Source organism: Rhinichthys klamathensis, unplaced genomic scaffold (assembly GCF_029890125.1).
Source record: "Rhinichthys klamathensis goyatoka isolate OS25496 unplaced genomic scaffold, OSU_Roscu_1.1 h1tg000062l_1, whole genome shotgun sequence".
Lineage (NCBI taxonomy): Eukaryota > Metazoa > Chordata > Actinopteri > Cypriniformes > Leuciscidae > Rhinichthys > Rhinichthys klamathensis.
Genome location: NW_026606606.1, coordinates 449,032 through 521,120, shown reverse-complemented (window position 1 = coordinate 521,120; position 72,089 = coordinate 449,032). Strand labels below are relative to the sequence as shown.

At 39.0% G+C, this 72,089-nt stretch overlaps 3 protein-coding genes across 3 annotated transcripts; 2 read left to right on the top strand and 1 right to left on the bottom strand.

The window, feature by feature from the left end:
• The first annotated feature begins 13,447 nt into the window (after positions 1–13,447).
• LOC130084357 (thyrotropin subunit beta) lies at positions 13,448–15,196 on the top strand. Its single transcript, XM_056249746.1, has 2 exons — positions 13,448–13,858; positions 14,683–15,196. The coding sequence occupies exons 1-2, from the start codon at positions 13,694–13,696 to the stop codon at positions 14,920–14,922; spliced, it is 405 nt and encodes a 134-aa protein (XP_056105721.1). The 5' UTR covers positions 13,448–13,693; the 3' UTR covers positions 14,923–15,196.
• A 4,588-nt stretch (positions 15,197–19,784) lies between these two features.
• On the top strand, positions 19,785–25,260 carry slc25a55b (solute carrier family 25 member 55b). Its single transcript, XM_056249764.1, has 9 exons — positions 19,785–19,902; positions 20,145–20,270; positions 20,907–20,962; positions 21,462–21,552; positions 21,643–21,761; positions 21,970–22,162; positions 24,005–24,159; positions 24,247–24,322; positions 24,428–25,260. Exons 1-9 carry the CDS (start codon positions 19,883–19,885, stop codon positions 24,585–24,587), a joined length of 996 nt encoding a protein of 331 aa, XP_056105739.1. The 5' UTR covers positions 19,785–19,882; the 3' UTR covers positions 24,588–25,260.
• Positions 25,261–29,830: 4,570 nt separating this feature from the next.
• tspan2b (tetraspanin 2b) lies at positions 29,831–54,150 on the bottom strand. The gene is made up of 8 exons (XM_056249762.1): positions 53,953–54,150; positions 40,819–40,918; positions 34,213–34,310; positions 33,741–33,815; positions 33,560–33,646; positions 33,092–33,154; positions 31,972–32,055; positions 29,831–30,476 (listed from the first exon to the last, which is right to left on the bottom strand). Exons 1-8 carry the CDS (start codon positions 54,019–54,021, stop codon positions 30,411–30,413), a joined length of 642 nt encoding a protein of 213 aa, XP_056105737.1. The 5' UTR covers positions 54,022–54,150; the 3' UTR covers positions 29,831–30,410.
• Between the last annotated feature and the right edge of the window lie 17,939 nt (positions 54,151–72,089).

Below are 72,089 nucleotides of genomic sequence, written 5' to 3'. Positions count from 1 at the left end.
CGCTCAGCTCAATTGGTTTGTTTAACATCTGTCTTTGCTCCTCAGTTGATTCCTGTATATTTAAGTTTGCAAAGAATTTATTCATATTATCACCAGAAGAAAGGCTTGATTGGGCTGAATAAAGCCTCTTATAAAACGCTCTAAAGATTTTGTTGATTACTTTGTTATCATGATGACACTTGCCTTCTTTATCTTTGATACTGGATGACCTGGGCTTGGGATCGGCTCCGCAATAAATTGGCTAGATATTTGTTGGGTTTATTGGCGAATTCATACATCCGCTGTCTAGCAAGGAAAACTGACTTTTCAGCTTTATTAGTAAGTATTGCTTCAAGAGAGGTTTTGACGGTTTCTATCTCGGCAAGAAGCACATCTGAGGGGCAAGTGTTATATTTTGTTTTTAAATCATGGAGAATAATTTCTAATTTTCTCTGATCCGCCAGCTGCTTTTCTTTCTGGTTGGATACATAGGATTTAATTAATCCCCTAATATATGCTTTAGCCGTGTCCCAGAGCAAATTGGGAGACACTTCTGGGGTTCTATTGTCCATAAGAAATAGCTTAACTTGCTCTTTAAGGTAGGATTAAAAATTTGGGTCATGAACGAGCCATGGTTTGAATTTCCAGGAAGCCGGGTGGTATATTTGATTGGGTAGGCCTAACCTAAGAAAAACGGGAGCATGATCCGAAATTACAATGTTGCCAATATTACAGTCAATTACATTTTGGAGTGAAATCTTGGGAGAGAAAAAGTAGTCTATTCTGCTTGCAGTTTTATGGACTCCAGAAAAAAATGTGTATTCTATCTCTGGGATGAAGGGCTCGCCAAACATCTACCTGACCAATTTCTTCACACATCCCATTCAGAGCTTGTGCTCTGTTGGAAGGCCTATCATTAGACGGTAGCGATTTGTCAAGTTTTGGTAGCAGCGTACAGTTAAAACCACCAGCAATTACACTATGTTCACACTGCCATTCAGCAAACTTAGAAAACACCTGTGTAATTAACTCATTGGACTGAATAGGGGGTATATAGACGTTCATAAGGGTAATGGGTTGTCCAGCTAGTGTAGCTTTGAGCAGGATAAAACGTCCTGAATTATCGGAATATGTATTAATATCTGATAATGGTATACATTTATTTACAAGAAAGACAACTCCTCTACTTTTACTGGTGAATGACGAGCCATACACTTATCCCACCCAGTCTATCTTCAATTTGACGTGCTCGCTGTCTGTTAGGTGTGTCTCTTGCAGAAATGCAATGTGAATTTGTTCTTTTTTAAAATAATTTAGAATCTTTTTTCTTTTTACTGGGTTATGAACGCCCTTTACATTCTAACTACATATGTTTAATATAGATTTATTCGTTGACATAGCCAAGGGGTAGTTTAATATACCAGCAGCACCAATATATGTGAGATGCCCTGCCCTGTTTTAAAGTGCATCTAGTCTGTTCAATTCTAATACACATGAAAGGTATACTCATAAAAATTGGAGATGAGAGAGAAGAAAAAGAAAAAAAAGAGAAAAAAAGAAAAGAAAAAAAATGAATTTGTGTTGCCCTGCATGTCGAACATAAAACATAGAACTATTTACATTTAACATCTTATATACATTTTTGAGAATAGACAAGGGAAGTCTGACGCTGGCCGGTTTCACATTTTGAGAGCAGTAGTGATCGCCATTCTGTCTCCTTGGAAACATGACATGACCGAAGCTTAGACATAACAAACAAAAAATGCGCGGTATTCAAAAGAAACACAGCGAAATCAAAGAGCTTTGATATAATTCTCGGCAAACCGCTGAGGCAACACCCTTCTATATACTTATTGGTTCAGTATTTAAATCATACCATTGTTATATTCTCCTTTTATTTTCCCTTTAATCGTCTACCCCCTCAAACTCTGAACAGAAATTTTCCACACGTATTGGGGGGCGCAGAAGTGTCGTTAAGTCACAGAGAGAATGAGCAAACTGATACCGTATCATTCAGCCTCTCCGGGCGATTTGGGGCTGAGAAACTGGTTGTTGATGGTTCGGGCAGACCGTCGAAGAAAGACTCAACCTCTATCGGCTGTTTGAAGAACTTCCCGCCGCCGTTGTGCTGTACTCGAAGAGTCGCTGGATATATCATGGCGAAGCGAATTCCTCGTTCACTGAGTCGTCTTTTCACATCTCCAAAGGCTTGTCTTTTCCTCACTATGGCCACAGAAAAGTCTTCAAAGATAGAGATGTTTTGGCGTTTGTAGACCAGCTGACTCGCGGCTCTCGCTGCTTGCAGGATGCGCGCCTTGTCTTGAAAATTATGTAGTTTTACCAACATCGCTCTCGGTCTTTCTCCTGATGTGGGAAAACGTGAAGGGACACGATGCGCATGCTCTATCTTTACCTGGTGGTTCTTGAATTCGGTGTTAAGCAGATTGGGCAGCCAGGTCCCGAGGAACGAGACCGGGTTCGTCCCTTCTTCCCCTTCGGGCAGGCCAATAATTCGTAAATTGCATCGCCTACTCCTATTCTCCAGGTCATCTATCTTTTCCAGGGCCGCGCCAAGATTTTTTTTCATTTCGTTCAAGTCCGCGCTGTCTCTTGAGACCGTGTCTTTCACTGTCGATATACGCGTTTCAGCTTCGTGACTCGGTTCTCCATCTCCTCGAAATGTGTCACTACCACCGACAATTTCTCTAGCACTGGGTCAATCTTGTTATCCAAAGCCTTATCGACGCCCGCCAGGACTTCTGTTGTTATTTTCTTCACAAGTGCGTCCATGTCGCTAGGACTCATTGGAGCATCCGCCATTTTCGGAGAGGAGCGCCTGTTAAAGTTCGTTAATTTTCTGTTACGAAGTCTATGACTGGAATCAGGTTGTTTCTTTGGCATGTCTTGTCACTTCTGCATTTAATTTCCGCCCTCCCAGAGATGATATTAAGTTCAAGGAGGGAGATCTTTTAAGGCTTTGCCGGAGCTCGTCGTCAACACGGCTACTCCATTGAATGCGTCACGTGACCACTGCCTTAAATTTTTTAATACGACTAACTTGGATGTTTGAGTCATTTTCAACTTAAATTACATTAAACTGACTTAAGAAAAATAAGTTGAATCTTGAATAACATAAAATAGATGAAAATTGCTAAACTTGTTGTGATGAGATGTAAAAACACATGTTGTAAATGTAAAACCACATGTTGTCATAACTTATTGATCATATCATTTTTTACAGTGATGTCACAGTCAGTTTAATCACCTTTCTATATGTAAAGTTTGATGGAGGGGGGATTATGATGTGGGGTTGTTTTTCAGGGGTTGGGCTTGGCCCCTTAGTTCCAGTGAAAGGAACTCTTTATGCTTCAGCAATTTCATGCTCCCAACTTTTGGCGCTTTTCCACTGCATGGTACGGTACGGCACGGTTCAGTACGGCACGCTTTGGCGCTTTTCCATTGCATGGTACGGTACGGCTCGCTTCGGCTCGCTTTAAATGGTACCACCTCTGTTGAGGTTCCAAGCGTACCGTACCGATACTAAAATGTGACGTGAACACACTGCAGATCACTGATTGGTCAGACAGAATCGTCACTACTAGCGTCATTGTATTTGCGAGACATCAAACCCGATAGATTTAAATAGCCTGTCACAGCCACTGCTGTAGCACCTGTTTTAAAACTACTTGCTTGACTTGCTTGAAGAAAAAAGAAAGAAAGAAAACTTCCAAAAAAGAAATGGCTGAATCGTGGTCAGTGGCTAAGTGCAGACGTTCCTCTCGTTGGTTACCGAGGAGCGGATAAACTATAACGATCAGACTATAATCCCACCCACTTTGAAGCGGTACTAACAGCAGTGGAAAAGCAAACCGAGCTAAAGCGAACCGAGCCATGCCGTGCTGAGCCGAGTCGTACCGAGCCGAGTCGTACCACGCAGTGGAAAAGCAAAGCGAGCCAAAACGTGCCGCGCCGAACCGTACTGAGCCGTATCAGCAGTGGAAAAGCGCCATTTGTGAGAACAGTTTGGGGATGGCCCCTTCCTGTTCCAACATGACTGCTGTAGAGACTTTAGGGATTAACCAAACACAAATTAATCTTTCTAATCTCTCATGGGATTCATTCAAATGTGATTCAGCATTCCGGATCTGAACACCAAATTCCAAAGTCACAAGACTGGCTCCAAATTGTCTAGAAAACCCCCCAGAGAAGACTTTTATGGCCCCAGAGATAAGCCTAAACAGGAAGAACGTGTCACTGTTTTCATCCTTAAGCCAGACAAAGCTGCTCAAAAATGGTGAAACGAGGCCTGACCACCAAGGGGCCTGACAACCTTTGACCTCCCTCAGCATCACCACTGCTGAGCAGGACAGCGATGTAAAACAGACCACGCTTTCATGGAACGTGAGAGACTTACACAGACTTTACATATCAAACCCATTAAAACTCACGCAGAACAATGCTCAGTGGACTTATAATCAAACATCATAATTCTTGTTGTTCCTACAATTCATGTTTGTATTATGCTTAGATCACATATAAATCATGTAATTGTGATATAACTGTGTGTATGGATGAAAGAGTATCGTGCTTCCAATCAAAAGAATCGTATGCCCTTAATTCAAAAGGTGGCTTGTTTGAAATCTGTGTAAAATGTTTTGTATGATTATAATAATCTATAATGTTTAAACTGGGGTCTCTTGTTCTCTGCTAACTGCTGGAACCCAAGCAGATCCCAGATAACGATAAGTAGGAACTCGATCCACCTCCTAAAATGATGCCATTGTCTCATTGGTCAGAATTCTCCAAAAGAGGTTGGACTAACTTTTAAGTTAAAGACCCGAACAAAGGAGTTAGAGTTAAGAAAGAAGTTCGGTTCAGAGAGCAGTTCGGGGTTGCCGTTCGGTTTTGAGTTCGGTTCGGTGTTGAATTAAGTTTGCGCCTCTCTCTAGCAACAGCAAGAGAGTGTTCCTGTTCGTGCTTCTCTCTGAAAACAACAAAGAGCGTGTTCGCACGCTTCTACATCAACCAGACCAAATTAGACCAGCAGACAAATAACCCATCGAGATCGGGGTTAAAACAGCTCATTCAAGCCATCTAACTCGTCTTACTTTCATTTCTTCCTTTATTTTTCTTTTTCGTAAAAGTCTCGATTCAAAGTTAAGTTGTTGCGAAGTTCGTTTAAACGTCTCTCCTGCAACGCGCTTTGAACTGTAAAGACTCTTATTCGCCTGCCAATCACACGTGACCGGCTGTTCAGAAACTTCCATCCAGGCACTTCAAAGACAACCAGCCACATGGACCCGGCCGGGAAACCCCTTCGACGAAGCACCGCAAAAAGGGAATTCCCTAAGCAACGCAAAGACAAGCAAGTAGCTACTCCAGACTCTAACTGAACTGGTGTGTTAATGTAAATTGAATAACCTGTCTAAGAAACGAAGGTTTAAATTAATGTTTGGTGGTTCGTTCAGGTCATGTCTTACAAAGTGCATCTCACTCTGAAAACTCACTCTTTCTCTCTCTTCCTCTGCGCCTTGTATGAATGTGTGTGTGTGATTGTGTTTAGACCTTAGTTTTATGTGTTTAGAATAGTTAATAAAGTCGTCAATATATTTGAAAAGATATTTGCCTTGTGTTGTGCTTGCACATTTAATGTCTTGTACTGTCGATCTAAAGTTACCTTGCTAATACATAGTGTTTCACTATAGATTGGATATTTATATCTGTTGCCAAGGTTATAATTACGGCCCGTTCAAATGAACTCTAAACGAGTCATTTGCTCGGTTCCATAGTGTTTCGGTCAAGATTCATTGCAAATCGATGAATCATTCCTTTTGAGCTAAATTGGCCTTCCGGCCCCCTTTAAATACATTTTATGTATATTATTATTGTGTGATTCGTTACACTGCATACCAATGCACAAAGCAAGGTCAATAAAGACATGAATGAGTGAGTTTGGTGTGGAGGAACTTGACTGGCCTGCACAGAGTCCTGACCTCATCTCGTCCAACATCAGTGCCTAGAAGTTGCACAGTTCTAGAAGAATGGTAAAAAATTGGTAATAAACACACTCCTAAACCTTGTGGAAAGCCTTCCCAGAAGAGTTGAAGCTGTTATAGCTGCAAAGGGTGGGGCAACTCCATATTAAACCCTACGGATTAAAGGGACACCAGGCAGGAATCCCGTTTTTGTCAAACAGTGACCCCTAGAGTCGCTGTGGAGAACTTGTATTTAACGTTAATGTCGTAAATACCACTCACGCAGAGCGTGACGTGTTACATAGAATACAATAGTACATTGTTTAATTTGTCGTTTAATGAGATCGAATATATGCTGTTAGTGGTGTTTATGTTAATGGTCCAGTGGCAGAACTTTTGCCAAGTGTGTCAGAGGTTTTGGGTTCTAATCCGTACTAGTAGTATAGTTTATTTTCCTCATCAAAACCGATTGTTTATTAGTGATTGTATATCAAACAGGGGGGGTGGGGGGGGGGGGGGGGGGGGGGGGGGGGGCGAGAAGGCCACCATTCAACCCGAAAGTGTCACGGTTCATGAATTTACTGTCTCTCTCTCGTCTCGCGTGTTGTTGTCGTGTGTGTGTGTGTGTCTGTGGGCGTGGTCACTGATCACTGCTGATCAGCAGCGCCAGCTGGTTTCAATCCGTTTGTCTCTTTATAAGTTCAGTAACTGGTGTCTCATGTTGTCAGATCGTTGTGGTTTCCCCGGTGTGTTCCCGTGTTTCATGTTGGATCGTGTTCGTGTTGGATCGTGTTCGTGTTGGACCGTGTTCGTGTTGGATCGTGTTCGTGTTGGATCGTGGATTCCCTGTGTACTTCGTCTCACCCGGATTCTTCACCTGCACTGGAGTACCAAGCACTGCACTAGGGTCTTCACGGGATATCACCAGCACCAGTCGCTCACCGAGGTCCCTGTGTCACCTTCCATCTCGCGCTGATCGCCTGACCTGCACCTGAGGAGAGCTTTCACCTGTGCTAGTGTCTGACCTTCGTGTCTGTGTACACTTCAATAAAGAGTCTTTTGCATTTACATCCGTCTCTGTGATCCGTTACAGAAAGAAGTTATATAACCATTTCAATAACTCTGAAGCTGTTCAGTTAAGCTAAAAAAACTGCATAGAATCCCTTTAAGAATGGGATGTCAATAAAGTTAATGTGCATGTAAAGGCATATATATATATATATAGAACACTATATTGCAAAAAGTTTATATATTGTGACGGATCGTCTGCCTCTCCCTCGTAATTAGCGCCACCCTGTCCCTTAATTCACCGCCCTTCACCAGGCTCCCGACTGGAGTGGGTGCGATTGGAGAGGAGGGGCGCTGATGAGGAGAATGGGCGGCGTGTGATTAGGCACACCTGACGAGAATGTAGCCTCATCACCGCCGCCTGTTAAATGAATGAATGAATGAATGAATGAATGAATGAGGCATTTATATAGCGCTTTCATATGTACTACTGTACACCCAAAGCGCTTTACAATCATATCAGGGGTTCTCTCGGATGATGCGACGGCCAGGGCTGGACTGGCCATCGGGCATACCGGGCATTTGCCCGGTGGGCCGACGTGCTTTGTGGGCCGATACATCTCATACTTTATTTTTATTTTTATTTTTTTTTATTTTTTATTTTTTATGAACGGCCCATAAAGCTTGTACATCGGCGGCCCATTGCGTTTAGTTTTGTTTAATTGGCGGCTCTGAAATCTTTGTGCCAGTGTAATGCATTGGACAAAAAAGTCAGCGTAGGTTTTTCTTTTTCTCACAGACCGGCGCATGATGAAACGCGTAGATCAGCGGCCCATTGGTTATTTTCTTGATTGACACTGGGCTGGTCCAATCACATCTTTTAACTCCTCCCCCTTTGAGCGAGCAGTGTCAGTGTGTATCTGTCAAAATAGTCAGAGCGATGGAGAAGAAACGCAAGGAATGTGCAGAGAAATAACGTGAAAAAAGAAACTTCAAAGGCCCTTCAAGTGTCTGATGAGGATAGTGAGGAGGATAAGGAGAGAGATGAGTGAGTGCAGATAACTGTGGTAAGCAGAACTAGGCTACTTTCACAACACTTAGGCTATGTAGGAACCCACTACCCAGTTACGCATTATTTATACAGACATCTGCATATTTGACGATTACGCATTTTATTAGAATTGTAATGAGATGAGTTTGTAAACCATGTTTTTCTTCAAAATAAAAGCTCGATGCCGTTTCCGTCAAAATAAAAGATCATGTGCTTATCTCTGTATAGAAATTAGTACGAAACTAATTATGAAAGTTGCTTTTATTTTTCAGTGCATTTGTTTTACAACATATGGCTATTACTGCCATGGGATTAATATTATAACTATTATTATGTAGTAGTGTAAAAGTAAAAGAGTTTTGCGTTTTTCTTTGTTCAATTTGCACACTGAAAATGGGTTGGAGCTCTTTATTTTTAACTCTCAAAGTGCACCAGATTGATGAATTTAACATTAAAAAGCACAAAATTTTCTTACGGGGGAGCATGCCCCCGAACCCCCCTAACGGGACAGAGGTGCACTCAGCACAGATTTCACAAAATCCTGTGGGAAAAATTGTTATTGCTATTACAGCTTATAGCTTTCTGTGGAGTATAGTTCAACTTAGTACTTATTTCATCCGTTAACTCTTACTCACTCCTATTCACTTATGGCATAAGTGGTTTTAATAGGAGTTGGTATACATATTCAAGGGTGTGCAAAGTTCAGTTGTGTTATATAGTGGGCCAGTCTGGGCCAAAATGCCCGGGCAGATTTTTTGTCCCAGTCCAGCCCTGGCGACGGCAGCCACAGTACAACGGCGCCAGTGCACTCACCACACACCAGCTATAGTTGGAGAAGAGAGAGAGTGATAGAGCCAATTCAGTGGATGGGGATTATTAGGAGGCCATGATTGGCAGGGGCCAATGGGTGGAATGTGGCCAGGACACCGGGGTTACACCCCTAATCTTTACGAGAAGTGCCATGGGATTTTTAATGACCACAGAGAGAAAGGACCTCGGTTTAACGTCTCATCCGAAGGACGGTGCTCTTTGACAGTATAGTGTCCCCGTCACTATACAGGGGCGTTAGGACCCACACAGACCACAGGGTGAGCGCCCCCTGCTGGCCTCACTAACACCTCTTCCAGCAGCAACCTGGTTTTCTCAGGAGGTCTCCCATCCAGGTACTAACCAGGCTCAGCCCTGCTTAGCTTCAGTGGGCAACCAGTCTTGGGCTACAGGGTGATATGGCTGAGCGTGCCTCTCCTCAGGAGACCGGTCTCTTCCTTGTGCATACACACTGGTGTCTTCGTGGGTCCAGGAAGGGAGTGCGGAGGGATTCCCGCGCTGCCGGAGCTGCGAGTCGCCGGACCCACGGTCGCGTGACGCCGCTGACGGACCAGGATGCCGAAGCCGCCACTTCCCTCCGTTGTCGGGGCCGGGAGAGGACCGGCCGTGATGCTGAAGCCGCTGCCCCCTCGTGCTTCGACCCAAGGAGACAGGGAAGCGCGTGCGACCGCCGGACACCGCCCCCCTTACCTGGACCCATCCCATCTCTTCACTACCCTTCCTTCACGATTCCCTGAAACAACGAGGACACCAGATCCCCTTTTGTTTTAACATTTTATTTCCCCCATTTCTGGACATTTTATGTTAATTTACTTTAATAAATGCCTCTCCGAGGCCTGACACCACTCCCACTGTGTCTGCCGTTTGCTCCTCCCGCCACAATATATAAATATATATATAGGTATTAAATCTGAAATAAAACTGCACATTCACCTTTGACCTCTGACCTTGGCTGAAATAGGCTCCTATCTCAGCTGTCCCTCAGAAGATATGGCTGAGGAGACATCACAAAAAATAGGGATGGGTCATGTATCCCCGTGACCTAGTTTTTCCTGGAGCAACCAGCGTGTATCACGTTGCCCTCTAGCGTTAACTTCCATGTCCCATGTTCAACGTGACCAGGTCGACTTGCTGGCGAGTGTGAATGTAACTGATTGCACAACCATATATTGTCCTCCTGGAATCCTCTGTGCGCCCTAGAGAATCTTTAGATTATAAAGGGCTCAACTATCATCCTAATTATATAAACTCTGCTAACCCCGACAGTGTAATTATTGAGGCTGACAGTGCACTAAACATAGACTGATTCAGTTACAGTCACCTGGAGTCAATGCTGTGGTCAAACACACACATCACCCCATGCTGAGGCTTTTTTCTCCTGCGTTCTGTCATATTTCATGGCTCGGTTGACCTGAACAAGTGGATAAAGTGTCTTCCTTTTTTAATATGTATATTTGAAGGTTTCTTTGCAGGTAGGTCAACTGATTGATGGAGAGCTGTATGTATATAAGAGACTGAACTTCATTTGGGATTTGGAACTATAATTTCCAAAACCAAAAAATAAACTACTACTAGTATACGTTATTCTTATTCTGATTTTACTACCTGTTTTTTACACAATCTATTAAAAGATTTTTGAGAATTATATTGCAATGTGTATTTTATACATATTACATGTTTAAATGAGTGTAATAAAAAAAAGAACAACATGAACAAAACATTAAAAAATGCTAAATTCCTCATTATTCAGCTGTATCTGACCCATTTATATATATCACAAGTCTGATCGTTCGACCGATTGAGTTTAACATGTTTCCTTTCAAGTGTCACGATGAATTATGTAATGAAAACATGTACAGATCTAATGACAGGAGAACCAGGGTTCAATAGTTCATTTAAGTGTTAAATGGTTTGTGGGATTATTATATTTTTTTCTATATATTAAATATACATTTAACCTGACTGATTCATATATGAATCAACCTGACTGTACACTACACACAAAAATAGGGTCAAACAGGTAGAAATTGCACTTTTTAGCAATTAATAATAGCAATTTCAAAATCAACACATTATTTTACCACATGATTTTTAAAATATTTTCCTCTGACCTAATTCAAACTAAAAAGGTATTTGTGCGGTTTCAATCATCTTAAATTCACATTTAAGACTTTTAAAGACACATTTAATATAATAAAAAAATATGATAATGTCAGTTAACATGATATAATGTTTAATAGTTTTTTAATGTACATCCAGAAATCCTGTAAAAATGGATGTGTAGGACTTTTTTAGGGTAAGCTAATGTAGTTGTGAGTATCCTGTCATAAATAATTCAATGAGTAATTTTGGTTACACTTTATTTTAATGTGTCCCTATTACAGTGTAATTATACATTTAAGTACTGAGTAATATTAATAAACTACATGCACTTACTATAGAGTTACGGTTAGGGTTTGGTTGAGGGTTAGTTGCATGTGATTATGCATAATTTATAGTTATTACTACAGTAACTACATGAAAAACATATATCAATGACACTGTAAAATAAAGTGTCACCCCAATATTTTTTTGTTTTGAATAAACCCAGTATTTATTTATCTGTAAAGCATACAACATGTTTAATGAGTTAACATATTTAACATTCAGTATCTAATAATATTTTTGTGAAAATATGATGAGTGTTTTTTTTCTTCATCTTTGAGACTAATTTTTGAGATGTTGATCAGCAGTCGCTGTTGCTATAGCTGCAGTTTGGAAGCATGTTGAAGCTGGCACATGTCCGGAGCTTTAGTGAGGATTAGACATGGAAGACAGTGTCCAGGTGAACGACGCAACACGTGAAACAGCCGCTGTCTCCGTCTCTGCACAGACCCATTTACCCAGAACTGGGACATGGCAGGAAATGCAACACGAAGACAATTGATCAAAACCAGCATAAAGATGATCAGTTCGATATAGACAGAAAACTCTTCGAACGGGAAGCTCAGCAAACACACAATGTAAAAGGTGTAATTGTGCAGATTTCATCCAAAGTAGCTATTTCCACTTGATTTGACCCTTAAAAACGTTGTTTGTCAGTGTCTAATATCTAGACGATGTACAGTCGTATTAAATGATATTTTGACTTCGAATAAAATAGTCTTAAACAATAAAAGAATTGATTTATACCATGGTCTGTCTAAATACCCTGTTTGGCTGGAAGGTGTGCACTAAAACTGTTGAAAAGTTGCTGCCTTAAATTTTTAAATACGACTAACTTGGATGTTTGAGTCATTTTCAACTTAAATTACATTAAACTGACTTAAGAAGAATAAGTTGAATCTTGAATAACATAAAAAAGATGAAAATTGCTAAACTTATTGTGATGAGATGTAAAAACATGTTGTAAATGTAAAACCACATGTTGTCATAACTTATTGATCATATCATTTTTTACAGTGATGTCACAGTCAGTTTAATCACCTTTCTATATGAATGCGCTGTTTTCATTTAATCTATCCATCCATCCATACATCCATACATCTATCCATCCATCCATCCATCCATCCATCCATCCATTGATTTATCCATATCCATCTATCAACCCATCCATCCATCCATCCATCCATCCATTTATCCATCCATTTATCCATCCATCCATCCATCCATCCATCCATCCACCCATCCATCCATCCATCCATCCATCCATCCATCCATCCATCCATCCATCCATCCATCCATCCATCCATCCATCCATCCATCTAACCATCCATCCATCCATCCATCCATCTAACCATCCATCCATCCATCCATCTATCTATCCATCCAACCATCCATCCATCCATTTATCCATCTATCCATCCATCCATACATCCATCCCTCCATCAATTTATCCAGATCCATCTATCAACCCATCCATCCATCCATATATCTATCCATCTAACCATCCATCTATCCATCCATTTATCCATATCCATCTATCAACCCATCCATCCATTCATCTATCCATCTAACCATCCATCCATCCATTTATTCATATCCATCCATCCATCTATCCATCCAACCATCCATCCATCAATCCATCCATCATCCATCCATTCATTTATTAATATCCATCCATCCATCCCTTTATCCTTCCCTTTATCTATCTATCTATCTATCTATCTATCTATCTATCTATCTATCTATCTATCTATCTATCTATCTATCTATCTATCTATCTATCTATCTATCTATCTATCTATCTATCTATACTATCTATCTATGGGAACAAATGGGAATATATCAATGCTTAATGTTGATGTGTTTATATACTGTATATGTGGATATTTTCATGAATTTGTGTTTATATCAGATATTTTCTGCCATAGCTTAGAAATTGCCATCTAGTTTGATTTTAACCATACATGTAAAGGGAGATTATAAACTGGTCTTTTTTAAAAGTATTTACAGTCTCTAATCAAATTGTTTAGATACAATTATTCATAAATGCAGTAAGTCATGTTGCTACATAAATGGGGGCACCTGAAATCAAATGCAAGATGTTTTCCTTGATTGCCTGATTAGCAATTCCAGCGAACACTTGTTGTTACATCAGGAGAAGCTGGAGCGGGGCAGTGCGTGGCCGTTCACCCTGGTGTCACGTTGAGTTGTGGAGGACCCTCCCCCCCTGCAGAGCCAGATAAGAGGCACACAACAACATTTGGGATTAGTGTGAGTCTAAAAAGCAAACGAGGAACTCTGACTAAAGCAAAATTTGGGTGAAAGGAGGACTTTTTTTTTTTTCATTTCTACCCTTATTATATGAAGGATTCTCAACCGCATTGATCAAAACACTGTGAGCTGGCTTTGGATTTGGGACAGCTGCTGGATGAAGATGAGGATGTTGTTTTTCTGCAGTCTGCTTTTCCTGATGGGAGGAGATGTTCTCCTGGCCTGCTCTCTGAAGAACTACACGCTGTACGTGGAGAGACACGAGTGCGGTCACTGCATGGCCGTCAACACCACCATGTGCAGCGGAATGTGCTTCACACAGGTAACAACACACACACTCATGGACATCTCAAATGATATGAGACAGAAAAGCCACCGATTCCATCCGGTTTCATGACGATGTTTTACTATAAAGAGCTCTTAAGTGAAGCCTCAAAATATTCAGAAATCATTGTTATTTTAGAATTTAATATTGAATATATTTAAAGCATTGAATCAAACAAATTATCTTATTCATATCATTTTATATGAAAATAGTTGTTTATGCTTTTTTGTGTTTGCAGTGTGCGTGTAAAAGAGATCAAAAATAAAAACAGAGACATATGGTCAAACTTTAGATTAGATTAGGGTCCAATTCTCACTATTAACTATGATTTTTCCTCAATAAACTCCTAATTACTGCTTATTAATAGTTAGTAAGGTAGTGGTTAAGTTTAGATATTGGGTGGATTAAGGGATGTAGAATATGATCATGCAGAATAAGGCATTCATATGTGCTTTATTAGTACTGATAAACAGCCAATATCCTAGTAATATGCATGCTAATAAGGCAACAATTAATAGTGAGAATTGGACCCTAAACTAAAGTGTTACTGAGAACATTATTCATAAATGACTTGTTTTGGGGTCATAACACACACTGCATATAGCCTACATTACGTGAAATTTCATTAATAAGAGCAATTGTGTCTCATTAGCCAGTCTGATATATTTTTAAAATGTTGCTTGTGAAATAAACCATCCTGACTCAATTTGGCCCTGAGAAATTGTCATGAATCAAAATGCCAGAAAGACTACATATATCACGTGAAATGAGCTAATAATAATGTCACGTGTATTGTGTATTGTGTATTGTGTATGTGACAGGACACGAACATGAGAGGATTTGTGGGCAAGCGTTTCCTGATTCAGAGAGGATGCATGCATCGTTCTGTGGTCTATCATTCTGCCAGGATGCCCGGCTGTCCCGTCCACATCGACCCCCTCTTCTTTTACCCCGTGGCAAACCGGTGCCGCTGCACAAAATGCAACACTGCCAAGAACGAGTGTGTCTACAAGCCAAGTCACATTCCCAGCAAATGTTCCGAGCACCTGCGAGCAGTCTGAGGACGAAGAACCTGGACCTTTTCTTCGGATAACCTTTTCTGTGTTCTGTTAGAAAGTCTTTTTCAATTCAAGTATTTATATAGATTTCAGCTATGAATTTTTGATGAATGAGTGAATATTGCAGGTGACAGAAGGTCTTTGTTCTGGTTCTCCTGTCCGCATCTTTTTCACTGTCAATCTCTGCATTAAACACTCAAGTCTCATTTACTGTTACTCCTAATATCATTCACTACTTTTTTTTTTTAAACCAAAGGCTTCCTTTTTGCTAGCCATAGAAAAACACAATCAAAGCACCAGAATACATGTTTAACAAAAAAATTATTAAAAATGTCCACATTGACAATAAAACATTGATCTTTTATGTATGAGAACCTTTTAAAAATTGCTAATTACTTTTTTTTTTGGTTACATCAGAAGGGTTTGCAGAATATATTAACATGTTAATTGCACAGCTTGACAACTATGTTTGCATGTGTGTCAGGAAAAAAACACGTTTTATTATGGAATCAGTAAAGTGTATAAATAATGTTGAGGAAACTGAAAAATAAAAAGAAATGATAAAATTGTGTCTGATATTGCCATTTTATGAAAATTGCAAGCACATTTGGGATTTGTGTGATTTTTGGTTTTATTATCGATGTAACTATCCCATTAGGCTATAACTATAAAGCAGAACAGATACTAATAATTAAAAAAATTATAATTAAATGTATGGTCATAACAGTATGAAACATATCAAGTGAAGTGTTTTTTCAGTTAAGAGTTTTTTTTTTTTCAGTGAAAACAAAAAGAAAATTATAAACACATTATACTGCCCCGGTTTTTGTCATACCTTTATTTTTTTATTTACTTTTTTTATTTATTCATCTAGAGTGTTTAATGTGGCACAACTAAAGCGAAAGAGGATGTTTAAAGATTCTTTGGTAAACTCATAGAAAAATCCTCACCTGAGTGTGAAGTGAAAAGGGCTGATGATAACCAAAGAGGAGCAACACTTTCCATTGTCATTTCTTTTTAAATAGTCGTCTAACAAACAACAGCCATTTTGTGCGTAATCAGTTTTGTTTTCATGTTGCAGAAAGCCAGTCGGTGCATCGATTAATCGTTTGAGATTTAAGTCAAGAATTTGCATTCAAGGCAAATGTATTTCTGTTAAGGAGTTTTATATACAGTTTTCTATGTCAGTGATTGCACTTAATTTGTTCAACTTGCCATATTGATTTTAATCATCGTGATTTATAAATTTACTTAATCAACAAAATATATAATTAAATTAAACTAATATTATAATTTGGTTAAAGTTAAATAAATATGTTACTTCAGTCAAAGTAAAAAAAAAAAAAGTTTAAATATGCCATTATAAATTAATTCATTTATAAAGTTTCTTTAAAAGTAGTGAACTTAACTGAAACTGAAAAAAAAATGTTTCTCTTGTGAAAAATAAGTAGCCTACTTTTATAAAGTGTAGGCTACTTATTACGCAAATAATGTACTTTAACATAATACACTTGAATTGTGAATGTTTTTGAAAGCCGAAATCAAATATTAGGCCTATTTGTAATTGAATTCACATGTATTATAGTTTAAATTGATATTAAACACAATTAGTTGAACTTAAGAGTGATTTTTTTTAACCAAATCAAATGGGACTTTTATATATAATTTCAATTTTATATTACTTCCATTGTCTTTGGTTAAAGTTTGGTTAAATATGGTTAAAGTGTACTTCCGAATGTACTGACAAGCAACTAATGTGAACTAAAATATACTTTAATGTTGGTTAATTTACACTATTATTTAATTAAAGATATTTCTAATTCAATTTTCGAATAGTGAATTTGCAATTTAGTATATTTAAAATGTATTTAAAAAATCTATTCAAGGGTATTTTAATTAAACACACTATAGTGTGACATACTATTCTATTCTACTATTTACCATTCTATAGAATGTATTTTTAATACTCTTCTCAAATATATCTTAATTTGTAATTTAAAAATATAGCTTAAAATACACTTCTCGCACACTATTTGTTAACATTAGTTAATGCACTGTGAACTAACATGAACAAACAATGAACGATTGTTTTTATTAACTAAAGTTAACAAAGATTAATAAATACTGTAACATTTGTATTGCTTATTGTTATTGTTCACGTTGGTTAACACATTATCTAATGTTAACAAACGAGACCTTATTGTAAAGTGTTACTGAAATGCACGACTTCTAAGCTCTCAAGCACAAATATTAAAGGTTTCTTGGTCACAAATCTTACCCAGCATTACATTAAATGTAAGTTCGACAAACAAAACATTTGATCACAAACACTCCTGAGATAAGTGCATTTTTGCCATGTCAAGAACTCCAAAGAAACAAAAGTGCTTGTTGTTTTTATTTAGGACTACCCTGATAAAGCAGTTCTGCATGGTGTGTGTAAACTAACCTCAATCATCAGGGCAACGTCGTAGTAGAAAACTGGGAGATATTACTTCACATTTTCCACAAACACCAGGATTTACACCCTCCGTCCGTCTTCACTGACACTGGGCTTAAAAAAAAAAAAACCTTTAATAAATAAATGTAGTCCTACTTTAGAGGGAATTAAACCTAATGTTTATCAATTACACAAATATAGAGACATATCCCAAGACCCATCCAAATTGAGAAGGATTTTCCTGTATTTGTCACGACTGGCACAGCAACTGCTGCCCTCTTCCTTGGGTCTGTAGCCTATATAGGATGTTTAGAGGGAATTTATTTCTTGCAAATGGAAAAGGTCATCCAAAGCATTTAAAAAGACTTGATCGCAGTGCGTTAGCTTATAGTGTGTGATGGGTGGGCAAGGAATAATGACATAACTTGTGACATCGCTGTCACGAGCGCACCGGTCCTCCTTCACTACACTCCCTCACTCACACTCTGGACTACATTTCCCAGCATCCCCTCTGGTTCTCACCTGCACTCATTCAGCCGCACCTGCCACTAATCATCACTTCATTAACACACACACACACACACACACACACATCGGTCACCCACTTCGTCTGGTCTAATTTAAAGAAAAGACTGCTTTCGTAGCGCCAGAGTATCATCTGCGATTCTCCTGCGAGTGTTTCTACTTCCTCGCGTCTCAAGCGTCTTCAGTCGTGATTACCTGTTAACTTACCACTAAGCTTACCTGCTTTTACCATCTGCTGCAATAAAGTCTACCCTTATTTCTGCTAACCATCTGTCTGAGACTGATATTCCATAACAATCACCTCATCAATATGGGGTTGTGATTCCACACATCGTGCACCGTATCTCCCATAAGTCATCTGTACTGATCCTGCAAAATGAACAAACACAGAGTAACTGAACATCACACTCTTCAAATGCAAAAAGGGGAAAAATACTTATTATTATTATTATGAACATTATTCTTGAGGTGGGTGATATACTGATTATTACTTGTAATTGATTGTGTGGATTCTACTAATGTCAGGTTATAGGGTCTACTTTGCTAACCAGAGATCTGAAAAATGTGTTCTGGAACCTGGTGTCGATCAAATCCAATGAACGGCGTTTTTTCTTGGTGTCTCTGTTCGTATGTTTCAGTACCATTGCCATTCCTTTGTTTTACTTTAAGTAAAACTTAAAATTTTGGTAACGCTTTACAATAAGGTTCATTAGTTAACATTAGTGAGCATGAACTAATGATGAACTGCACTTATACAGGATTTATTCATCTTTGTTAATGTTCATTTCAACATTTACTAATACTTTATTAAAATATTGTTAACATTAGTTAATGCACTGTGAACTAATATGAACAAACAATGAACAGCTTTATTTTCATTAACTAACATTAACAAAGATAAACAAATAGGCCTACATAACAAATGTATTGTTCATGGTTAGTTCATGTTAGTTAACTAATGTTAACTAATTAACCTTAATGTAAAGTGTTACCGATTTTTTTTTTTAAGTTTAGTTAAGTGTGTAAAGATATAGTTATGAAAGCGTACTTTCTTTAAATGGCCTTAAAATGTAATATTATATCATCTGCAAGTACACTTTTTAAAAAGTATACTTTTAAGATGTGAAGTACACTACAAGTGCATATTCATTAAGCACACTTCGTTTGCACACTTCAGTGCTTCCAGATAAGGCAACAACACTGAAAAGAAAATTGGAACAATTTTCACTCAGAAATTGCTGGTAGTTTCACAAAAATTAAACCTGCCAAAGAAAAACTTACTCTTGTAAAATGTACTCTAATAATCTTTATTTATATTTTTTACAGTGAATAGTACAAATCCACAATCATGTGAACTATTAAAAGTGAATTTGATGTAAATCAATTTTGCATAAATTGAAGTGTAACTAAAAATAAATCCTGCTATATATGAACATTTTTAGATTTCAGCACAATACAATTTGAAGTATATGAAATACTGTATCAACACGATTGTTCTTCGTGTAACTTACACTTCTCACAAATGATTCAATAAAAGTAAAAAAAAAACAATTATTTATATATATATATATATAAATATTATGAAAGGAAATATTTAAAAAAAAATATTTTATTAGAGTCAATCAGGTAAAAAATTCTGGACAAGTATGAGCATGTTTTGGAAGAAATCCAACATTCTTATTTTTTTTATTTTTTTTTCAAAGATTTATTCTGAAACTTAAGAACGCACTCAAATGTACTCACCTAAAATCCTTAAATATGTATGCAAGTGTGTGTGCAGTAGTGTGAGTGTCTGTTTGCATGCTTCTACTGTAAGAAGATCCTGCTCCTCTGATTGGCCGTGCAGTCAGTCCAAGCAGAGACACACAGTGAGGGAGTGAACGACAGTGTTGCCTGAAGCTCCTGGGAGGGGTTTCTGTATATAACCCTTCTCTGCTGCTTTGCACACTGACTGCTCCTCTGTCTACCTCAGTCCTCAGACCAAACCACAAACCTCTCACGATGGCTCAACAACCAATCAGGTATGAAACACAACCACTGTATTCAGTAAAAACCCTTTTGGTGCTACGGTATTATTGTGAGATGCCTGTTGATTTGAACTCGTGTCAGTCTGACTTTGCCTTGCTTCTTTGTCATTTATCTTTACCTTCAAAGCAGTGCCTTGATTTTGTATAAATGTAAAATAGAAGAATAGGAATACATTGACTATGATTTCTTAGTTTTTTTTTTATTGATTTATTCACTCTCTTCTGTTGTTCGCAAGCCTCCCTGCCAAGCTCATCAATGGTGGAGTTGCTGGACTGGTGGGTGTTACCTGTGTTTTCCCCATAGATCTTGCCAAGACAAGACTCCAGAACCAAAGAGGAAGCCAACGGGTCTACAAAAACATGTATGTTTTGCACACCACATTTGGTTTATTTTAATTTAGGATTTTTTTTTTGTCTTTTCCAATCCACTTTAAACTCTACACCGAACCCTTGTTGCAAGTTTACTCAACCTTAAACAAGAAAGCATTTTCTTCGAAAGAGAGTTCCTGCGAGAAAGTAAGATAATTACCTGTTATGGAGGCCTGAAAACTCGTTTTTCTTTCTCAGAACACAATGTGAGTGTAAGGTGGGTCACCGTGATTTTGCCAAGGAAGACATGGTCCTGGATCAACATGTTTTGTTGATCCTGGATCAACATTCCTGTCCCAAAATGTAGTCCTTACCCATTCCCTACCCCTAAACCTACCCCTACCCATAACTTTTCCCTAAAATCAAAGGGTAATGATAACACTGATGTTTAAGTACTTCACCCTGGTTCTAAGCCTAAACTTGACATAAACTGTAAACTTGTCCCTCAAATCTGATTGGTTGATTGGAAAGTTGATCCAGGATCAACAAAGATGTTGATCCAGGAACATGTGGTACTTGGTGAAATCACGTTCACCGTGTAGGTCGTGGAGCTTATTCAGGCTTCACTATTGTTTCAGAATGGTGATATAACTCAGTAGACAATAACAGATCATTATTATTGTGATTAGGATGGACTGTCTGATAAAGACTGTTCGGTCTGAGGGATACTTTGGAATGTACAGAGGTAAGCAGTTTTAAGTTGATCGAATTTTTAAAAGAAAAAAAAATCTCTTGACCTTCATCTTTTCCCGAAATCTAAAGCCATTTAAGGACATCTTCATAAAGCAACATAATTTGCATGTCAGCACTTTATACCCTTTATATAAACCTGCCCGAGGCACTGACTCAAAATGATTTGACTGAAATGGGTGTTGGTCTTGGCAGCATGTGTTTAAATACATGTAACTGTGACTTACTTTTAGATGTTTGATATACCGTAGTCAACATTTGAAGTGGATCAAAACCTTTCATCAAAGTTATACATGCATTTTGAACAATGCCCATTCTTGTCTTAGGAAAACTTTATCCACTTCAAATGTTGAAAGTTTTGCATTTGCAAACAACTCTTACAATATATTTTATAAGAGGATCCGAAGCAGGAATTATATCCTTAGAAAAACGAAGTTAAAACATGTTGTGTTAAATATTTTTCATAGATCGACTCATAAGTTTTCTTCCTACAGGTGCAGCAGTCAACCTGACACTGGTGACTCCTGAAAAGGCCATTAAACTGGCCGCCAATGATTTCTTCCGCCAGCGACTCAGTAGGGGAGAGTACGTTCCCTCCGCTTCTATCAAGAGATTGCACAGTACTTAAGAATAGTTGCATGAAAAGAGGGTGAATGATACACACCTGTGTTTCAGACTCAAGCTGAGCGTGTTTCAGGAAATGCTGGCTGGCTGCGGGGCAGGGATGTGTCAGGTTATTGTAACAACCCCCATGGAAATGCTCAAGATCCAGCTTCAGGATGCAGGACGACTTGGTGAGGCATAAATACTGACCCAGGTTCACCTTCTATCATGATGAATCTACAATTTTCATTTACAGTCATCAAATCAGAGAATATTTCATCACGTAATTCATGTACCTAAACATGTTTACCCAACACACTATATGATTTAGTAGACTTGCAAGGTTTTCATTGGGAACGAAGACATCTGACCGGCTGTGACCATTTTTTCCACATTCAGTGGCTCAGCAGAGGAAGTTACCCATGCTCCACACTGTGAAACTTGGAACGGCCAGTCCAGTCCTGAATTGCTCCTACAGTGTGGGTCCTGTGGCTTCAACCAGGAGAGTGTCGGCCATTCAAATTACCCAGGAACTGCTTCGCACAAAGGGCATCCAGGGACTTTACAAAGGACTAGGTGCAACCCTCATGAGGTAAGACTCCATCCTGTAATGTAAATGGGCAATCCATTCCAGTCAAAACTGTGGTTGGGGTAAACAGAATTTTAACAAATCTAAGTACCACACACCTAAATAGGAGGTACTACAGTACCACCAGCCTAAAAACCACAATAAATATTGGTGTAACACAGGGGTATCCAATCTTGCTCCAGGAGGGACACTTTCCTACAGAGTTTAGCTCTAAAGCCCGGGACACACCAAGCTGATGGTCGTCGTTGGCCAATGTCGGGCTGTTTTTGAGTGTCGGTTGGCTTCGTTTTTTTTCACTGTTACACACCATTAGCGGTCAGGGTTTTTTCGGCCGATTCAGCATGTAGAATCGGCATCGGTCCGTCGGTGAGAGAGAGAACTCTGATTGGCTGTTCAGCTAAGCTAACGATTCAGTGCACAAGAACAAAACCAAAAGTGATGATAGGAACAAAGAAGTAAAGACAGTACATACTTAAAGGGATAGTTCACCCCAAAATGAAAATTCTGTCAGTAATTACTCACCCTCATGTTGTTCCAACCCCGTAAGACTTTCGTTCATCTTCAGAACACAAATTAAGATATTTTTTATTAAATCTGAGAGCTGGATCACTCCTCCATAGGCTTCTAAGGGATTGAAACTTGCCAGCCCAGAAAAGTTATTAAAGACACCGTTAAAATAGTCCAAGTGACTACAGTTGCTTGGATGTGACGTACAACAGAAGCGCTGTGCAGTTACACTACGTGAACTAACTCGAGGCCCACAGAGAAGGAAATGAATAGTTGAATAAAGTCGTTATTTTTGTTTGTTTTTTGCACACAAAAAGTATTCTAGTCGCTTGATAAACTTAAGATTGAGCAACTGTAGTCACTTGGACTATTTTAATGATGTCTTTAATAACTTTTCTGGGCCGGCAAGTTTCAATCCCTTAGAAGCCTATGGAGGAGTGATCCAGCTCTCAGATTTAATCAAAAATATCTTAATTTGTGTTCCGAAGATGAACGAAAGTCTTACGGGGTTGGAACAACATGAGCGTGAGTAATTACTGACAGAATTTTCATTTTGGGGTGAACTATCCCTTCAAGGCTGTTTTAATTTGACATAATCTTATCCCGAGCATTCAAATGCACAAATATTTTCATAACAACATGTGCCAAATGGAATGAACAAAGTGATTTGAGTGATTGATATTAAAAATGGTAAGCTAGGACTGCTTTGTTTAGGAGTTGTATATCTGCAGTCCTAGAGTCAGTTTCCCTTTTTGAATGACGAATATAGACTATTGATACCTGCTGATGTAGAAAGATACAGTATTTACTTACACGCAGGGGCAGAACGCACATGCTAGTTGACCGTCACCTTTAGTCCTTTCAGTGTGTTCAAGCGCAGCTTTTGGGCTGAGACGACAGCAGCCGAGAATCGACAACACACTCAGCTTCCATCGCCACTAGTTCTTTGGTGTGTCCCGGGCTTCACACATCTGCCTGGAAGTTTCTGGTGATCCTGAAGACCTTGGTTATCTGGTTCAGGTGTGTTTACTTAGGGCTGGAGCTAAACTCTGCTGAAAGGTGGCCCTCCAAAAGCAGGATTGGACATCCCTGGTCAAGTTGAACTTGTCCCTAGATCAATATACATGTTTGTCCTCGAACAACATTGCCATCAAACAATTATGGTAGAATTAGAGCCTTCAACAACTTTCTTAGTAGCCTATTATTCCTCTCAGATTTCCGGGGAAGGTTGGGGTTAAGGCTGTAATTGTTTGGTAGGAATGTTGGGCTAATTACACTGATCAAGGAACTTCCAACAAGGTATCTCTCTAAAACAGACATTGGAACTTCTTCTTGCAGGGATATCCCCTTCTCTGTGATATACTTTCCACTGTTTGCCCACATCAACCAGCTGGGCAAGACATCTGAGGGTGACGATGTGCCTTTTTACTGGTCTTTTATTTCGGGCTGTGTGGCTGGATGTACAGCGGCTGTGGCAGTCAGTCCTTGTGATGGTGAGTGTTCAAGATTGGCTGAACAACATGTGTTTGAGTAGATGTTAGTTTATGTGCAAAGACTAAGGTCGATCCATCTCTATCCAGTGGTGAAAACCCGGCTGCAGTCACTCAATAAAAGTGCCAATGAAGACACCTACAATGGCGTGTTAGACTGCATCAGGTATAGTATCCAGTAACTTGGATAACGGACATTCTGAGAAAGAGAATTAGTAACCAATTTGGTTCCGCTTCTGTTGTAGTAATGATGATTTCGCTCTTCCTACAGAAAGATAATGCGTAAAGAAGGGCCAACTGCTTTTCTGAAGGGTGCCGGCTGCAGGGCGCTAGTCATCGCTCCACTCTTCGGAATTGCTCAAGTGGTTTACTTCATCGGTGTTGGAGAGTTCCTCTTAGGACAAACCCCATTCAACCTTTACTCTGTCTAAACATCTCCACACTATGAAACCAACTGAATTAAACTTTAAAGACCAATGCTGCTATGATGCAACTAAATGCTTGAGAACAAACCAACCTGGTCACATGACAATTTGTAATATTTTATATGAGATGGTAGTATCGTTCAAATCTGGGTCATACAAAAACATAAACCTACTTTAGTAATCTGGAAGGCTACATGATCCAAGTTATAAGACATTACATGATTTCGCCATCTTGTGCAAATTATTATGTTTTGCCATGAATGTGTGTTGAAAGACATGGTTTTCGGAGAAGATTGATAATGGCTTAAATGAGTTAAATTTCATGTCTTTACATGCTACCTTTAGCATATTCAATATGCTTATTCAGGAAGCTATAGCACTGCACATGATTAGGTTTCTTTTTCTATTGGAAATGTATGGTCAGAGACAGATTTATCCTCAGTGAGGGTTGATTCGAAAGCTTACAGTCATGATTCATGCACTCAAAGAGCCAGCAAATCTTGTAATATCTTTTTTTTTCTATACACATGTCCTTCATTAACAGTTATGTCCTACCTTTCTTGTAATGTTTTGAATATGCACAATATTATGGAGGTGCTGCTGATTAATGTGGACATTAGCATGGAGACAGATCTATGAGGACATTGTTATACAATTTACATGACTCTAAAGAGACACAGAGATGGGAAGTTTGATTCCTGCCTAAGTGAGGTGAGAGTTTTACATTAACAGAATTAAAAGATTCTGTTCAACCTAAACTTGTTAAATTGTCATATTTAGATACTTTAAACAGGACTGGAGACATCTTGAACCATTACCATTGAACCAAATGGTAATGGTTTGGTTGAACCAAATGGTAATCAAGCAGCTCACATTTTCAGAAATTTGGATTTGTTTGGGCACATTGAAATAGAAGAAATATAGAACTGAATAATGGTTTGACACAAGGACCATAACAAACTAAAACCAATGTGTGTTTTATTGTTAACTCCACAATGTTCCTAATTTTGTGGTTAGTATGTGCAAATGCATTTTTTTTAAAAGTTTCTTTAACATTTTTAGCTGTTTTTAAATGTGGAATGCCACAAAATTATGAAGTTTGTTTGGCTAATCTATTTGCTACTAACACTGCTGAATCATTTGGAAACTGTGTATAACGATACATTAAGCAAAACCCCTTTTAAGATGTAGTGAAGTATGTGATTCTTTTCAATTTTAAAATAATTGTAATTTTTCTATCAATATTTTTCAAAATATTCGATCTGCTTTGTAAGTAAGATGGTATTAAGAGATGTGAAAGACACTAAAAAACTAAATCTAACAAAACTAATGATAGTTTTTATAAAAAAAAATGACATGGAATTCATTAATTAGTAGTGCAGTGGTTGTACTCAAGCCTGTAAACAAACTGTATCCTTAAGTCTTGGCAATATTGAAATATAACACTTGCATTTATTTTTAGCCCAAAAAAGAATAATACATGTTTTATACAGTATGTATAAATACTGTATGTATTATATACTATATATGTGCGTTTTATTTGCGTGTGTGTGCTTCAGTCAAAATTTCAAGTTAAAGATTTGAATAACACATGTGTTGCAGTAGTGTAAAGGAAACTAACTCACACATATACAGACATCTAAAGTGCTTGGTGAGTGTTAACCAAGAACACATCTGAGTAGGTGAAAAGTGCACAATGTGCGGTGTAGCTGAAACTTTAGCCTGTGTGATTCTGCCCAAGAGCTTCCTGCGTATAGCGTTCACTTGCAGCTGACGTGCAATTCATGTCAGAAAGACTAGACAAAGTCTTGACTAGTACATGATCAATTGTAGCTAGCAGTGTAATTTACAATATATTTTTTTCTAACTTCTGTATTTAAAGGCACATTTTTTTAATGTGAAGTAACTCTAGAAGATAATAATGAAGAACAAACATTTCTGTTTGATTCTGGTGCTCATGTGGCAAGAAATATAAATAGTGACACCAAACTGTTACATTTTCTATATACATTTCTGAGCTTTTCTAGGCATTTAGGGTAAGGCATGTTTAGGCATTTTTAAATGATTTTATATTTATATATTTCCATTTATACTTTCTACATAAACAGTTTCATATCAAAAGCATTTACATTTTTTTTAATGTCAATATTTGGTCAGAAATTAAGATTTGATGAGACATTGTAAAACTACTTGGTGGGCATAAATAATGTGGATAATTTTTTTTTTTTTGATATGTAGAATGAATGGGGTAGTAAAACCATTACTTTTCACCTTATGACTGCAAGCTGGTGCCAAATTTTTTCCCTCTCACACACACACACACACACACACACACACACACACACGCACGCACACACAAACACATGACTCAAGCCTCAAGCCTGTAATGTGATACAACATGGATTCAAGACTGTGCTACTAATATTTCACATCCAGTGCCTTCCATTGCAGTCAGTTAAAAAGACAACCAGTGATGATGTTATGTGATGAGGGGCCCCACTAAGGTCCTGTGGTACACTGTATATCCTACTCGGTTTGCTTGGGAAAGCGCACCCACCCATGCGCCCATCAAAATCTGACTTCAATGGATGGTCCTATTTAAATGGAACGTCTTATCTGCGACATGTCGCTGGTGATATGAAAATCTGAAAAAAAACACAAGACTCAGAAACTTTAAACAAGTTTATTTGTTCTCGTGCTGCAATGTTCCTGAGACACTCGAATGCTATTTTTTAACTTGTTCTCCAGAAAATAAATTAAACACACAATTATAAACACTAACATCAAAAAAACTGCAGTGTTATGTTTACAGTACAAACAATCTCTACATCGTTTACACAAATTGTAAGAATGACACACTAAAAATAGTTTACAACACAGTCTCTACTCAGAAGCTACACGCTCTATACTAGTTATTTTACAGTCTGAACAACCACAGATAGGTTGCTGTTGGGTATGAGGACAGAACTACTTCAACATTAAATGTGAACGAAACACTTGTTTCATGTGTTACTCTCTGTTAGCATCGACTATGACGTATCCCAATCGCTACTCTAATGCCACTTCAACTTGAGGAACTTCAGCAGTGATGCACCAGCAGAAATATATCTGACCAACCAATGGCTGTCCCATTATAAATAATAAAAAAAGAGAGATTTTGTCCCTTTTCCTATCCTTTCATGAAAAAAAGAATCATTCAACAAAATATTAAATGATTAGTTCACTTCAGAATTAAAATTTTCTTATAATTTACTCACCCCCACGTCATCCAAGATGTTCATGTCTTTCTTTCTTCAGTCGAAAAGAAATTAAGGTTTTTGAGGAAAACATTCCAGGATTTTTCTCCATATAATGGACTTCAATGGGGCCCAACAGTTTGAAGGTCCAAATTGCAGTTTCAATGCAGCTTCAACGGGCTCTACATGATCCCAGCCGAGGAATAAGGGTCTTATCAAGCGAAACAATCTGTCATTTTCTAAAAAAATAAACATTTATATACTTTTTAACCACAAATGCTCGTCTTGCACTAGGTGTGATGCGCCACGTATTACGTAGTCACATCGAAAGGTCAAGCGTGACGTAGGCGGAAGTACAGACCTAGTGTTTACAAAGCGAACGTGCAAAGACTAATGCTGCGTTCCAGGCAGGTTTTTGAGCACGTAAATCCCAACTTCAAACCACGACTCACGACGTGAGGGCCAGTCACGCCAAACTACCTGAGCGCAAGGAATTGTGGTAGCTAGATGTAAACAAACCATTGTTTTTTTGTATGGTTTCGCGGGCTATGTGACGTCAGAGCTGGTAACTGGGAGTACATCGATCTAGTACGAGTTCACGGGTGGGAAAACACGGGTTTGACTGCCGTTCCAGTGCACTTTCACAGGTATAAGGTTGGAAAAACACGGGTTACAGGTTGCATGGAACGCGGCATAAGTCAAGCGGCATTTACTAAAAAATCAAATAAAAGGTAAAACAACGTTGTCGGACGATTTTGAAGTTGGGGGAGAAAATGAGATGGAGTTTTTCGCCCTACCCTACATTTTTGAACCGGAACATGCGATTAAAAAAAGAAAAATTTCAGTTGACCCTTATTCCTCGGCTGGGATCGTGTAGAGCTCTTTGAAGCTGCATTGAAACTGCAAAATTTCGACTAAAGAAAGAAAGACATGAACATCTTGAATGTTCCATGTTGAATTTCCTGAAATTATCAGGAAATTTTAATTCTGAAGTGAACTAACCCTTTAAGTTGTCTATTCGGATAAATTAAAGAAGGCACCTTAATATTCAAATGCAAAAAACACTGGCCAAAGCTGCCTCTATACACATCAACCGCACAATACACATCTTCATGATCACTACATCTATAGTAAGAACGTATGAAACTCTCACACAGATATGTACACAGAAATTGTAGTAACGTAACACAGAAGTGTTTAAAAAAAAAAAGGCAGTACATCAGGACTGAGCAAAGTTCAGTTATGTGGAAAATTTGGTTCATTACATTTTGGAAATCATTTAGAATTTGATCATTTGAAGTTGAAGGGTAATTCAAGGTCCAACATCAAAATTTTAAGGTTAAAAATGTTTGGGTTCAAAAGTGTGAGACGTTGTTGAAAATCCGGAAAACAAAATCTAATTAAAACCTCCAAATACGCCATATGGTGCAGATGTACCTTGAGTGACCTGAGTTCGTGCCCTGGCTCGAGGTCCTTTCCCGATCCTATTTCCCTCTCTCATTACTTCCTGTCTTAACTCCACGGTCCTATCCAATAACTGGCAAAATCACAAAAGAATCTACATTTTTTAAAAGAATCAATCTAATATGAGGTCACCAAATGCATGTGTATTTTATTCATGCATTTCATATAAATGCATGTTTAAAATAGTTTTAGAAGTAGCATGTCAACCTTAAGGACGCTGCTTGGACTGCTATCAACTGGTGAATGAATCAAACGAATGATTCAAATGCTATTCATGTCTGATCCGTTTCGTCTTCACAGCGCAGATGGTTGGATGCAACCACAGACAGACAGTATAAGGCACCAGATAGTGTCAGCCTTGAGTCTTTACTTATAGATACATGCATAAAATAACCACACCATAATATCCACAGTGAGAATGAGTGGATTTGCCAGAACACCAGGCAGTGTTGCATAACAGAAACCTCGCCAGAGTTCAATCGCAAGAAAACGGAGCTGGAACTATGTGTTGGTGTGTTTTTCCTGACGTGGAAAGGACATGGAGAAATTTACTTACTGAACAATATGGACTTTAATGATGCAAGGATTCCTCTAAAGATCTCCAGCATGCGAGATTAGGGTTTTCTGTGCATGTGCGTGTCGTTTTGATCAATCATAAATGTTCATCAATCTCTTGGTGACAAAGAAGACTACTTTCTTTGTGTATAAACATTAAGCGAAAGGCATCTGTGGGTCTTCTTACCGTTCCCACCAGCCGTGGGTTTGCCACAGAATCCCTGGCATCACATTACACAATATTTTTATCTGACATGTGAAGCCACACAGCAACAGCCAAGAATAGCATGAAAACGCAGATCAGCGTGCACTAAAACTGAAGTCACAATCTGAATTATATTATTAACACACTTTTTTTTTTGTCGCACTTGGAAAGTCCAGCTCGGCACCTAACCAGTAGGCATTAAATAATGACAACCCAGCCATTTGAAAGGGTTAAAACAGGATTATGTGTACAGGATTATGGACATGGAGTTTGTTTTCAGCTCCTGAGTTTATAGGATGGCAGAAGAACCCCTTGAACTTGGTTGGAATGTTATTGTTGTATATGCGTGTCAGGGCGAGGAAGACTGTGCTAGATCACCTCCCTGCTGTTCCGGATTGCACAGCATAGAACCATACTGAAGATCATGCCAATAATCTGTAAAGAGAGAAGATGTTACACATACACAAAGTCGTACATGACACTGTTTGCTTCCTTAATAATTATCTCTAACCTGACTGTATACAGTAGATGCACATTATTCTAAACTGGTCGCAACACATATTTTGGCTGAGAATCTACCCTCAAAAGATAAAGTCATAATTGAGTTAAATGAGAAAAGCATAAAATAGACATTACAAAAAAATAGCTTTTGAAAGAAACATTTTATGTGATTAAACAGAGAATTTATTACACATAAACGTCGTTTAGGCTACAACGGCCATGATTTGTCTTTTTGTTCAGAAGCTGCATCTGAATTGATATTTAGATTTATTTACTAAACAAAAGAGATTGGTTACCAACATTCTTCATAATATCTTATTTTATGTTCCACAAAAGAAAGAAAGTCATACAGGTTTGAAACGACATGTGGATGAGTAAATGCAAATAAACAGATTTTTTTTTTTTGGGGGGCAAAATATGCAAAATATGAAATTATTATTATTATTATTATTTTTAAATGAAGTGATACTCAACACAAGAAAATAAAGCTGCCTGTAGATGGCAGTAAATGTCTAAATTAGTAAGTCATTGAATCATTCATTCATTCGATTCATTCAACCGGCTAATTCATTCAGTAATGTAAATGACTCTCTTTATGAATGGGCAATTGAATCATTGGTCCACCCGATTGATTCGCTCAAAAAGCAGATTTATTCTGAAACGAAACACAGCTGTGTGTTGCTCGGAGGCACACAACAGTTCAGCTGTGGCTTTTTTGTTGGCAAAATGACAAAAATAACAAAATAGACAATATTGTGTCTAAAATTTAACACAAAATTAACTTCTTATTTATTGAACCGTTGAATATCACATTTGCACCCGTGCTATTCGGGACAAAAACATCACTCGCTTGATATTGCTTAACTATGTATGATATCAATATAAAACTCATTCAGGGGCATTTTTGCCCTGATATCTTGAATTTTAAGGGCATTATAACCGCATTCAATAGGCTCCATCACACAGTGAGTTGTTTCCCTGGATCATGTTCGTCACCAATCAACTGTATGAAATGACCTTCGTAAGTCTGGGTTAAAATACTATTCCAGTCACGTTATTTAACTACATTTATTATTTTTATTCCAATCTCACTTCTGTCTATATTGCTGTCTTATGTAATGTGCAGTATGTCAATGTGCAATATCACCACTTGAACACTTTAATTATTAGTACTTAAAACAAATGCACTAAATAAGAAGTTAATGTGAATACTAAGTCTGTAACTGTACAGTCTAGAGTTTATTTCTTGTTGTGGTAATATGGCTGTCTGGTTATAAGGTTATATGCATGTCTTTCAAACATCATTCAGGAGCAGCGCTCCTAATATCGTTGTATGCAAATACAATGACAATAAATGCTTTCAATTCAATTCAATGGAGATGGAAATAAAAATGTACTAAATTGACTACATTGAAATATTGGAATTTACCATGACTCCTGCGATTCCGATTCCCACATAACCGACGATGAAGAGCTTACTGTTGAAAAACTCTTCAATGGCCACGTCACATTTCTGCAGACAGTGAGACAGACTGATAGTATGTTTCTTTTAGTATGTACCACATCCTTTTACACCAGTGGTTCCCAAACTTTTTATGCCTGGACCCCCTTTTGTAGAAAAAATATTTTCAACTGTCAGAGCTTTGGAGTACGTCAGAAATAAAACGGGGCATCAGTTTACTGTCCGGGATTTTGTCGTGACGTGCCGCATCTAGTGTAGACAGCCTCACTGATTAAAATGGTTTCTATTTGCTTTTATTGAGTTGCGCTGCTCGCGTCTGGTGTAGTTGTTTAAGTAAATTTAATGTCTGCTTTACGTTTACCTGGCTCTGGCAGTTTTTTCACAAACTTGTCCATTCTTATTGCAGAACCATGTATCATTCATTAATATTTTTACACGGCTCCCTGCAATACTCAATTCTGATTCTTAAATCACGCTATCTATAGCGCGGTCTGTAATTGCACGACAGCAAGCGCTACTACTGATAACACACTGCTCAAGTGGGTACTGTGAGACATTTTGAAATAATAAAATATTTCAAATGAATATTTTGTGTTCAATCATGTGGCAAGTATCCGGATAATAAGCGGGAAAATTTCGCAGTGGGGTCTTGTATCATCCTGAACAGGTTTCTTTTACATAACAATTTGCCAAGGATGGACTAACGCCCAGGGCACTAGACTAGAGTGGCGGCCCGGGCAAGCTGGCGGGGAGTGATGATGGGGGTTGGGGCGACCTGTCAACACCACCACCCATACGCAATGAGAAATTGGAGTGCTACGCTACATCGTTAAACCCATACGCAATGGGAAATCGGAGCACTAGCGCACAACCGTTTCATAACCCGTCCCTGCAGACTGTACACTATCCCACACCCCCCTTTTTATAACTCCGCACCACCCAGTTTAGGAACCACTGTTCTACATAATTCAGTTACAATGCATGTTGAACAGGTGTCACACTAACTGAAGTGTTTATAATTTTCAAATTCTAAACATACTGGTATTTACCAAACAAACTTTCTACTTATTGCATCAGAAATCCTCACCTGGTTTGATTCGATTCCTTTACACAAAGTGGGCTCCGTTGAAGGTGAGCCACAGCAGTTCAGCTGCAGATGTGAAGCATTACAAATTCAATCATTCATGACAAGGTTGGGCAAATATACAACCATTATATTATATTTAGTATATTAGTGTTGTTAGTGTGAACTGAAACTAAAGCTATTAAAAACCGATAATTGAAATAAAGCTGAAAAAAACCCACAGTAAAATAAATATTAGATGAGATCCTAATTCAAAATTATATTAATAAATACTGTATAAATAATTCAAAAATAGCAGTGATTTATATTTCGACATATGACTCTAAATAAGCGTATGACATTTCAAAAATAAACATTGTATTAAGTAAATATTGGTTCCATTTAGAGTGTCTTAAGCAAAAATTTTATATTTATTCTTCCTGATTACATCAACAAAGAGACACAAATAATTTAATAAAAGTGTAAACTCACAATGATGTGGTAGGACTGGACAGTTGTATTGTTGTTGTTGTTGTCTCTGGCTGAGTCATCATAGAAATGTTTTATTTCCTCAATGATCTAAATGACACATTAAAAACAATGAGTCAGAAACGTCAGACTAATATAATTTCAAAATGAACTCTGATTCAACACATTTACAATTTAGCAGTACCTTATCTTTGTTGAGAAACCCAAACACTCCTGCTGCAACTTCTGCTCCAAAGATGACCAGAAGACAGGCGAAAAACTGCCAGGCAAGAGAGACAGCACCTGGGTTACTTCTACTTTATTTTCCATATTTTTTATTAAATAAAGATTCTGGCTGTTTTTTTTCTTTTTACTCCTTTCTCAAATTGAAATGTTTAAAACAGCATAAGGATCAGTAAGATAATGTATTTGATAAATTATGTGATGTTTTGTGGTATTAGTTGATTTGTCTCAATCTAAAACATTCCATCCTGTTTGAAAAATGACACATTTAGTACACTATTATTATCAAGATTTTAAAAATGGTTACAAAAAATACTAAATTAATTTAAAGTTGACATCCTCATGTCAGCTTACTGTCAGTTTCTCACTGAGCATTTTCTTAGCTGAGCAATATTGTTTTGTTAAACCAGAAGAATGAGCACTATCTCACTCACCAATCCCAGCAGGCACTGAGACTCCCTCACAGCACCACAGCAGCCGAAGAAGCCCACCAGCATCACCAGACCCCCGGCCGCAATGAGGATATAAACCCCTGCGCAGGACACAAGAATAAAGCAACAGTCAACAAATCACATGACAGGTAATACAACGACCAGAACCACATGTAACACGCCAAGCAATTTTATGCGTTTTCAGCTCCAACTGATGGTAATATCTGCGAAATTTTCTATTGTAAAATGTATACTACTGTTATTGGTAACTAAAAACAATATATTTATTTTAAAAATATTTCAAATATTTATTAAGCTCAAAGAGATGATGGATGTTTTAAATCTGTTGTCATTGCAATTTCCCAACAATATTAAAGCTTGATTCTTGATACCATACTAATACTGTGTTTGACCCCCTTTCGCCTTCAGAACTGCCTTAATTCTACGTGGCATTGATTCAACAAGGTGCTGAAAGCATTCTTTAGAAATGTTGGCCCATATTGATAGGATAGCATCTTGCAGTTGATGGAGATTTGTGGGATGCACATCCAGGGCACGAAGCTCCCGTTCCACCACATCCCAAAGATGCTCTATTGGGTTGAGATCTGGTGACTGTGGGGGCCATTTTAGTACAGTGAACTCATTGTCATGTTTAAGAAACCAATTTGAAATGATTCGAGCTTTGTGACACGGTGCATTATCCTGCTGGAAGTAGCCATCAGAGGATGGGTACATGGTGGCCATAAAGGGATGGACATGGTCAGAAACAATGCTCAGGTAGGCTGTGGCATTTAAACGATGCCAAATTGGCACGAAGGGGCCTAAAGTGTGCCAAGAAAACATCCCCCACACCATTACACCACCACCACCAGCCTGCACAGTGGTAACAAGGCATGATGGATCCATGTTCTCATTCTGTTTACGCCAAATTCTGACTCTACCATCTGAATGTCTCAATAGAAATCGAAACTCATCAGACCAGGCAACATTTTTCCAATTTTGGAGAGCTCTTGCAAATTGTAGCCTCTTTTTCCTATTTGTAGTGGAGATGAGTGGTACCCGGTGGGGTCTTCTGCTGTTGTAGCCAATCCGCCTCAAGGTTGTGCGTGTTGTGGCTTCACAAATGCTTTGCTGCATACCTCGGTTGTAACGAGTGGTTATTTCAGTCAAAGTTGCTCTTCTATCAGCTTGAATAAGTCGGCCCATTCTCCTCTGACCTCTGGCATCAACAAGGCATTTTCGCCCACAGGACTGCCGCATACTGGATGTTTTTCCCTTTTCACACCATTCTTTGTAAACCCTAGAAATGGTTGTGCGTGAAAATCCCAGTAACTGAGCAGATTGTGAAATACTCAGACCGGCCCGTCTGGCACCAACAACCATGCCACGCTCAAAATTGCTTAAATCACCTTTCTTTCCCATTCTGACATTCAGTTTGGAGTTCAGGAGATTGTCTTGACCATGACCACACCCCTAAATGCATTGAAGCAACTGCCATGTGATTGGTTGATTAGATAATTGCATTAATGAGAAATTGAACAGGTGTTCCTAATAATCCTTTAGGTGAGTGTAAACTAAAATATTTTACTATTAATTTGTTCACAATTGAAATATTAGCAATAATGCAGATTTCAATGAAAAAGGAAAACTGAACAACTGAACACAATGAAAACTAGGGGGCTGTTCACACGACACCGTTTTCAACTAAAAACGTAAAACTTTTTATGTGTTTTGGCCGTTCATTTACACGACAACAGCGTTTTGGGTGCCTGAAAATGCAAACTTTTGAAAACGGGTTTCAAAGTGCAAGTTTTTGAAAACGGTCTCTGTGTAAACAACAAAAACGCGAATCTGTGAAAACAATGACGTCATGCACATGCGCATTATCTGTTCAATCGTTCATCGCCATCTAATGGCCTGGCAGCAGAATATAGCGTTTTTAGTTGTTTTCGCGGATCCGTGTGAACGGGGATAGTTTTAACAATGGTGTCGTCTGTACAAAGAAAGCTTCTCAGTTTTAAGCGTCGTCTGTACGAGGAAAGCTTCTCAGTTCTAAGCATATCGTTGTCGTGTAAATGTACCCTCTAGCTGGCCACACACTTCAAGATTTTAAGACTGATTTTGCACCTAATTTGCACCCCCTAGCGATCGGAGGGTGTGGCCTGATTCAAGGCTTGTCGCAAACGACTTTTTGTCCACAAAATCCTTAATTTTATGTTGTCATTACGATTATTTTACTGCTCTCGATCGCGTTGGAGCCGCAAGATCCCAAATCGTAAATATCAAACATGAGATCTCGTCTCACTGTGGAAATGCTACTGCAATCGACAGACAGTCCGGACTAATCTTCTAGTGTGCATTCGGAGGATTATAATGCTAAAAATTGGTTGAAACTGTCTGTGGTCTCCCACAGTTTTAAAATCGTTAAGATTTGAAAATCCTCTAGTGTGTCCCAGACCTTAGACAAGACAGAACAACCCTAACAAGACCTCTTTGTCTTGACATTGATTGTTAGTTTCAGCAAACAGCTTCATCATGCCAAAGAGGATGCTTACAGAGGTGGGGATAAAATATTGTATAACCAGGCCACAAACAGACTAACAAAGAAGATCAGAGTGGCTGAAAGAAGCTACTCTGAAAAGCTGAAGAAAAAAAACAGTTCTCAGCCAACGACCCGGCAAAAATCAACAAATGGCTGAGGATCTGAATGTGTTTTACTGTCGATTTGAAAAGCCGACTCACACCCCACACCCGCTCTGACCTGCACTTCACACATTCACCAACACCTCCTGCAACCCCCCTCCTGCTATTCAACTTAAGGCCTGTGTGTAGGACGTGAGCCAAGTAAAAAAAAAAACCCAGAAGATCAGGAAAGCTTTACGCCCAGACAGTGTTTCATCTGCCTGTTTAAAAGTCTGCGCTGACCAACTGGCCCCAATCTTCACGCAGATCTTCAACAGATCAAAGGAGCAGTGTGAACTTCCCTGCTGCTTCAAACGCTCCGCTATCATTCCAGTCCCCAAAAAAACATCATACATCATTGGACTTAATGACTCCAGACCTGATGCTCTCACATCAGTGGTCATGAAGTCATTTGTTGGCCAACCTGAAGGGCATCACTGGACACTTGCAGGTCTGTGGATGATGCAGTCAACATTTGACTGCATTATATCCTGCAACATCTCGACAGACCTGGGACTTACGCAAGGATCTTACTTGTGGATATAAGTTCTGCTTTCAACACCATCAAACCAGATATTCTATCATACAAACTGATCCAGCTTTTCGTGCCCACCTCAATCTGTCAGTGGATCACCAGCTTTCTGACAGATAGGCAGCAGCTAGTGAGAACGGGGAAGCTCACATCCAGGACCCACACTATCAGCACTGGTGCTCCTCAGGGTTGCGTCCTCCCCACTGCTCTTTTCACTGTACACAAATAACTGCACCTCTAAAGACCCCTCATTCAACTGGCTGACTGGTGCAATCATAACAACCTGGAGCTGAACACGCTCAAAACAGTGGAGATGATCGTGGACTTCAGGAGAAACACCCCAGCACTTGCTCACTCACCATCAAGAACAGCACCGTGGAAGCAGTGAGTCATTCAGGACATGGGCAACACCATCTCTCAGGACCTGAAGTGATTCTGGAAGCTTCAATACCAAGGTAAATTCACTTTTGTATGCAAGCACACTTGATAATAAAGCTCTTTCTGATTGTTCAGTAGGAAGTAATATAACCGGATCACCAGCAGAGGGAAGCACAAGCGTTATATGAGTCCTTTTGTGAGATGACAGCATGTTTTTGAGAACAGCGAGACCGCACACAACACTTAAAGATGATGTCATTAACTTTCACTCCAGCCTCTTCCATCATCTTATTATCCTCATTAGAGAAAATAGAAAGAGGGCAAGGGGTGCATTAATTCCCATCTGCCCCAACAACAGAGAAATAGCCGACAGGTTCAGCATCCTCAGACTCTAGCCTGAAAATGTAATCGAGAGACATAAGCTCTTTAGTTCATGATGAGTTCTTCCTGAGCCATTGTAATTATGCCACAGGAGACCTGGGCAGGTGGGAAGTCTGGAAATGAGATATAAACTCTCTTGAGATAGAGAGAGAGAGAGAGAGAGAGAGAGAGAGAGAGAGAGAGAGAGAGAGAGAGAGAGAGAGAGAGAGAGAGAGAGAGAGAGAGAGAGAGAGAGAGAGAGAGAGAGAGAGAGAGAGAGAGAGAGAGGATGATATTGCCTCCCTTTTTTATTATGTAGTATAAAAAATTACAGATGTTGATGTTAAATAATTATTAGTGCGTTCAAAGTCATGCTGTATAATATTCCTCAAACATTCTGGTCAGGGTATTAACAGTTTCAAAAGTTGGGGGTCTTTTGGACTTTTTTTGGACTCTTTTGGATGTTTTTAGAGAAATCTCATGTTCACCAAGGCTTCATTTATTTAATCAAACATACAGCAAAACAGTAATATTGTGATAGATTGTACATACTAACCTACATTAGCATAAACTTTGGTTTGTATATGTGTACTACTATGAGTTTTTGGTTGTTTATGGGTCAAATAACTTCAAGCTTAATTTTTTTGAGCAGACTGTTGGATATTTAGCCAATTTCACAAGGAAGTAGGCCACAAGTACAAAGCTATAGGTAATCACAGACTTGCTGGTTATAGCACAGCTCTCCTCAACAAGTGGCATGATTTAAGGTTTCATTCATTTCTTTAACATAAATAATCCTTAGGTTTAATGATTAGGAACTACTATAACCTCGGTAGGAGAAATGGTGATAGGCCTACTTGTCTTTGCAAACATCACTAAACAGAAGCATAAAAAAAAACATAAAAAAAAAAAAAAACCTTTTTCCTGGACCATAAACTTCTTCTGGGCTGGGAGTGTTACTTACTCAAGCTCAAAAGACTCTCACCAATATCTCAAGAAAAAAAAGGAGAGCAAATTAGAGCGGAACCTAAAATAAATTGTGACAGAGTGAGTGGAAAAAACTTTTATCTTCCCTCTTGACTAAAAACAATCTTGTCACACGCTGGTAATATTTACACCGTTGCCACAGCTGTGGAGAAGACCATACTTTGTCATTGCTAACTCTATAATCTAAAAGTCATGTAAAATGTGTGTGTGTGTGTGTGTAGACAGAGAGGACTATGAAGCCTGAACTGGTCACTTTCAGCATTGTCAGATGGTTTATATTAAGGTTTGGCAGGTTAGCATGGTCCCGTTAACCCCTTCTGCTAGATACTGTAAAAACATCTTTCTTTATCTATTGAAGTATTCTGACAAAATATAATTAAAGCAACATGCATATGCTGCAACAGTATAATGCAAAAGTTGGACTTCTATAAATTCAATAATATTAAAGTCTATAAATATAATTGTATGCGGGTTGTATTTGTATTTAAATGTGACAAACAAGTGTGTGTGATGCCTTCAAATTATCATGTGGTTTTATGAGGGTTGCAACTCTTCCTCTGAGCTGATGATGAACTAAAATGATTGCTGGTTTAACTTAAAAGTAAGTTACCTGGTTGCCTTAAAATTTTGAGTGCATTGGAGATTGGTTTAATTAACCGAAAATCTAAATATTATGTTATCTGAACCACATTAATTACTTAAGTTGATTTGACAAAGAAACAAGTTGTGATATATGAACATATGTATATATATGTACAGTTTTTGTGACTTTGTGACTGGGATTTAACTGAGACTTCAGGTCATGCTCTTTCACACTGGCTTCTCTTCACAGCTTTAAGTACTGAAAGCCACAAATGAGGGTGATGTCACTGACTAAACCAAGCTGGAGGAGGCTGCTGGAGGATAAGTATATTTTCTGACATCATGGAAGTAAAGTGCCCTCCTCTGCATCTAGATATAGCATTGCATAACCTCTCTCTTCTCACTGCCCTCTAAGGTTGAACAGTTGCTACAGAAAACCTGAAGTCTTGTGGTTTCCTCCACGTATGCACAATTTGAAATGTCACTTCCTGTTTTCAGAAACACCCAACCTTTGAAATGTACTCACAGTGTCTCACGAGGACTGGGCAGACGGCGGTGGACACTTTACCACCCTGAGCGGCCTCGGATGTTTCCATCCCGTACCAATAAACACTAGCTCTGTCTGTCATACATTTATTTCTGTTTTACAGTATGAGCTACAGTGGGGTCCAAAACTCTCAAACCACTAAATACAAGACTTTTTAATTTAATTTAATACATATTTTGCAGAACTATATATATATATATATATAATATTATTCTAATTATTATGATTTATATGAATTAATTATAGTTATTATAATTATTATTTAAATATTGCATTTTTATTCATGTTATGTCATAATGTTTCAAAGGTCTAAAGCCGTTTCTTTGTTTATATATTTTTTCAAGTGTAAGTTTTGAATCGCATAATTTCAATGTGATCTCAGCTCCACTGTATATTTAAATAAGTCAAGAGACAGTATTTTCACAGGTATTTGTTTGGAGAACTGGATGTTGCCCTTTGTAACAATGCAAAAAAAGAGACATCTGGATATTTGTATGTCCATGTAGAAGTAGTCATGAAATATTATCAAGTGACTGCTTACCGATAAAGAAGGTATCAGGCCCGTCTTCTCCTAAAAGTGACACGGTATTTGGATCAAGTCTCAGCCAGAGTCCCACAGCCAGAACCAGCGAGCCCATCAGCTGAAAGAACAAGACCAAACGATCTTTAAAAGACATCCCTTTAAATCCAAAGCTGCTTTTTTGTTCGTTGAACACAAAAAAGAGGGAATTTTTGAAGAATCATTATCAGACAAAATGAATGAGCAAAATATTATGTCGTTAGACCAACTAAAGTTAAATTCCTCAAAATGAATTAACTTGACAATAAATAAATGAATAAAACATTGTCCGAGCTTTTTGTATGGCCTTAAAAGTCTGTACTCTCTGACTTATGTTTTCTCTCAGTTACGGGGAAGTGGCACAGATATTTTTCCACTCTGGCAGGATCCTTCAGGTCTTAAATCTAGTAAGAAATGACGACTGAAGGCCAAACCATGAAAGGAAAAGCAGACCGCAGAATTCAGCCACCATCACTCTTAAATGAACTCTTATTACTGCTGCTGATAAAGAAAGCAGACACTCATTAGTCAAAGCACATTTAAAAGACCATCCGTTGGTTTGAGTAGAGTTTGATTCAATTTACAATGTCCCTCCCAGTTTTACGCACTTGGTCTCCTGCACCACTGGGCTTCATAAATGGGTAACACACGTTAAAATGGGCTTTGTACACCTCTGAGATGTCTCAGGTCTGAAGGGCAAAGGCTATCTAAAGCTGTGAAAATCATACTAAATATCTGATTAAAAAGAAATCCATGAGGATGATGCAAGACAGGCAGCACTTTCCTCACCCTGTCCTGAGTCCTCCAGCTGTCATACAGCACACCCCCCTTCAGGAGACGCAAGCGCTCAAACGCTCAGTAACCCCACTGCAGTGTAACATCATCCGGCTGACATCAGTGCACTGCCCCACCCTGGGTCGCCCCACACACCCCCTCCCTCCAGAGATCAGGGTTTATCTGTGGGACAAAAGACCAACTGTCTGTCTGTTGCACACTACGCTATACAAGACAATGAGCGAGTGTGTCTGCGCGTGTGCTCTACTTCAATAATATTCCCTAAAATCTATTCATTGTGTGTGTGTGTATATATAGTACATATACAGTATATATATAGTATATATATATATATATATATATAAATTCACATATGCACACATACACACTGTTTTATATATGTAGAATACAAAATAATAAATATTGCAACAGGATTATAGCTACTGTATGGAAACATTTGCATCTTATTAATTAGTGACTGTGACAATGTGGACATGTTCTGTAAAAAAATATATATTCTTACTCGTTATCTTTGTCTTGTTCTTTTGGCAGATTTTTTTCAATACTTTTAAGTCTAAACCTCTATAAATGTATTAGTTACTACTTTATTTATACAGCATATATATATATATATATATATATGTTACACTAGTCTCTAATGTTTAAAAGTTTAGGTTTTGGTACTGTAAGACTTTTTAATAGTTTTGGAAGAACAAAATACAGTAAACATTTTTAATATTGATAACTGTTATTACAGTTTGAAAGAACTTTTAAATTGTACTATATTTTATAATGTAATTTATTCTGTGATGGCAAATCTTGATTTGATACTCAAGAAAGATATTATTATATACCTATTTTATTTTGCTGCTTCATATTTTTGAGGAAAATGTAATGCATTTCTCCCCAGGATATTTTGGTAAAAAGAAAGTTCAAAATACCAGCATTTTTTCGAAATAGAAATCTTTAGTAACATTATACATGTCTTGATCAATTTATCAATTTAATGCATCCTTGCTGAATAAAAATATTTTTTTCTTTCAAAAAAATACTTCTGACCCAAAACTTTTGAACCGTAAATAATCATGTTATACAAATAACATAATGAAAATTAATAAACAACAATAATTACAAGTAATATACAATGACTTATTAATAACAAACAAAAGAATCATAAAGTCTTCTTTTTTTCCCTTTTTTTTTACATAAGTGAGTCTATCAGCTTTAGGCCATGCAGTTTCCACTCTTAAAATGGTTTGTTGGGTCACTTTTTATTTTCAGCGGTTATTTTACATGTATGGAAACAAGATTAGGCTTTTTCAAGTTTATTGGGAGTTTTATGGTGTCTTTAAACAGACAATTTCTGAGCACATTTTTATGTAATTTCCATAATTTCTGCAACAAACAGAGCTTTCATTTGTAGCAAAGAAAAGACAGGCCATGATTAAACTACCAGTCATTTGTTTTATGTTTCATGTTCCAAGTGACCAGATGAACATAATATAAACTAAAGATCTTGAGATCATGTGTCTATATTCTCCAATGAAGAACTTGCCGCAAACACAAAAACACCAGTTATATGTTGGAAAAGAAGGTGGAACATTTCAAACTGAGACATTACGAAACAAAAAAAAAACAGAAAGACGGGGGGAAAAAGAATGAAAGAATTGGTCAACTCAAACCCAGGAAAAGCTGATTAGATCTCCTGGTGGAAAACAGAATCCAGTTAGCTCAGAGGAGTTTCCATCTTTTCATGTGACAAACAAGTATGTCCGAATTCACGGTATGCATAAAAGAGTAGGCAAAAAGTACCCGGATGACCTCCTTTTTCTGGCGAGATTCTGAAGTGTGTATACAATGGACACTTTACTATCCCATGAGGCCACGGGAGAGGATTTATGAATGGGACTGAAGCGACACAACTGACGCTGGTAGATCACATATGACATCATGGCGGATGTAGTACGTCCAGATTACATCACATGTGCTACACACATTCATTCTATATAGAACATTTTTAATGGTCGTGAAGTAATTACTTATTTCAAAACAAAGTGAAAACTGGAGGCGGCCAATACAAACCAGTAGAGATTCGGCTACATAATAAGGAGCTTAAATTATTATTATTATTATTATTATTATTAAATGTCATCTTGTTGTGTTGTTTGGTGCAAGAATCGATGAAAAATGAATTTTTATTTCTAGAAAATATTCACATCATTAAAATCTCACTGTAATGTCACTCTTTACATTGTCGTCTTCTTGGCGCTGGCTAGGCAGAACTGCGGATCGTACATGACCATTCAGCACATAGTTATAGGCATCTAAAGATTTATATATGTTTTTCTTTACGATTGGTTTCTCTATAAGGTAGGTGTAGAAGTCAGGCCACTCAACCGAGGTAACGTAACGTTAATCCTGTCACCATGCATTGAGTGAGCATGTAGGCTACGGGTCGGCCAATCTGGTTCCGTCCGTTAAAATTAACTTTTGAAAAAAAACAATCGCGGTCCTGGACACTGAGTAACCTTGCACATTAAGATAAAATCAGATTTTCTCCAGTAATTGTTAAATAACAAGCTAACAAAACTAGCTAACTAGCGTTAGGTAAGCGGCCAGAGGGATTGTTCTCCCTCCACCTAAGCTCCGCCAACATAAAAACGTCACCATGTTTACCAACTGAAAAGGGGTCTATATATATATCTTTAGGTTCGGTGTTAAAAATGACATTGTGAACGCTTAGTGAATCAGGACTAGACAACCCGATCTCAACGCAATTCGTACGAATTTTACGAGGTGGCTAATTCGTACGAATTCATACGACCTCACTCGTACGATTTTTGCTAAATCGTGCATATTTTACGAGTTGCCCAATTCGTATGAATTCGTACGAATGACCTACCCCTGACCCCGCCCCTAAACCTAACCGTCACTAGGGTTTAGAAAAATCGTACGAGTGAGGTCGTGCAAATTCATACAAATCAGTCACATTTTACTCACTCGTACAAATTCGTACGAATTGGTCGTGAGATAGCGTTGCACTAGATGTATTATTTTCTTTTTTGGTTTGGACCAAAAAAACTAAACTACAAGTGTGAACACACCCAAAATAAACCTGACTACTACAACTTGACGTTACATCTACTAAAGTGCGTTTTAAAGGTCTGTTTAGGTAGAAATATAACTGCACAATTTCCAATTTGGGAAATGAGGCTCTTGAAGTTATTATTGCAAATTAGGCTGTAATGACATGAGGGTTGTAGTATTGAGGCGTGTTAGTGGAAAGGGAGAGTGCTCTATTGTCCCACTCCACTCTGAGGGGTGTGGTCAGAGAACATTAGGGGATGCTCTCCACACACACTACACTGTACCAGACCACCTGCTGTTGCTTCTTTGTGTTATTATGGCCTTGCATTACCACAAGCTGAAGCAAAACCTCTCAATGCCCAGTTTTTCACTCATTTTCCTTTCCATTTGTGTCTGCCAGCCTGAGGTACACACACACTCACACACACACAGGGTTTCATCAACAAGGGGCATTTCTGACACTGTGAATTTAAGAGTAGAGTAGACCAATCCCAACAAACTGAGTCATCTGACCAATCAGAACAGAGTAGACCAATCACAACAGACTGAGCCATCTGACAAATCAGAGCATAGTAGACCAATCACAACTAGGGATGTGACGGTGAAGATATTTTCCCACCGGTTAATCGAAGTGTGACAAAACCGGTAATAACGGTATTACCGGCGGGGGCTTTTAAATCGCTCATTTGAAAGCGAAACTAAAATGCGCACGTCCAGATGGGCATTCATAATGAACTGAAAACGCTCCCTCTGTTCTGCTCGCTCCGCACCCGTGGACACGCACCGTTATGAATGGCTGTGCACATTTTAGTTTCACTTTAAAATTAGCGCCAATTCGGGGATGGATTGCTTAAATGGTGAGTTCATTAGCCTATTATTCTTAATGAAAAACACAACAACAAAACAGTACAATGACAATTTCGCTTTGACACTAAATATTCTGCCATCATCTTGTTAGTCAGCTCCTCACTCTCATGATAAATTAATTTAAAAAGACTCCTGTTTCTGATCTGTGCTGCAACTCTCGTTCGGCTCACAATTTATTAAGCAGACATGTTACGTTTTTTAATTGTAGTGTCTGTTCTCTAACTGAACTAAATTATTTTATTACAAAAAAATAATAAAAATCTAAACGACGGTGGGGGGTGGTGCTGCGGTGGGCAAGTGATAGAATCAGTGTTGCTTCTGAACACCGTGAACACCGACTATTGTTACAAGCCTAAGACTGAACCATCTGACCAATCAGAGCAAAGTAGACCAATCACAACAGACTGGGTCATCTGACCAATCAGGGCAGAGTAGACCAATCACAACAGACTGGGTCATCTGACCAATCAGAGCAGAGTAGACCAATCACAACAGACTGGGTCATCTGACCAATCAGAGCAGAGTAGACCAATCACAACAGACTGGGCCATCTGACCAACCAGAGCAGAGTAGATCAATCACAACAGACTGGGTCATCTGACAATCAGAGCAGAGTAGACCAATCACAACAGACTGGGTCATCTGACCAATCAGAGCAGAGTAGACCAATCACAACAGACTGGGATATCTGACCAATCAGAGCAGAGTAGACCAATCACAACAGACTGGGTCATCTGACCAATCAGAGCAGAGTAGACCAATCACAACAGACTGGGCCATCTGACCAATCAGGGCAGAGTAGACCAATCACAACAGACTGGGCCATCTGACCAATCAGAGCAGAGTAGACCAATCACAACAGACTGGGTTATCTGACCAATCAGAGCAGAGTAGACCAATCACAACAGACTGGGATATCTGACCAATCAGAGCAGAGTAGACCAATCACAACAGACTGGGTCATCTGACCAATCAGAGCAGAGTAGACCAATCACAACAGACTGGGCCATCTGACCAATCAGGGCAGAGTAGACCAATCACAACAGACTGGGTCATCTGACCAATCAGAGCAGAGTAGACCAATCACAACAGACTGGGTCATCTAATCCAATCAGAGCAGAGTAGACCAATCACAACAGACTGGGCCATCTGACCAATCAGAGCAGAGTAGACCAATCACAACAGACTGGGTCATCTGACCAATCAGAGCAGAGTAGGCCAATCACAACAGACTGGGTCATCTGACCAATCAGAGCAGAGTAGACCAATCACAACAGACTGGGTCATCTGACCAATCAGAGCAGAGTAGACCAATCACAACAGACTGGGTCATCTGACCAATCAGAGCAGAGTAGACCAATCACAACAGACTGGGTCATCTGACCAATCAGAGCAGAGTAGACCAATCACAACAGACTGACCAACTTAAGTCATTTCTTTTGAAACTTATATGCCATGTACTTAAATACATTTGTAATGATGAGTTTGTAATTTAGTACATTCAAAATATATTACTATATTAATAAATTAACTTAATAATGTAATTTCAAATAACACACTACATTTCAAATTATAATCACGTACTTTACATGTGCTAGTTAACACATCAAAATAAGTGCACTTTTTGAAAGCACAACAAAAGGTTATTAAAACAATGATTTAAGATACTTTAAAGTAAAATGTTTTACATTAGCATGAGAGTGTGCTCTCTTCAATACACTCAAGCGGGCTTTTATTCCATTACTATCATATTATCTGCAAGTACAGTTTTTCAAAGTCTGAAACGTTTTTTGAAAGTCTTTGTTTCTGACAAAGGTAAAACAATAAAAAAAGCCATTACACCAAGACAGTTGTAATGGGATCGTCATCAAAGAAAAAGAAGAGTATATAAAAGTGCCCGCACTTAAAGACACACTCATAAACACGCACGCAACGCCCAGAGACAGCAACACACTAAGTGCACATCACACACACAGCCACAAATATCCCTACAGACATGAAGTCTTTCAAACGCCTAATGGTGTTTACCACAAAGCCACTCCTGTCCTGTTAGCATCAATTATCATAACTCATGTGCCTCTTCCTCTCCTAATGTGCTGGTCTTGTCCGGATCAAGTCTGTATGGTCAATAACAACTGGTGATTAAGAAATATAAACCACACCTGGGTCCAGTCAAGTCACACACATATAAAAACTGCAGAGGCTTGCCTATATGCTGTACACCTATAGTTACACTTGTAATTTTATCTTTACTTCCAGTAGTGGCCTTGTTTATCTCAACACATCAACTCATAATTGTATCATTATTGCAAAAATGTGTAATAAGGCATTTAACTGGTTACCAAAAATAGCATGGAAGCAGTACAGCCAAAAATAAAACATTTGGTTTCCTTTTAACTCAATAACCACACTATTGCTGTCACAGTAAATGGGAATCATATAGTTTGTTGTCCTGTCTCACTTCATTTGTCTTCAGAGACAGTTTGCAACTTTGACCTCACTCGTTTATGTCTTCCTGTCCGCTGTGCCAATCTGACAGCATTATTAATAATTAATCAGGCCCTCTGATTCAACACACATCATGGGGAATATGATTTGCTCCCAACAGACCGTCCATGATAGGACAAATTCTGTTCGGATTTATGGGAACTGCAAACAAACAAACAAATGAATGAATGAATCATGTCACAGATATTGCCAATATATCTTTATTTGTATTGAATCCGGATCTTTCCTAAATGAAGATGATAATCACTGGATCTTCATTGGATAATTTAGGCTTATGAGCAGAGAACAAGCTAATGTAAACAAACAGACAATGCATGCTAAATGCTATTATGCTAAACAACATGAATGATACTATCTGCGAGATTAATGCGGCTCTAAACAGGCCAGAGATCATTATCCTCTACAATTTCCTCTCTTTGTCCTATTCTGTCTAGTCCAACTGTGCCCATTTTCCATGGCTGAGCTGCCAGGTCGTGAGCGAGAGGTTTTAGCTGGGAAAAAAAGAGACTGTTCTGAGGCTATTTAGGTTTTTGTGTCAAACTGAACAAAGCAGAGCTCCCATGCAGAGATTTTCCTCGAATTCATCCTTTCATTTATTGTCAAGAACATTCTAGCTACATTTTAAAGAGAAGCAGAGATTGTTAATCCAAGATCTTCTCAAAACAGAACTATGGGGATTTCAGCACTTCAGTTTGATAAAACAGGGATGTTGATCAAACAACTGTGTTGCATCTCTAAAAAGAAGAAGTTATTGAGCAAGAAGTTGTGTGTTTGCATACATTTACTAACAATACCACTGCGTCCACTGGCTAACTAGGTCATGATCGTACCAACTGTCTCTCTTTAGCTCTCTCTCTCTCTCTCACACACACACACACACACACACACGCAATCTCTAACCCTTTTCTATCATATTTCCCTGTCAGCCTCTTAATCAGGCTTGATATTCTCAAACGTCTATTCTTTAATTCGGTTTAACCACATTTTGCTGTATTAAAAATAAAGGTTCCAAAAGTTTTTTTTTTTCTTTTTTTTTTTTTTGCAGTGATGCGATAGAAAAAAACATTTTTGGTTCCCTAAAGAACCTTTCAGTGAACAGTCGATAAAGGAGACCTAATATGACATTTTACAAAGTCTTGATTTAGTTTTTTTGGCTATACTAGAATAGGTTTTCATGCTCGAATGTTAAAAAACACCCATATTTTCCCATATTCTTCAGCTCCTCTCTTCCCAGTCTGTCAGTATCGCTCTGTTTAGTTCATGTCTCTCAGAAAAGCTCAATGTGCTCTGATTGGTCAGCTGGATCAGTGTGTTGTGATTGGTCAAGCGCTTCGAGTGTGTTTGAGAAATGTCCCGCTCCTTACCATAACCGTAAGTTTCAACACACAACTAACTCAACCAGGCCCCGCCCCTTTATTTTGCATATGTCTTGGGCAGAAATTATTTAAATGGTGACGCGTTCGTTCCCAGAAGAAAACGGAAGACTACAATGGAGGCGTTTCAGGGAGTTCAGAAACACTGAGACTGATATAGAGAATAACTCCCACTGGAGGGACTTTGTAACTTTGCAGAGCTTTTTCAAGCTCAAACAGCAAAATTACACAGTAAAGAAAGTTGTAAAAAAGCATAATAGGTCCCCTTTTTGTCTTAGTGTGAAGAACCATTGTTTTCTTAGTGTGAAGAACATTTAAAATACATTTCTATTCACACTAGTCCCTTCTAAGGATCCAGAATGGAGATGGAGCTCAAAGCCCAGCAGTGTCCATGTGGATGGCCTAGGAAAGCCACCAAAGCCTCACAGGAGCAGCAGAGATTGGAAGTTGACCTACGGAAATTTGTTTCACACAGCCTTTTTCAAAACACACTGATGCACATCGCAGGTGCTGCGGTGGAGAAAGTTACACTGAATACTACAGGAGCTTTCTTTGACTGAAATATGGGTGTTTTGGGATAACTGTTTGGAGACGCTCAGATAAATGAATGTTCGGAATGAAATACTTGAGTACTGCTTTCTCCACTGTATACAACTGGCATAGGATTTTATTTGAAACAATTTTCACTTGATATTTTAATTGCTTTTCAATTGCTAGTAAATGTCACCAATAATTACAAAGAAATGGCAATTAACACATTAAATTATACATGAAATTTTGAAGTAGAAATATTAAGGTGCACTGTCAAATATCCATGAAATTCACAGCAATAAAACAATTTAAGTTATATAATTTATGATTTAATAACACTGTGTATTTTGGCATTCATAGGCATTCGATATACAAATATACAAACACATTAAGATATATTGACAATATCTGTGACGTTAATTTTCTACAGAAAATCATAAAGACTTGCCAATCAGTTTATGAATGGTTAAATATTCAATCATTAAATATTTATGAATGGTGTTTTTACATGATAAATTATATAACGCAACTTATTTTGTTACTGTAAATTTCATTGTTTTTAGTGTAATTTTCTGTTACTTTCCATTTCTTTGTAATTATTTGTGAAATTTACTTAATTATTTGTTTAAATTTCACAGAAATATACAAAGCAACATTGAATTAAACATGGAAATTTGAAGTAGAAATATTAAAATACACTGTAAAAAAGTGTGAATTTTACAGTAAAAATGGCAGCTGTGATTGTCAGAACATTTTAGGTTTTACAGATTGAACTTAAATGTACAGTATTTTTTTTGTATTTTTCATTACTGATATAATGTTAATATACCAACATGCTAAAATCTGTTTTGTATTTTTTTTTGTAAAACATACTCCAATAATCTTTGTTTTATTTACAACTTAGAAAATTATGTTTTTTAGAGCGTATGCAGCTTACTATGTTTACAACAAACTATGCAGTATTAAGCAATAACAAACTTCTCAAACTGTACTATTCTACAGTGTTGTCACTGTATACAGTTATTTTGAATTTATATGCAGTTTTGTGTATAACTGTTTTTTTTTCTCCATAAATAATGATTCATTTAAAGTTTTTCAAATATATGTTAGACTTATTAAAATATGTCTTCTTTAATATGCCCAAGCAAGAATATTAGTTCAATTTAGATATGTTTGCTCTTCCAACATTTTATTGACAGTGTACTTAACATTTTGGAAAATATAGTAGATCATCTAAATATTCAAGATTTAAGAAATCTTTATTGTCACTATACAAAGTACAATGAAATTAGAGCAGTCTTTACAGTGTAATAACGTATAACTAGTGCAAGTTAAACGTCCAATTTAAAGAATTGATATAATTCTCGGTCAAGGCATTAGTGCAAATTAAGCCAGTTGTTCCATAAGGATGTATAAAGTAGAAAAGCCGTGTGAGTATTTGAGTACTGAATCCTTATTGCACAGTTGTGGCAAATAACTGAAGAGCCGTAAGTGTTGGATTGTTTTGCATACTAATGGAAGTGTGCAATAGTGTGCAGTCAAGTATTGCACAGATCTTTCATAGCAGATCGTACAGATAGGTCATTGCACAATAGGCAGTAAAATACTGCATAAGGTATTGCACACAATGGGAGAGTAGTAAATGCAACAAAGAGCAAACATATATTGAGTAGTATAGAATGTAAATAATTATATGATTATATTTGTGATTAGAATAAACACAAGAGCTTGTGAGAATGAAATTTTGCTACCAGTTACTGGTAGCTAAATAAGACAAAGCATCTATTTAGCTTTCTATAAAAAAAGCATGGCATGTATAGTATGTCCTCATTTAGACATCAGCTAAGTATAAATACGTGTGTGTGTGTGTCAAACGGAAGGTCAGAAGCTAAAGGGAAAATGTCACTTGTTTAAAAATCTGATTGGCAAAACCTGATGCTAAAATGGCTGAAATTGTGTGTGTGTGTGTGTGTGTGTGTTTGGGGGGAATGCAGGGGACATGGTAATGTAATACAAAAGACTAATAAAGTTTTACGAGAGTGCTGTTATTGTGGAAACAGAAAACGTTTCTAAATTTTAGACTTGTTTTAATGGGAATCTAGGCGTTTATGTGCAATGCTTAGATGTGCATAAACCACATTCATGTCAATTACTGTTAACAGGCCAAATAAATTACACCAAACAGATACACAAAAGCAGAGCTCTCAAACCCTTTGACCAATGAATTTCCATGACATTGTTCACTATAGAAATACTGTGACAGTTAAGTTTAAAGATTTGATTATTTAAAATTAATCACTAATTTTTTCCTGTCTGTAAATAACTATTTTAAAGTTCCTTGATATGTCCAGGTTTACCATGCATGCAGGTAAGAAATTAACCAAGGCTTAAAGAACAAAAAAACACCAAAATATAAATGCTGTTGTATTTAATTTCATTCCATTTTTTTCATCCCAGATTTTATAATATTTTATTCAAAGGGCAATTATTATATCACTCACGTTGAGAATGTATTATTATACAAGGTTATATGATTATTAATTAAATAAAGGTTGCATTTACTCCAGAAAATGTTTGAACTATCATGTGTAAGAAAAGTTTATGGTGAATCAGATAAGTGTCCTCAATGAAAAATAGTCAGGCCTTCATTAAACTGTGCTTCCCGTGCCGTAGTTAATGCTAATATATGCAGAGCAGTGTTTCATTCATGAATGAATCAGTGTTTTAACAAATCTTTTAAACGTAGAAACCATTATCATGCACTTACTCAGTTCACTAAAGTCTTTTTAAAGCACTTGACTGTACTGCCACCAAAGACTGGCTATTTGCATGAAATAGCATTTCAAGTGGAGTCTGTGAAGGAAAATTGTATTGGTTATGCTTATGCCAAACGAACGCACACACTGTTCATGGAATGAGTCGCTTCGTCTGAACAAATGAACTGGGACTTGTCAATGAACTTTAAAGTCTAGTTTAAAAGTATATTTTATTAAATTATTCATTGAATAAGTGAATAAAAAAATAAAAGGAATAATTCATAATAACTGAACTAAACGAATGAACCGTCCTTGAATGAACTGACTGACCCTGCTTATGAACGAATTAATTGAATCTCGTTCATAAACTAGGATCTATACAGACCAACAGGGCATTAAAGCCAACATGAAACGGAAGTCTTTTCTTCTCTATTGTGACATATATCTGAGTGAAACGGTTTCTCGAACAAGAACAAATGTAGGGCGGGAATTGATTGGATGGTTGAGGTTTGCTATTGGTCGATCTCATGTGAGTGACAGGTTGCCCCGCCCTCAAGCCATCATCAGAGAAAAGAGGGAGGGGAAGTTACTTTGACTGAAGAATACAAGGGAAAATTAATAAAAAAAATAATGAAGTGCATGGATATATCATTTATAATAAATACTGCAATATTTGCTATAAAAACAAAACAAACAAAAAACACGGTCAATTTTGATTTCATGGTGGACTGTCCAATGAGTGAATGATTCAATGATTTACTCATAATAAACAAAGCTCACTGCTCGCCACCGCACCAACTGGCATAACGATAACCTGCAGAAGGGTTTAATGAACTTATCAGCGAATTAATTTAAACGAATGTATTCACTGAACAGATTCAAAAGATTCGAAGTCAGTGGGGAGAATCAAAACACCCAGTAGCCTAGAGCGCCAGTGTCCGGCTGCTGCCCTCCAAACAAACACACGCCGAAGGAAAAAGGGGCGGATTTTCCTCAGTGGAAAATCTGATTTGAGTCGTACGAGCAGTGACTCTCAGCCTCCCCCGAATCAAGCTTTAAATTCCTGCAGAAGGTGTGTAAACACTCTTAACAGAACGAATATTTGACTTGAAAGTGCCCGCAAAACTGGCTCCTGATAGCAAAATATAGAGTACTAAAATAGCACCTCACATGATGGTGGCATGTAAATAAATACAACACTACTGTATTAGGCTACTTACCCAGAATATAAAGTTGAACACGAAGAGGAGATATTTCACACATTTCATTCCGCCTTCAACTTTTCCCATGGTGAAGGTACAAAGTGAGCGACTCCTCTTTCAAAAACAGTGAAATGCGAAGATGCTGTTGCACTGCACGAGCCCTGTCAACATCTGTACGAGTAGCAGCGGGCGATTTCTTCAGCGTCTCTCTGACTGTCCCGCCCCTCTGAATAATATGTCGGGGGGACTCGAGGGGGGTTCGGGACGGGCAATGCTCCATCCAGGCACTGCACAGTGGCTTCTTTCATTGGACTGCGCGATCAGTCAAAACAGAGAAAGCTTTTAAAGGCTTTTTGTTTGGAGAGCTACTGAGCACACGTAAATACACATTTAGTTTTCACTCTTAAAATCATTTTTAAAAATGGAATCATGAAACAACAAAAGGATGCAATCAAATGAAACAGTGCCAAATCAGAAAACTCTAGTCCAGTTTAATATTATTTTGTAGGCTATTTGCAGCTTTAAAAGTGTATTTGGTAGATGCCAATTTGAAACGTTAAAGTCGGCATGAAACAGAATTTGCGAGAGTGCCATTTCTAGAGGGTAGGCATGGGGTGGCGCTGGCCCCCCGAGTTATGATTTGTTCCCCCTGGTGCCCCATTGGGCTATAGCAGTGGTTCCCAACTTTTTTTCCAAGAGACCCCTATTTGAACATTCAAAATCCTTAACGACCTGTTACGTTTTTAATAAATGCAACAACAGCCGAAACATTAAAATAATAGCATTAACTACGGCCGGATTTGACTTAAAACATAATGTTATCTATACTAACATACTACATGTTCACATAAATTATTGACCAAAATGTTTTATGTTTAATGACAAACCTGATATTCCAGCCATTAAACCATTTTTAAGAAACAGGATGAGTCAAAATGATTCTAGGTATTTTATCAGCTAAATGAATAATTCTAGATACCTTATTATCCAAATTGTTTAGATTTTTAGAATGCACATTAGATGGTTAAAATTTACAACAGCACATACAAATGTGGTCTAAGGGGCTGTTTACACGACATCATTTTCAACTAAACACGGAAGACTTTTTATGCGTTTTAACCCTTCATTTACATAACAAAGGCATTTTGGGTGCCTGAAAACGCAAAGTTTTGAAAACGTTTTTCAAAGTGCAAGTTTTTGAAAACGGTCTCCGTGTAAACAACAAAAATCTGAATATCTGAAGACGACGTCATCATGCACATGCGTATTACGTGTTCAGTCTATAGTGTTTCATCGCCATCTAACGGCCTGGCAGCAGAATACAGGGTTTTAGTCGTTTTTGCGGATCCGTGTGAACGGATGTATGCGTAAAAATCAAAGGAAAAACTTCCCCGTTTTAAACATAATGTCGTGTAAACGTACCCTGAGTTTCACAAACAAAAACTATAGACAGGCTGAATAAAAATGTAAATCCACTCTCTGTAAGTCGGTGGCGCTTATGGAACAGCAGAAATAGAGCTGTGTCCCCGGTAATTTGATCCGACTGATAGGAATCCCTACCAAAGCGCCACAGCTGCTGCCCTCTTCCAGTGCTCTGTGCAAGCCTTCTGCCCCTTCTTGCCTGAACACTGGAAAGCGTGCCCTTTCCGTTAGGAAGGAGAATGCTGCGGAAGCCACATTCTTCCCCGAAGGAGTTATGTGGAGATATACATATGGACTAACCTGAAGGTTGTACTGCATATAAGAAAGTGGGTGACTTAGCCCAAGGGCTTCCGTTGGCTTACATGGGCTTCCGTTTAGGACCAGCCGTGGAAGAATACACATTTGGGATCCCCGCAGGGTTGCACATATGGAACCCAGCTTAGACCTGGTTCTCAAGGATTCAACAGATAAAGGCCTGGCGCCGGACACTCCGCCACGTCCGGCTCTGAGGGTGGTGGAGGACTCAACAGGTTTTTCACTATGGAGCAATTTAAGCACACAGTAGGGCGCAGCAAGCCGGCAGAACCGGGCCTCTCAGTGCTTCTAGACCGTTTAGGGTGAGAACACGGGAGGAAACCGGCTCTACACGTAGGCTATAAAACCTAGCAAACGTGTAAGGTGTAGCCCAGCCCGCAGCTCTACAGATATCTGTTAGCGAGGCGCCACGTGCCAATACCCAGGAGGATGCAACGCCTCTCAAAGAGTGAGGACGCAACCTGAGCTTGGTAAGCCAAGGCAATGGCATCCACTATCCAGTGGGCCAACATCTGCTTGGAGACAGCCTTTCCCTTCTGCTGGCCTCCGTAATAGACAAAGAGCTGGTCTGAGGTCCTGAGCCTTCAAGTTCTGTCCACGTACAGTTGCAGAGCGTGGATGAGACAGAGCAAAGCTAGGGCTGGGTCTGCAGAGGCTCAAAGGGAGCATCCTGAAGTGCTCGAAGCACCAAGGGAGGGTCCCAAGAGGGTGTGGATGGGGGTCGAGGAGGATTTAACCGTCTCACCCCCCTAAGGAACCTGATGACCAGGTTGTGCTTCCCTACTGACTTGCCATCTATGTGGTTATGATAAGCTGAAATAGCGGCAGCATGTACTTTGAGGGTGGAGGGAGACAGCCCTCTCTCCAACCCTTGCTGCAAGAAGGAAAGCACAGACCATATCGAACACCTTCGGGGGTCCTCTCAGTGAGAGGCGTATGCACGTCTCGTAGACGGCGTCCGTTCCGAAGTGATGGTGTTAAGTACCTCTGGGGTAATCCACCTAGAACCTCTGCGTCCCGTCCAGGGACCAGACATGGAGTTTTCAGAGGTCTGGACGCGGGTAGTAGGGTGCCCAAAGGGTGTACAAGTGGGACCAAAGGGACCGCAGGCGTACCCGCAGCGGGGCAGCGAGGTGAAACGCCGGGACGCGGCTCGGGGGGCTCTCTTTGCGAGGCAGCCTCTAGCGGGTCTGAGTGTGCTGTGCAACACTTACCTGGTTCCACAGGGCAGGGGGCGCAGGGGAAGGCTTGGTTGCGTCCTAGAACTGCACATTGCTGCCCACTGGCCCCAGAAGAGGAGGATGAGAGTGGTGAGATTTCTGACCTCCCACTGCTCTCCTTGCAGATCCAGAGACAGAGGAACTGCTCTTTTTTTTTTTTTGAGAATTTGTGTACCACTGTGATTCCAGTGGAAGAACAGAATTTTAACTCAAAAGATTCACTACCCGGCCCTCGACCTGGAGATCAGTTTCACTCATCCTCGGGTCGCCCGTCTCAGGGGTGATTGTTTCACCGAGCGCATAAACAATAGATGAGACCATCCTCCTGCATTGGACACAGTAGAGCAGGCTGTGCCGGAGTTTTTTTTTCATTTCGTTTTTTTGTGCGGTGGATGACACCCTCGGCGACGAGTAGACTGAGGGGCGACCCACGAGGCACTCTGATGGTATGTCGGGGGAAGCTCTTCAGTCTGCTACTGACTGCAGAGAACTGCTGGGCCAGTTCTCAACAGTGTTGCCGAAAAGGCCACCTTGTGAGATGGGAGCATCGAGAAAACGTACTTTGACGACCTCTCGCACCTCTGCAAGGACCACCAAGGTGGACATCGTCTGGCCGAGGGCCTGCGCTGTGACTTGATCATGGTCAGTCAACATTCGCAGCTCAACCCAGGCTCAGAACAACCCTTGTGCAATAAGAGTGCCTTGGCCTCGCATGCAGGGCGGAGGTGGCCTACCAGAGGCACATTCACCCCACCGTCGAGGGTAGTGAGAGAGGTGAAAACTTTTATGCAGAATTTGGTACTTTTGGAGTTCCATATTTTGAGTTCCATATAGAGTATAGACTTCAATACCGCTAAGTTTTCCATGCACATCCGAGAAAGACCCGGGAAAGGATGGCTGTCAGCTCTGAATCTGATTTAGAATCTGAATCTGAATCTGAAATGTGTGAAGCACACAGAGGGAATTCTATTACACTATTAGAGTGGGAACTCAGCATCATCCTCATTTCCAGAGCGAAAAAGCCCTTCTCTCAGATGCAGCGATCCCCCATTTTATTTTTTGAAGGACCAGCAATCCCATCCAGAAGCTCTCACATGATCTTCCTCCGAGTCCACACTTTCATGACGTAATCATAGACTGTAAAAAAAATGGACAAAGCGTCTGTGACCAGGGGCGGACTTAACCATTAGGCAAAGGTCGGCAATTGCCTTGGGCCCCGAGCTACCTAGGGGCCCCCAAAATGCCCCATTAAATTATGCTTAAGTTTTTTTTTTTTTTTTACTTTTCGCAAATTATATATTTCTAAAAAAACATTTGCGAAAAAAGGCATCAAATCATTAGTGTCGCAGACAGGAGGGGGCCCCCCACCTCACTACATTGGACTATTCCATTATCTCACTTTCTGCGTGCGAAAGTGACAAGGCTAATGCGCCAAAAAACTGACGGAGAAAAATAATTATTGACAGACAGTGTAGGCTACAGAGTGACAGACAGAGAAGCTACCCAAGCGGTGCTGAAAAAGCAGGAAGCGGGAGGAAAGCAAAACGTTTTTAGCAAAATTGCAGAAGGTAACAAACTTTTTTGTGATGCCCGGTACGTGCTAACGATATGTTACAAGTCCATGGCCGTAGCCAGCTATGAGGTGACCGAGGTCCGGAACTCTGTCATATTTTACATTCAAAAATAAAATGTCAAGCTCTCTGAATGATTAATTAGCCGTTTAAACCACCTCATATGAGTGTTTGCAATGCGAGAAGCTAGCACAGTGAACGGGGCTTGAGAGCGCGTTGTGAGTGAGGGCGCGCGTGCAGCCTCCGTGTTGCCAGATCCACTAATGGAAAGGTGACAGTAGTCTTCTGGACCTGTTTTTCTGATTTAATGTGACACTTTAGGAAATTATTAAAGTGGAAAGTTGCATGTTAGGGTTAGTGATATATTAATCTTATTTCGGATTATTATTATTTTGTTTTCTTGTTTTTCGTAGCAATATCTGGCAACATTTTACTGTCGGCATTAATAAAAAAAAAAGCTTATAGACAAACTGTAATTGCATAAAGCTACCACATTCGGTAAGACAAACGCAATGATCATCGTGATTATCTGTAAGAAATGTATAACACTATCAAAAACTATAGCATAATACAGATCTGTATGAATGAAATTTGCCAAATAACTTACTGGCCAGCTGGAAGACGGCTCATGCTGTTTAGTTAACCTTTCACAAAGTCATCATAAAAACATTAATTAAAGCAGTGTTTCTCAACTAGCAATCTATTCAGTCAGCATATTTGTGTTTGATCTGTGTGAATTACAGAAATATAAGACTTGCTAGACCTACTTTTTTTTTTTCTATATTTCTTTGCACAAAACTCTCCAGAAAGTGCCATGTAATAGTTTATTTAAAAAAAAAACCCACCCAGCTTATGGCCAATCCATATATGGGTAAAAGTGCGGGCTTTGTGTGAGACTGAGCCGGCCGGTGGACGCGCCTCTACAGCCAAGCAGCCTCAGCTATCTGTAACGTTACAAGATCGAATGGCAGACTAGGCTACTTTTTACAGTCTAAGGCTACTACATTCACTGCAAAGCTGCTGAAGAGTTCAACCCATCAAAATATATTAACACTCCAATGTGGGACATATCAGTCTATTCTTATGTTACATTTATTCATTTGGCAGACGCATTTACAGTCTTTCAAACGTCAGTTATAACCGGTTATAACCATAGGCATAGTCGTAATTTGCGGGTGGGACATGTCACCACCACTTTTTGCCAGGGTCGATATTGTCCCCACCAATTTTGAACTCGGACGCGCGCTTTAATCCGTTGCGGAGACTCTCTATTCGTTTCGTTGAAATCACAAAGTAAAATGCACACAAACGTGTCCCTGCTTGACATACAACCACTGATAAACATAATCGGTTTTAATGAGAGAAAAAAACCCAAAAAACTATACGAGTGCGGATTAGAACCCAGAACCTCTGACACGCTGGGCAAAAGTTCTGCCACTGGACCAATAAAGTGCATGCATGTAATTAAACGACAAATTAAACACAATGTACTATTTAAATCGATTGCTGGACATCGGTATGTTATTGTACATATGTACATCTGATTTATGATTTAGCATAGTATTAGCCCCCCAAAACCCCACCTGTCACGGGTCTTTAAGCCGAGTAGTGAATGTTTTATGAGCAGTAGGATTAATTTAATCAGCATGCATATTACATTTCATAATTAGGATATGCAATATGCATATTGTATAATTAATCTGATTATTATTATTTTTTTTTATCAATTAACAGCCCTAGTAATCTGTAACATAAAACAGCATGCACATCCAGTGTTACTGTACGTCCAGTGAAGGGGTTCAGATGTAGCCTATTGTGCAAGGCATTTCTTAAATTCCAGTCACATCCTGTCAGTTGTAGCAATTGCAGTGTTCCTAGCAAGAGTGCACACTTAATTTAGCCTGCTTTAAAAAATATGGCAAAACAGCTAAATTAGATTAGATCAGGATTTATCCACTTTAGTTGTTTTGGAAATCTACGTTTGTTGTTATCAGCATTGCTTTGCATTGCTTTAACTGCAAAAAAATTATTTGAAATGGAAAATAAATGCATGAGCAACGACCGTGAACCGGTAATTTATTAAACCCGTGTGAATCTCGCTAATAAACTAAAGGGTGCCAGGACCAGGCTCACTTATAATCATGTAGCCCAGAACTAAATTAATATCAGATTTTTTGTTCAAATTAGCCATATTTATTTTTCTGCCTTGACAGAGAAGGTGGGTGAAATTGTGTTCACTGTTTCAGTTACAGATGAATGGAGAATACTTCATTAGATTATATCTCTAATTAGATTAGCATGTGCATGAGACCCTTCCGAGACACATGTCAGTGCTATTTTTGATCAAAGCAGCCAGGGGTCTGCACAGTGTCTTGGTTAATTTACCTCCATTTCCAAATGAGCAGGGCAGTCTCCTAATCCAATCTCAGAGAAATTATAATTGATCTTTTTTAAAGCTATGATGTCTCAGTTATTCTGTTGAAAACAGCACAGATTTTCCAATGTGCTTCTATCCCTCACAGCCTTGCTTTCATTCCTGCTGTCAAAAATTAAATATGGTGCTACCATAAAGTCAATAAGCATTTCTTTTCTCCAATAAATCCAGCAGAATTTTTTTCTGCACGACAGGCTACATCGTTAAAGGGACACTATGCAGCTTTTTTAGCTTAACTGAACAGCTTCAGAGTTATTGAAATGGTTATATAACTTCTTTCGGGTTGAATGGTGGGCGTCTCGACCCCCCCTGGTGCCTGTGAGCGAAAAAATCTCACTTGCAACTTCGGTGCGGCGGGCCGCGTCAGGAAGTATCGCGTGATATCAGCTCTCGCGATGTAACATATTCCTTTACGGCAACTGCACACATACACACAGGAACAAGGTATAGATGGATGGAGTTTGTCACACTATCGTCATGGCTGAGCCGGCATATAAGATGCAGAAAGCTAGGAAAGCATTGTCGGAGGAACAGAGAAAGAGGAAACGGCAGACTGACCGACCGAGGAGTCGGACACGAGCATAGGCATAATTTGCGGGTGTGCTATGTCCCCATTGAAACTTCTCGCGGCACGGATGTAACGTTACCATTACAAACAAATAAAACATCTCCAGGTAACTCTAGTAGAGCATTCATTTCGTTCGTTTGTTAAATAAGAGGCGATCTGAAATGTGTTATTTTTGAAATCAAGTGACCAAAGTGCTCGTTGCCTCTGCGATCAGTGGTGCAGATAAGTGTTCTGTTGTGACGCGCGCCTGAATCCGTTGCGGGGACTGAGAGACTCTCTATATTTTGTTATGGTGAAATCACAAAACCTAATGCACAAAAAACATGTCCCTGCTTGAAATACAACCACTAATAAACAATCGGTTTTGATGAGGAAAATAAACTATACTACTAGCTAGTACCGATTAGAACCCAGAACCTCTAACACACTTGGCAAAAGTTCTGCCTCTGGACCATTAAAATTGTCGGATCTATGTATTTAATCACGTGAAAATTCTCACCACTAACAACATATATTATATCTCATTAAACGACAAATTAAACACAATGTACTATTGTATACTATGTAACAGGCATGTCACGCTCTGAGTGAGTGGTATTTACGACAGTAACGTTAAATTCAAGTACTCCACAGTAACTCTAGGGGTCGCTGTTTGACAAAAACGGGATTTCTGCATAATGCCCCTTTAATCCAGTAGGTGGCGACAGGTGACTGAGTCATTTGAATCAGAATGCTGATTCTTCCAGTAACAACTGAACTGGAGTTGCAGCATATTAGCTACTCCTGCCAACAATTTTTTTTAACTATATTTTTCTATGGCAGGAATAACAAGAGTAGCATGCAACTGCTATGCGGTTATGAATTCAGCCATCATCTTTAAAAAATAATAATTGAATCATTTAGCCACGATTTGTTCAAAAACACCCAGGAACAAAACATCACGTGTTGCTCGCATGTTGGTGAAACGGCTATGGATGTGTTTTATTACGGACAAAGTTACGTCTAAAATGTAAGTTACTCGATATTAAGTTTTAAAACGATATCACATAGCTATTATATCTGTCTGAAATCGGAATTATCGTAAGGAGTTTCCTAGGTAAAAATTGCACATGAACACCTTCTGATGTAACATTAGTAGTCACCACTGCTAAGTTCGGAGATAATTGCGATACAATTGACCCTTCGCATGGAGATTGATTGACAGGTGTTCTGACCAATCATACTTCGCCATCCGCCATTTTGTCCGACAAAGCAGTCAGGAGAGTTAGTAGACTAACATGTGAGGATTTGCACTTGAAAAACTGAATATACTGACGCCTTTCTGCGGGTTAAACAACATTCCTTCTAATGTTCATTCATGTTTATTTGATGCTATAAATGAACTAGAAGGAAGAGATGATCGGATCACGAGCAGCTTTAACTGATGGTCTACAGCGATCTGTCACGACACATTAAAGAGCCACAAAACGGTATTTAGTGTTTAAATTTCTTTAAAAAAATGACCATATTTGAAAGGTGAGACTTTGTTTAATATGTTTAATATCAAAAGTAACCGAAAAGTAACCTGGTCTGTTTTGTCTGTCAGCGTGTTGTCAGTCTCCTCTCTGCTCCGCGATGTATTTTTCACTGCGTGAGAACATGGTGTGTGCAGTGTTGCCAACTGGGTCAATATATAATTGTGGGAGATTTTGAGTTTGAATAATTCTGGGAAAAAATATATTTATTTACAAAATATTATTATCTTTCCTGATAAATCATCCCTGAAATATTTAGTTTTTAGTCATTGCCAAGCTCAGGCATAATTGATTTCAGATATTTAGTTTTAAAAAGAAGAAGTTTACTCATTAATTGGTCAACTATGTTACGGACAAAACCTATAAGTTTTAACTTTAAGTAAATGGCAGACATTTAAAAAAATCATTACTCTTGGAAGAATATGTGTCTATTTACCTACCTTTTCAATTAAAATACCCAATTAATTAAGAAAATACACATTTTGTTCAATTGAAACCCCAAATTTCAAGTACTGAAGTAACCGGTCTGTATATTTTGTTTCCAAACTGCTTGATTCATGATAATTTTCTTGATGAAATTATGCTGAGGTATATATTTGACAGCTACTCAGTTTCTAAATTTACTTGGAGATTAGGGAACCATTGAAATACATATATTTTTTTTAAAAACATAATGGTAACTTAATTGACAGCCCAGTATCATAGTTGACAAAAGTAACATAGTTGACTGGACATGACAAAGTAAGATGATGTATTTAACAAAAACAATCCTAAACTATATCAATTATTATATGTTAGCTAATCTTTTATTGCATTTAATCAAGACCTGTTGAATATTTCATGACATAAAGGAGAAATACAGACGTACATCAGTTGGATCAATCACAACTTTATTAACAAGCACATACACTCACCGGCCACTTTATTAGGTACACCTGTCCAACTGCACGTTAACACTTAATTTCTAAGCAGCCAATCACATGGCGGCAACTCAGTGCATTTAGGCATGTAGACATGGTCAAGACAATCTCCTGCAGTTCAAACCAAGCATCAGTATGGGGAAGAAAGTTGATTTGAGTGACTTTGAACGTGGCATGATTGTTGGTGCCAGAAGGGCTGGTCTGAGTATTTCAGAAACTGCTAATCTACTGGGATTTTCACGCACAACCATCTCTAGGGTTTACAGAGAATGGTCCGAAAAAGAAAAAACATCCAGTGAGCGGCAGTTCTGTGGGCGGAAATGCCTTGTTGATGCCAGAGGTCAGAGGAGAATGGCCAGACTGGTTCGAGCTGATAGAAGGGCAACAGTGACTGAAATAACCACTCGTTACAACCGAGGTATGCAGCAAAGCATTTGTGAAGCCACAACACGCACAACCTTGAGGCGGATGGGCTACAACAGCAGAAGACTCCACCAGGTACCACTCATCTCCACTACAAATAGGAAAAAGAGGCTACAATTTGCAAGAGCTCACCAAAATTGAACAGTTGAAGACTGGAAAAATGTTGCCTGGTCTGATGAGTCTCGATTTCTGTTGAGACATTCAGATGTTAGAGTCAGAATTTGGCGTAAACAGAATGAGAACATGGAACCATCATGCCTTGTTACCACTGTGCAGGCTGGTGGTGGTGGTGTAATGGTGTGGGGGATGTTTTCCTGGCACACTTTAGGCCCCTTAGTGCCAATTGGGCATCGTTTAAATGCCACGGCCTACCTGAGCATTGTTTCTGACCATGTCCATCCCTTTATGGCCACCATGTACCCATCCTCTGATGGCTACTTCCACCATGTCACAAAGCTCTAATCATTTCAAATTGGTTTCTTGAACATGACAATGAGTTCACTGTACTAAAATGGCCTCCACAGTCACCAGATCTCAACCCAATAGAGCATCTTTGGGATGTGGTGGAACGGGAGATTCGCATCATGGATGTGCAGCCGACAAATCTGCGGCAACTGTGTGATGCCATCATGTCAATATGGACCAAACTCCCTGAGGAATGCTTCCAGCACCTTGTTGAATCTATGCCACGAAGAATTGAGGCAGTTCTGAAGGCAAAAGGGGGTCCAACCCGTTACTAGCATGGGGTACCTAATAAAGTGGCCGGTGAGTGTATATCATAAGCAAGAGATCCTAACATAGAAAACAACAACAACAAAAGTATCAAAAACAGCACTTACACAAAAATTCCACCATGTAAACATTTTGAAAATCTTGTTTGTGGAATGAAATACAGTAGTGCATTGTATTGAACAAAAAATAATAGTGCACTGCAATAAGTGCAACAATAACCAAATAGTGTGCTGCATTGGATAAAAAATTTTAATAGTGCAAACAGTTGTATCTCAAAAACATTCATATGTCAGAACCCAAGTAAAACATTGGCATACCCTCCAACTTCCAGGCACCCATGAAACCGGCGGAGACAAAACACACTCCCCATTTTCTAACCCAAGAACATGGCCAATTATGGTTTGTTTTTCAATGACTTTGTCAAGCTCAATCAAGTAATCTTTGAGCGTGTGTGTGTGTGCGCGTGTGTGTCTTTATCTGTGCGTGTGTATATCAGAGGTGTATAGTCCAGGTGCCAGAAAGTAGAAATCCTGTCCAGCAGCTGTTCCAATCATCACTAAACCAGCTCCTCTACCAGGTAGATGAGCTCGTTAGTGAAAACACCTGTTCTAGATGTAGAGGCAGATCCAAAAATATGGCAGGATTTTTACTTTCTGGCACCTGGACTATACACGTCTGGTGTCTATATGTGTGTGTGCTTGACCGTGTGCTTGTGCCACGTGTTTGTTAGTGTGTGTGTGTGTGTGTGTGCGCATGTCCTTAGCCATGATGATATGATTTGGCTATATCTTCCCACACATCTCTTTTTATTTCAACATGACGTGCTGTCACGTGCTGTGGGGCAGGAATCAACCTGAGCACATCCTCAAATGGATACCAGAGCGCATCCTCTCGCATTGGCCAGTAGTAACGATTGTGTCCAACTCTGTGCATGCACTTGACATGAACATGTGTCTCACTCACTTCAACAATGGTTCCAGGGTAAACCTCATCGTCATATCTGATGACACACCACTGACCAACAATGTCATCTCTATCCCACTGTACTTCAAGTTCTGGTTGTTCTTGGTGCAATGCAGGAACAGCAGAGTTTACTTTGAAGTCGAAGGCCTGAGCTTGGTAACACTGACATTGCAGAATCTGCCTTGTTGAACACAGGCAGCTCACATCACGGTATGTCAGTTTCCCTGGTGCTTGCGTGATGACCTGGTGAATCCGCATAGTGCATGGTACAGCGGGGAGTCGTTGTGGCATCTGCTGTATGGCCTTTTCCACTGTAGCCTCTTCAATGTAGAAGATCTTGACAGCTGTATTGGTGTTTACCAATGCATTGAAAAGATGTTTAGCAGTGGAAATGTCTTCACCTTGGCTCACCAATCTGTCAGCTGTTCTCTTCAGAAGGCCTCCTACCCCATCGGGGGCACCCTTTCCGTGGCTGGCCTCAAAAAAGTTCCAAGTGCCCGCAGTGAAGCCCTGGTTGTACAATTCAGTTGTCAACATGTAAAAGTTGCCCTTCTGCCTGTATTGTGAGCAGGGACCATCACTAAAAAAGTGGATAATTGACACTGTTGGGCATGTTTCCTTGAGATGGTTAAGTACTGGGGAGAGGTGTGCCCATATGGCAGGTGGACCCTTTTCTTTGCATGGCGAAATTGTTGTGAAGCACAAGTGGTCTTCCGCACCACCAATGTAGAGGACCCCTGTATGAAGAGTTGCTTGTTGATGAGAAGAGGCAAAATGGACAGCTTGAATCTCTTTGTGAAACTTGCAAGAGTAGTTTTCAGAGAAATCAATGTGTATGAGGCATTCATTACTCTTCATGTTCTTTTTCAATTCCCTGTAGTAGTTAAACTGGGTCTTGATGTTGAACAAGTGCCTTTTGAACTTTTTGAGCTGTTTCTGGAAAGTCTCAATCAGGTCCTCCAAAGAACTCTCCATTTCCCTCTTCACGGTGATATTCACAGGCAACTTTTCTTTGCTGTCACCACTTTTCTTCTCTCTGAGGACAGTTTCAGTTGTCCACTGCACACAAGAAACTTGGGTTTGACCATCATAGCCAGACTGAATCTTGAGGTCTTGTAGTTTGCAGTTCTTGCATTCCGCATACATGCATGGCTTAAATGTTGGATTACAACAAGTTTCCTCAGCAAGAGATTCCAACTCTGTTCTCTCCAGAAGTTTAAGTCCATGAAGTTTCTCCACGATAAATTCCAAGTTTTCATGCACCTTACATAGACACGTCTCTCTGTCGGCAATGGTTGGATGGACTACCCAGTATGGGCGCATTCGGCAGAAGAGTGTATAGGAAAGTTTGCTAGAGACGTTTTCCAGCAGGAATTTCCTATGGAGGTTTTTCATGGTGTCAGTCATAAACCGCTTCTGCTTTTTTACTTTTCCCTTTGTTACGGTCTGTTTTTTACCTGCTGTTCAACGACTTACGTCATCCCTGGTGTAAAAGGCAACAACCTGGTCTTGCAGTTTTGAGTGTGTGGATATGTATTTCTTCCTGGCAAAACAGGCTATTTCGTCCCCATTTGTGTTCACATTCTTGCAGAATCGTTTGGCTGAGACACCCAGTGTGTCTTGAATGATTTTCTGGAACCTGTATTTTTTCAATATTTTTCCAGATACGATTCTGGCGATTAGGTTCCTGGTCTTTTCTTTTGCTGCACACTGAAATTTTTGTTTGAGGCTTTTCACAAGTGCATGATGATAGACCAGAGTTCTCCGCACATCATTACTGACTGGACTTGTTCCGAGCATCCTTTTTGTTCTTTTCCTAGGAGAGTCGACACTGCACAGTAGCCGTTCATAGCGCTTACGGCATTTGTCTGATGTTTTTGTTTGAGCTTTAAGCTTTTCCTTGAGTTTGTGATTCTCAATGTATATTTTCTGGTACCGTCTTCTTCTAGTCCTTCTTCCTTGTATTCTCTGTCTGAAATTACATGAAGACATTTTTTAATTATTTTTTAACATTGCAGGTGTCACTTAAAGCATTTGAAATTAATTGTCACCATGCCACCATGTAATTTTGCATTTGAATCTAACATTATAATCTAACAAGTACTTTTTCATGAGACATTGTTCTGTTTAATGTACTTTCTACATAGCCTGCCTACATAGTTCAGTTTGAGGTTCTTTCTACATAACCTTCTAACCTTCCTGGTTGTGGAACTGGTTGTTCCTCGCTGTCAGGACTCAGTGGTGGGGTAACAATAGCAGAAGCCTGTTTCTTTCTGCGTCTGCTCTGTTCCTGGGCTCTTCTCCAGGCCTTTCTCTTTGCACGTTTTTCCCTCTCACTCTGTTCAGATATGGGCTTATAGTATGCACCTTGCTCCCTCTTTTCTCTCCATTTCTGCCGGCCTTTTGCCAAGTATGCCTCCCTTTTTGCAGGATCAGCATCTCGCCATGCACGGTAACGGCGCTGCTTTTCTGCAGCAGATAATCGTGGCATTTGCCTGAAAACAAGTTTACTTTTATAATATTTATTGCAAAGTATTTTATAGTTTCTGTACAATTAGAATATTAAATGAACTCCTGAAAACTATAAGAACATGTCATGAATGTCAACTATGTTACTCTGGGTCAACTAAGTTACCTTTGCAGAGTAACATAGGTGACTGGTAACCTAGTTGACATTTTTGCTGTTTTTAGGGATAAAATCAAAATGGTTGCCTAGCTCCAGACACCACATGGCATTTTACGGAGAGGTTCTTCTGAATATTATATGTACAACTGAGTAAAATTGAAATTCAAAGTTATTTATGAATTCATTGTAGTAACATTGTTGACATATGATAAGTACACATTTGCCCCAAGCACTACTTTAGGTGAAATAACTGAAAATGTGGAGGGAGAACATACCTTGGAGTCTTGCTAGTTTTCTCTTCAGGAGGAAATGACATCATGTGGAGCAGGTCATGTGATTTGGAAAACACGCTCTTCCTTGAGGGGTGTATTTGCTATGGGTAACTTAGATGACAGCGACTTCTCGGACACGTATTCAATTTGTCAATTTCTATTGAAAATGTGACATATTGCACAAAAAGACACATTGTTCACAATTACCTCAACTTAATGTAAATAATATAATTAAAACTGTTTTTGAATAAGTTTTTTAAATGTTTTTTTAGGTAATGAGATTGTGGTTGTAATTCATTTCGGGCGGTTATTTAGTTGACATTTTAGGGATATCTAGTAAATTTTTATAAATAAATGATTATTTCCATAATAATTAACTATGGAATTTGTGAAGACAAGATCATGAAGAGCACTGAAGACTTTTAAAATTTTATTTTAATAAGCATGTTTGCGAGATAAATTTCATGGACATGAAAACTCCCTCAATTATATATTGACCCAACTATTTTCAAAGGAAAGTAGCTAAGGCCTTCCCTAAAAGTCGCTAAATGTCGCTAGATGACGTCATACGTCAATTAGCATATTAATGACGTCATCGCGCCGTACTTGCGTTCTGTCAACCTAGTGCGTTTTCTCTCTAAAATGAATGCTCTATTCAATATAATATAGCCGAATGTCAAATAAACCTGTTCTCATTTCCTATTTTTGTTGTTGTCAGACAATTGAACGAGTAGCTATAATATAGTGAATGATTACATTTTGTATAGGCCTAGCTATGTGGAACATTATCTGAATTGAGAGAGTTAGGGAACCGGATGAACTAAGCTCTGTGATAGTGTTACAAGTAATAAGCACAATAAAAGAAATTAAATTTAAATGGTCAAACTAAAAGAGAAGCAGATAAGTGATAAGTCCGTGGAAAAACACTGCTCATTTGCGTCTGTCAGCGGCCGTGCGCTCCTCTCAGCCATTCACTGAACAGGGGAGACGCAGCGAGAGAGAGTGACGACAGGGAGAAAGCAAGACCTCGCGCTCGCAGGACAGTACTGATAACATTTGGAGGTTACTGAGGTTTGTCCAAAAAGTCGCTAAAATTGTCGCTAGTCGCTTTTTTGAAAAAATGTCGCTAAAGGGGTCTGAAAAGTCGCTAAAAATAGCGACAAAGGCGCTAAGTTGGCAACACTGGGTGTGTGCGTGAGAGCGGCGTAGCCCGTCGGACATAGCGACAGTAACTAAGGGGGGCGGGTCTTTGCGAACGGTCAATTGGGCGGCCTAATGCCGCGTTCCAGGCAACCTGTAACCCGTGTTTTTCCAACCTTATACCTGTGAAAGTGCACTGGAACGGCAGTCAAACCCGTGACTTCCCACCCGTGAACTCGTACTAGATCGATGTACTCCCAGTTACGAGTTCTGACGTCACATAGCCCGCAAAACCATACAAAACAACAATGGCAGCCCCTACGGATGCAGTGTTTCTGCAGGCGGTACACAGTGAGAATACACTTTAGGACAATATAACGTTGCAGTCAAATTAATAATAATATAATAATAATGATAATAATAAACACACGATAATGTATTACAATGTTATGTGTCTGAAACAATAAGTATGTATATACACACCCGATTATGTAATACAATGTTATGTGTCTGAAAAAATAAGTATGTATATTGCGCTCAGGTAGTTTGGCGTGACTGGCCTGGAACGCTACAAAGTCGTGAGTCGTGGTTTGAAGTCGTGATTTACGTGCTCAAAAACCTGCATGGTACGCAGCATAAGTTACATTTTAAACGTGGCGGAGGGGAGAACGATTCCACTCAGAACTAAACTCATATTTGTGAGTCCAATATGTGAGATACTGTATGAACTCTCAATTACGAGAAAAAAGTCAGAATTGTGGGATGAAAGTGCAGTTTTTTTTTTTTTCCGTGGTAGAAACTTTCATAGAAAAGTCAGCAGCTTCAAGAAGGTTTTTCCTTTTTCCTATTTACTTGCTCATTCACAGCCCTCCTGATAAAGGGCCACGTAACGCACACGCGTGTGATATTCATTTATTAATATGTCCTTATTCATTCTCACATGCATCCCAGCCATCAACCCAATAATTTGAAGGGCAATTTGGCATCTGTGATCCGAAAGCATCAAAAATATTAAAAAACACATGATATCTCCTAAAAATATTGACAACTCAAGGTCCCGCCATTAAACCACCGGAGTTGTTTTGTAGGTCCCACAGAAGTCTACTTGCTTCCTCTGAGAGCACTCATCCTAGATTAGGATGGGACTGTATCCTGGCAACTGAAAAGCCATATCCTGGCAACCACAGTGAGAGAGGGGAGCAGTTGAGATCCGTCCTTTGAGATTCACAGAAGGACAGACAAGTAAGCATTAAGAGCTCTGCCTTTATTTGTGTAACGACTCCAGAATACATTATAATGAGTGTAAATAGGGGTCATGGGAAGAAATGGGTGTCTCTGAGGTGCCGTTGATAAAAGTGAATTTGTGCAAGATGAAGCGAATTTGAAGTAAAAAACGTAATGCCCCAACATTTCCCTGGTTGCATATTTCTTCCAACTGTGGGCCATTAAGTCCTGAGACAAATATAAGAAGGTTTGCATGTTTCTATAAAGAGGCACTTAACAGAATGATATGAGCCGATGTGCTGTTAACCCTTGGAGACTGGATGTAAGATAATCGCATAATGATGTGGTGCTGTGTGTGTCTGAGTGCGTCTGTGAGTGTGGCCTGGTAAACCCTACGTTATGTGAACATAATATCCCCACAAAGATGTCAATATCCGAAATCCTTGTCCTTGTGGGGACATTTTTTGGTTCCCCTGAGGAAAACAGCTTATAAATCATATAGAATTATCTTTTTTGAAAACGTAAAAATGCAGAAAGTTTTCTGAAATGGGTTGGTTTAGTGTAAGGCGGTACAGTATGTACAGTATAACAATTCATTTTGTCTGTGGAAAGTCCCCATAAAACATGAAAATACAACGTGTTTGTGTGTGCGCTCGCGCACCTGTGTGTGTGTGTGTTTGTGTGTGTGTGTGCTATTTTGCACCAGCCTTCTTGTAGAGGAGATTTCTCAGGGGCTCAATGACTGTCTGCTATACTGCTACCTTCAGCATTAGCTTCAAACTAAATTTATCGCCGCAGCAGATCCTAAATC

Bases quoted from the DNA above. Each gene is read 5' to 3' on its own strand.
- LOC130084357 (XM_056249746.1), top strand. From the start codon at position 13,694: ATGAAGATGAGGATGTTGTTTTTCTGCAGTCTGCTTTTCCTGATGGGA. The intron at 13,859-14,682 runs GTAACAACACAC...TGTATGTGACAG, and splicing joins GCGGAATGTGCTTCACACAG to GACACGAACATGAGAGGATT.
- slc25a55b (XM_056249764.1), top strand. From the start codon at position 19,883: ATGGCTCAACAACCAATCAG. The intron at 21,762-21,969 runs GTGAGGCATAAA...TTCCACATTCAG, and splicing joins TCAGGATGCAGGACGACTTG to TGGCTCAGCAGAGGAAGTTA. The intron at 22,163-24,004 runs GTAAGACTCCAT...TTCTTCTTGCAG, and splicing joins CTAGGTGCAACCCTCATGAG to GGATATCCCCTTCTCTGTGA.
- tspan2b (XM_056249762.1), bottom strand. From the start codon at position 54,021: ATGGGAAAAGTTGAAGGCGGAATGAAATGTGTGAAATATCTCCTCTTC. The intron at 40,919-53,952 runs GTAAGTAGCCTA...TTGTTCTTTCAG, and splicing joins TGTTCAACTTTATATTCTGG to CTGATGGGCTCGCTGGTTCT. The intron at 34,311-40,818 runs GTAAGCAGTCAC...TGTCCTGCGCAG, and splicing joins GCCTGATACCTTCTTTATCG to GGGTTTATATCCTCATTGCG.